Consider the following 70947-nt stretch of genomic DNA (forward strand, 5'->3'; position numbering starts at 1 on the left):
AATACTATTTAGGCTGGTAAAACCTTTATCTCTCTAATTTTTTCCTATTGTCACTAACATTAAACAAACCAAAAAACCTCTCTTTTACTTAATTCTTCACTTGTTTGATTTATCTCCCTGCTGGAGAGAGACCTCTTTAGAGCAGGACCTGTGTCCCTCATTGTTTCTCTTCCAGGATTTAGATCCACAGCATCTTTAACAAATAAGTGATAGATAGATGCTCATTGATCTACTATTACCAGTGTCTCAAGGAACCAAATAGATCCATAGATTTGCCTTTATGTGAAATACTCATTCATCTGTAAAATGGAGACATAAAAACTGTGTTCTGGAAAAACTACAAACTAAACATCTAAACAGATCATCTTAAGTGCATTTAAAAGCTGGATGTGGGGACTTCCCTGGTGGCACAGTGGTTAAGAATCCGCCTGCTAATTCAGGGGACATGGGTTCGATTCCTGGTCTGGGAAGATCCCACATGCCGTGGAGCAACTAAGCCCATGTGCCACAACTACTGAGCCTGCGCTCCAAAGCCCGCGAGGCACAACTACTGAGCCCACGTGCCACAACTACAGAAGCCCGTGTGCCTAGATCCCGGGCTCTGCAACAAGAGAAGCCACCGCAATGAGAAGCCCGAGCACCGCAACGAAGAAGCACCCGCTCGCCACAACTAGAGAAAAGCCCACACGCAGCAACAAAGACCCAATGCAGCCAAAAAAAAACTGGATGTGTAAAACCTATGCTGAGGCTCTTGTACAGTGAAGCTTTTTAAAGGAAAACAATCATTATTATATATACTTATATAATTCATAAATTTTATATAATTTAACAATCACTGTTCAATAATCTCTTATCTATGTCTTCTGCTGTTCTGGTCAATCTTCCGAAGGCTAGACAAACTTGCAACCTATTAGACACTTCTGGGTGACAGTGCAGTCTACTCCAGGAAGTGGGGGTCAGTGGGCTGTGGTCAACAATAAGTCTGACGTAGACTTGAATCCAAGCTCTGCACATCCTGGCTGTGGGATCCTAACAACCACCTTCACTGAGCCCCAGGTTCCTCCTTTGAAACTGGGGCCAAGGACAGCTATCTTGTAGGGCTATGGAACAAATAAGAGGAGAGCACTGTAAACCATTCATCTTGGTGCCAGCATCTAGTGGGTCCTGGTATAGAAGCCTCCACTTTTTTTTTCCCCACTTCTGCACACTGCAGCATGATTTTCTTCTCCCTGCTAATGCTCTGCTTTTTACTTCTCACACACTTTACCCTCCAGTTAATAGTCCCAATCGCCCAAGGACTTTTGATACAGTAAGGCACCTTTAGGTGCCAGGACAAGTTTATCTGTAAAAGTGAGAGGTGCCTGAATTATCCATACTAGATCTGATGCACTGTCTTATTTCACACACACAGGACCACTTAAGAAATCAATAATCATTATAACAGTAGAGTAGGACAAATGTTTTCTGCCACTTTTAAAAGCCCTGTGGGTTTCTCTGGCTCACCATTGAACGGATCCAGCCAGCTGGAAAACAAAGGAAGGCCTAGGACTGCACAACGACGGTAATCACACCCAGAGCCAGGATCCTGGGCAACGATTCAACATCCTGCTGGTCTGGCACACTGATCAACAGTCGTTATCAGAACACCAGACCGTTGATCCTGAGTTAGAACTGAGTTTTAGTTAAAGTGTGGCAGGTATTCTCTATCTGCCTTGGCTTTTCATGAGGTTGTTTAAAAGATTAAACAGTTGCTACTTTGCCTCTAAGAAAAATTAATTTTGAGAAAAAAAAAGAGTGCCCTTAGATTGAAATTTTCTTTTGTTTCCTTTCAAATTCATGGAAACTCCCACCCTCGGTGCGCAAACCTGGAGATCACTAGTCATCCCCGAAAACATATTTCCACTGTGAACAAGGTCATCAGTTACTCTAATGTGCATTGAACACCCTGCCACTGATTAAATATCAGCATGGTGCCTGGAGAATATTCCCCCTCCTTCCTTGATTTCCATGCTTAGGAAACAAAGAAATATAAGTTCCTTAATATGGCAGATAAATATTGTCAAAATCAGATTCCAGCCTATGTTTCCAGTTCAGCCTCCCCTCTCAGTCAGCTACTTTTTCATCCTACCCCTTCCTCTACTAGGAATTTCCTTCCCCCTCTTTTCAAACCAGTAAACTCCTACTCATCTTTGAAGATCTGGCACAAATGTCACTTCCTCTGGGAAGCCTTCCCTGACCTTCTAAGCCAGTCAGTCCTTCTCCTCCTAACCCCATGCTACCCACAGCCCCTCACCACATAGAGCAGTGCTTCTAAAACTTTTGGGTTCCTATTAAAATGTAGATACTGATTCTGGAGCCAAGGACTGTGCATTTCTAACCAACACTCAGACGCCGCTGCTGCGGGTCCATGGCAACACTCCAAGTAGTAAGAATGTAGCGTTCACAGCACAGGGTTTGGTTCTTACTTGTGTGTATCTCTGTCTCCTCCTCTTGCTTTAGCAGGACAGTGACTGACTGTTTCATCTCAGTGTCCAGCAGTGACTGCAAAGCCAGCTGTGAAACTCTGAATATTTGTTGAATGAGGATTCCTCCCCATCACCCTCACTGACATCAGCTTCCCCTCCTCCATCTACACAACCACTTCATACATTTTTATGCTACTGTCTCTTCTTTTTCTTTTTGGCACGTCTTTCATTGTTGGTGTTCTCTTTATTTTTAAGACAGACAGAGGCTGTTGATTGCTTTTTAACTCAAGGAACAAAACAGATACTTAGAGAAAAAACACATGCACACACCCCCACCCTCACCTGGTCTGGCTGGCTTTATTAAGGTGACGAGGCTGGCAGCTTCTTTCACTGAGATCCTTCAAGATTCCAGTGCCTTGTTTATGCACTCGATTCTCACTCCACATGCTTCATGTCTTGTGTCATTGCTTAGTGAGTGTGGCTCAGATCCAATGGAAGTGGGACTTGGATTTCAGCCTCGTCAGATTCCAGTTAACTAATGCGCATCCTTGCTTTAGATGTTCTACACTGAGGATGATGGAAGAAGTATAAAATTTGTGAAGGATGAGTGGCCCTCATCCATCCCATCCCAGGACAGTATTGGGTTGCCTTGGCATGATAAGTAGTCAAGAGTTAAAAGAGGTGTCATTTTCCACCCCAAGTCGCACACTCCCAATCCATTCTCTTTTTTGTTTTTCTCTCTGGCTTGCTTTTTTTTTTTTTTTTAACATCCACCCACTTCGTACTCTGCTGTTTACAATGGGTACACAAGCAAAACTAAATTATATCATAAAGTGATATAACAACATATACAGGGAGATAACCTGCGGTGAACATTTGAGGTGATGCAGTTTTGTACCACTTTCAAATATTAAGCAGCCATAGGATGTCCCACCCAGAAGAAAGCTTGCAGAGATCACCTGTTCTAAACCTATTTTCAGATAGGGAAACTGAATCTGAGAAAATAGGCAGAGAGCATCCAAGCTAGGAGCAGAAACCAGGACTCCCACTAGCTCCTCTCTTGCATCTGGAAGCCCTTGCTCCTGAACCTGATAGTAAGGGCCAGCCCCCTGCAAAGCACTTCTGGTGTACAGGGGACTCTGGGGCCCCTTTTGACCTCTGTGAGCTAATTTTTTTTCTTTAGGATACAGGTGCCTCACTATTTACTGTAGATTTCCATTGTTCTTCTTCCTCTTGACTCATCTTATGGCAGCTCTAACTCCAGCATTAACTTCTCTCTTCTCAGGCCCTGGGCCTGGCACTTTCCACCAGACGTGGCTTATCACACTGGGCCATAATTTCCTGTTTGCTTATGTGTCTCCACTGTACAGACTGTGAGCCTCTTGAGGGCAGGGGACCATGTCCTGTTCACTGTCCTTAGCACACTATCTGACACACAGTAGAGTCTCAGTGAAGTGAGAATCTACTCGTCAGGAAAAAGAGAACAAGACTACATTCAGGTGGCATTTACATTTTGCATGCGGGTCTCTGACAATCACTGACTAATGTCTGGCTGCAGGCTTGGCCCGGTCCTTTGGAGAAGGATGCTGGAAGGGGCTCTTCCATGATGACTCACGTATCTTGTAAATTGGTGTTTGTGTTCAGACACAGCTAAGCTACAACATTCTCAGAAACAGCAAAGAAGACCATAATTCATCAAAGCAAAAGCCATCATACATCTACTACCCATTCACTGCAGAAGTGATCGGATCTTAATGACTAAAGATAGCATCTTGTAAGACCACTGCACAACTTTATCCCACTCCCTAGGCATAGAAAATACTTCATATTGGGTTGTTTCTTCCCACAGTTTATATTCTAGAGATTGTGACTTAACCAAGCTGACTCAGCGACAGTTCTGGGGCTTAGACTGAAGTCCTCAGTCACTTCCTTTATCATAGCTTTTCTCCTATGTGATAAAGCAATAGGGCACTGTGGTAAAGGACTGGGCTTCCAGAAGTTTGGAGGTAATGAGTGCAGTATATCCTTAACTACCAAGGAATTAAAAGCACGGTTCCTCAGCCTCTCCAGAGATTTGTTTCTTCAGCCGTGCCCTCAACAGGGGGACTGTCCACCTCCAACTGCAGCCTGGCCCCTCTCTCTGAGTTGGGGTCTGGTATATGATATCACCTTGAAAGGATGAGAAGCTGACGAGAAGAAACAGAGCCAGCCGTAAATGCTTAACAATAATAAAACTTTTAAAAAATGTATATTGAAAATATGATTCAAACCTTCCTAAGGAGACATGGCTTGCCTATGAATCACACTCAGGCAAAGCCCTCACATTTTATATTTCTGTGAAATTCCAGAAAAGTCATAGTAGAGAACACTCCCCAGCAGCACTTGGGAGAAAAATAATTGCCTCTTGGAAAGACGAAAAAGAAAGACATTCCCAGAGATTGGAATTCTTGAACATACAGTCATGATAGAGTTTTTATTTAATCTATTTAATAATCAAAAGTTAAGCCACGGCTTTCTGAACAAGATGGTGGAGTAGAATGACCTTGAGCTCACCTCCTCTCATGAGCACAACAAAATTACAACTAACTGCTGAACAACCATTGATAAAAAAGACTGGAGTCTAACAAAAAAAGAAAGTCTACATCCAAAGACATAAAGAAGATCCCACAATGAGATGGTAGGAGGTGTGTGCTCGCGATATAATCAAATCCCATACCCCCCCAGGAGGTGACCCACAAACTGGAAAATAATAATATCACAGAAGTTCTCCCACAGGAGTCAGAGTTCTGAGCCTCACATCAGGCTCCACAGCCTGAGGGTCTAGCATTGGCAGGAGGAGCCCCCAGAGCATTTGGCTTTGAAAGCCAGCAGGGCTTGATTGCAGGCACTCCACAGAACTGGGGGAGGCAGAGACTCCACTCTTGGAGGGTGAACGTGAGGTCTCATGTGCACTGGGACCCAGGGAAAGAGCGGTGACTTCATGGGAGCCTGGGCCAGACCTACCTGCTGGTCTTGGAGGGTCTCTGTGGGAGGCGAGGGGCTGCTGTGACTCACTCTGGGGACAAGGACCTGGTGGCAGAGGTATCAGGGAGTATTCATCAGTGTGAACTCTCCTAGAGGCTAACATTTTGGCACCAAGACCTGGCCCCACCCAACAGCCTGTGGCTCCAGTGCTGGAACCAAACAATCAACAGGGCGGGAACACAGCCCCACCCACCAGCAGACAGGCTGCCTAAGGACTTCCTGAGCCCACAGCAACCTCTAGACACAGCAGTTGACACAGCCCTGCCCCACCAGATGGCCAAGACCCAGCTAAAACCAACAGTGGGCAGGCACTGGGCCCTCCCACCAGGAAGGCTGCACGAGCCTCTAGACCAGGCTCACCCACCAGGGGGCAGATAACAGAAGCAAGAAAACTACAATCCTGCAGCCTGTGGACCTGAATATGAAAACACAGGTCAGACATTCCCCTGGGATCAGCTGGTCACTCGCCCTTGTGTGATGAGAGAGGAGTGTACTGCTGGGACACAGAGGACATCCCCTACAGAGGGCCACTTCTCCAAAGTCGAGAAACATAACTAACCTGCTGCATACATAAAAATACAAACAGTGGGACTTCCCTGGCAGTCCAGTGGTTAAGACTTCACCTTCCAATGCAGGGGGTGCAGGTTCCATCCATGGTTGGGGAGCTAAGATCTCACATGCTTCACAGCCAAAAAACCCCCATAAAACAGAAGTAATACTATAACAATTCAATAAAGACTTTAAAAATGGTCCACAACAAAAACAGCAAAAAATCTTAAAAAAAAAAAAAATACAAACAGAAATTTAGACAAGATGAGACAGCAGAGGAATATGTTCCAGACAAAGAAACAAGATAAAACCCCAGTAGAATAACTAGGTAAAGTGGAGTTAGGCAAATCTACCCAAGAAAGAGTTCAGAGCAATGATCGTAGATGATCCAAGAACTCAGGAAAAGAATGGATGCAAAGAGTGAGAAGTTACAAGAAGTTTTTAAAAACAGTTAGAAAATACAAAGAACAACCAGAGTTAAAGAATATAGTAAGTGAAATGAAAAATACACTAGAAGGAATCAATAGCAGAATAAATAAGGCAGAAGAACCAGTAAGTGAGCTGGAAGACAGAGTGGTAGAAATCACTGCCAAGGAACAGAATAAAGAAAAAAGAATGAAAAGAAATGAGGACATTTTAAGAGACCTCTGGGGCAACATCAATCACAAATGACATCCGCATTATAGGGGTCCCAGAAGGAAAAGAGAGAGAGAGGGCCTGAGAAAATAGTTTAAGAGATAATAGCTGAAAACTTCCCTAACCTGGGAAAGGAAACAGTCACCAAGTCTGGAAAGTGCAGAGAGTCCCATACAGGATTAACCCAAGGAGGAACACACCGAGACACATAGTAATCAAGTTGACAAAATTAAAAATAAAGAGAAAATATTAAAAGCAACAAGGGAAAAGCAACAAATAACATACAAGGGAATCCCTATAAGGCTATCAGCTGATTTTTTTAGCAGAAACTCTGTAGGCCAGAAGGGAGTGGCATGATATATTTAAAGTGATGAGGGAAAAACCTACAACCAAGAATCCTCTATCCAGCAAGGCTCTTGTTCAAATTTGACAGAGAAATCAAAAGTTTTACAGGCAAGAAAAAGCTAAAAGAATTCAGCACCACCATACCAGCTTTACAACAAATGGTAAAGGAACTTCTCTAGGCAGAATAGAAAAGGCCACAACTAGAAACAAGAAAATTACGAAATGGGAAAGCTCACTGGTAAAGGCAAACATAGAGTAAAGGTAGGAAATCACATCCACACATAAATACGATATCAAAACCGGTAATTGTGAAAGGAAGCGAGTACAAATGCAGGACACTTAAAATGCATTTGAAATTAGGAGATCAGCAAGTTAAAACAATCATGTTTACGTATAGACTGCTATATCAAAACCTCATGGTAACCACAAGCCAAAAATCTACAATAGATATACACACAAAAAAGAAAAAGGAATCCAAGCACAACACTAAAGATAGTCATCAAATCACAAGAGAACAAAAGAGGAAAGAAAAAAGACCTACAAAAAAAAAAACAAAAACAAAACAATCAACAAAATGGCATACATATCTATAATTACCTTAAATGTAAATGGATTAAATGCTCCAACCAAATGACACAGATGGGCTGAATGGATACAAAAACAGACCTGTATATATGCTGTCTACAAGAGACATACACAGACTGAAAGTGAGGGGATGGAAAAAGGTACTCCATGCAAATGGAAATCAAAAGAAAGCTGGAGTAGCAATACTCATATCAGACAAAATAGACTTTAAACAAAGATTGTTACAAAAGACAAAGAAGGACACTACATAACTATCTAGGGATCAATCCAAGAAGAAGACATAATAATTGTAAATATATATGCACCCAACACAGAAGCTTGTCAATATATAAGGCAAATGTTAACAGCCATAAAAGGAGAAATTGACAGTAACACAAAATAATGGAGGACTTTAACACCCCAGTTACATCAATGGACAGATCAACCAGACTGAAAATCTATAAGGAAACACAGGCCTTAAATGACACACTAGACCAGATGGACTTCATTGATATTTACAGAGCATTCCATCTAACAGCAGCATATACACTTTCTTTTCAAGTGCACATGGAACATTCTCCAGGATAGCTCACATGATGCAGGGCCACAAAGCAAGCCTCAGTAAATTTAAGAAAACTGAAATTGGGCTTCCCTGGTGGCACAGTGGTTAGGAGTCTGCCTGCCAATGCAGGGGACATGGGTTCGAGCCCTGGTCTGGGAAGATCCCACATACCGCAGAGCAACTGGGCCCGTGAGACACAATTACCGAGCCTGCACGTCTGGAGCCTGTGCTCCGCAACAAGAGAGGCCGCGATAGTGAGAGGCCCGCGCACCGCGATGAAGAGTGGCCCCCGCTTGCCGCAACTGGAGAAAGCCCTCGCACAGAAACGAAGACCCAACACAGCCAAAAATAAATAAATAAATAAAATTCAAAGTATGTTTAAGAAAACTGAAATCATATCAAGTATCCTTTCCAACCACAATCCTATGAGACCAGAAGTCAACCACAAGAAAAAAACTGCAAAAATCACAAACACATGGAGACTAAACAATATGCTACTAAACAACCAATGGATCACTGAAGAAATTAAAGAGGAAATGAAAAAATATACCTAGAGACAAATGAAGATGAAAACACGATGATCCAAAACCTATTGGGACATGGCAAAGGCAGCTCTAAGAGGGAAGTTGATAGCAATACAAGCTTACCTCAAGAAACAAGAAAAATCTTATATAAACAAGCTAACCTTACACCAAAAGCAACTAAAGAAAGAAGAATGAATAAAACGCAAAGTTAGTAGAAAGAAATCAAAAAGATCAGAATAGAAAATAAAGACTAAGAAAACAATAGAAAAGATCAATGAAACTAAAAGTTGGTACTTTGAAAAGATAAGCAAAACTGATAAACCTTTAGGCAGACTCATCAAGAAAAAGAAAGGGAGGACTTCCCTGGTGGCGCAGTGGATAAAAATCTGCCTGCCAGTGCAGGGGACACGGGTTCGATCCTTGGTCCGGGAAGATCCCACATGCTGCAGAGCAACTAAGCCCATGTGCCACAACTACTGAGACTGTGCTCTAGAGCTCAAAGCCACAACTACTGAAGCCCGTGTGCCTAGAGTCCATGCTCCGCAACAAGAGAAGCCACCACAATGAAAAGCCTGTGCACCGCAATGAAGAGTAGCTCCCGCTTGCCGCAACTAGAGAAAGCCTGTGTGCAGCTTTTAATTTAATTTTTTTAAAAAGCCCAAATCAATAAAAGTAGAGATGAAAAAGAAGTTACAACGGACACCACAGAAATACAAAGGACCATAAGAGACTACTACAACCAACTATATGCCAATAAAATGGACAATCTAGAAGAAATGGACAAATTCTTAGAAAGGTACAATCTCCCAAAACTGAACTAGGAAGAAATAGAAAATATGAACCGATCAATTACAGGTACTGAAATTGAATCTGTCATTACAAAACTCCCAACAAACAAAAGTCCAGGACCAGATGCATTCACAGGCAAATTCTATCAAATGTTTAGAGAAGAGTAAACACCTATCCTTCTGAAACTATTCCAAAAAATTGCAGAGGAAGGAACACTTCCAAAGTCACTCTATGACGCCACCATCACCCTGATACAAAAACCAGACAAAGGTACCACAGAAAAGGAAAATTACAGGCCAATATCACTGATAAACATAGATCCAAAAATCTTCAACAAAATACTAGCAAACCGAATCCAACAATACATTAGAAGGATCATACACCATGATCAAGTGGGATTTATCCCAGGGATACAAGGATTTTTCAATATCCACCAATCAATCAGCGTGATACACCACATTAACAAACTGAAGAATAAAAACCATATGCTCATCTCAATAGATGCAGAAAAAGCTTTTGAAAAAATCCAACCTCCATTTATGATAAAAACTCTCCAGAAAGTCAGCAGAGGGAACATATCTCAACATAATAAAGGCCACATATGACAAACCCACAGCTAACATCATTCTCAACTGTGAAAAGCTGAAAGCATTTCCTCTAAGATCAGGAACAAGACAAGGATGTCCACTCTCGCCACTTTTATTCAACATAGTTTTGGAAGTTCTAGCCATACCAATCAGAGAAGAAAAAGAAACAAGAGGAATCCAAATTGGAAAAGAAGAAGTAAAACTGTCACTGTTTGCAGATGACATGATACTATAGAAAATACATAGAAAATCCTAAAGACGCTACCAGAAAACTACTAGGCCTCATCAATGAATTCAGTAAAGGTACAGGATACAAAATTAATACACAGAAATCTGTTGCATTTCTATACATTAACAACAAAAGATCAGAAAGAGAAATTAAGGAAACAATCCCACTTACTTTCGCTTTAAAAAGAATAAAATACCTAAGAATAAACCTACGTAAGGAGACAAAAGACCTGTACTCTGAAAACTATGAGACACTGATGAAAAAAATAAAAAATGACACAGATGGAAAGACACACCATGTTCTTGGATTAGAAGAATTAATTTTGTCAAAATGACTATACTACCCAAGGCAATCCACAGACTCAGTGTAATCCCTATCAAATTATCAATGGCATTTTTCACAGAACTAGAACACAGAATATTATAATTTATATGGAAACACAGAAGATCCCGAATAGCCAAAGCAATCTTGAGAAAGATAAACGGAGCTGGAGGAATCAGGCTCCCTGACTTCAGACTATACTATAAACAACTACAATCATAAAAACACCCTGGTACTGGCACAAAAACAGACATATAGATCAATGGAACAGGATAGAAAGCCCAGAAATAAACCCATGCACCTATGGTCAATTAATCTGTGACAAAGGAGGCAAGAATATACAGTGGAGAAAAGACAGTCTCTTCAATAAGTGGTGCTGGGAAAACGGGACAGCTACACATAAAAGAATGAAATTAGAACACTCTCTAACACCATACAAAAAAATATACCCAAAATGGATTAAAGACCTAAATGTAAGACCAAATACTATAAAACTCCTAGAGGAAAACATTGGCAGAATACTCTGACATAAATCGCAGCAATATCTTTTTGGATCTGTCTCCTAGAGTAATGGAAATAAAAACAAAAATAAATGAGACCTAATTAAACTTAAAAGCTTTTGCACAGCAAAGGAAACCATAAACAAAATGGAAAAAGATAGGGCTTCCCTGGTGGCACAGTGGTTGAGAGTCTGCCTGCCAATGCAGAGGACACGGGTTCGAGCCCTGGTCTGGGAAGATCCCACGTGCCGCGGAGCAGCTGCGCCCGTGAGCCACAATTACTGAGCCTGCGCTTCTGGAGCCTGTGCTCCGCAAGGAGAGGCCGCGATAGTGAGAGGCCCGCGCACCGCGATGAAGAGTGGTCCCCGCTTGCCAGAACTAGAGAAAGCCCTCGCACAGAAACGAAGACCCAACACAGCCATAAGTAAATAAAAAAACAAATACTTAAAAAGAAAAAGTAAAAGTCTATTAATTAAAAAAAAAATGGAAAAAGATAACCTACAGAATCGGAGAAAATATTTGTGAATGATGAGACCGACAAGGGATTAATCTCCAAAATATACAAACAGCTCTTACAGCTCAATATAAAAAAAAAAAACCCAATCAAAAAATTGTCAGAAGATCTAAATAGACATGTCTCCAGAGAAGACATACAGATGGCCAAGAGGTACATGAAAAGATGCTCCACATCACAAATTATTAGAGAAATGAAAATCAAAATCACAATGAGGTATCACCTCACACTGGTCTGAAAGGCCATAAAAAGTCTACAACTAATAAATGTTGGAGAGGGTGTATAGAAAAAGGAACCCTCCTACACTGTTGGTGGGAATGTAAACTGGTGCAGCCACTATGGAGAACAGTGGAGGTCCCTTAAAAAACTAAAAAATAGAGCTACCATATGATTCTGCAATCCCACTCCTGGGCATATACCCAGAGAAAACCATAATTCGAAAAGATACTTGCACCCCAATGTTCACTGCAGCACTATTTACAATAGCCAAGACATGGAAGCAACCTAAATGTCCATCAACAGATGAATGTATAAAGAATACCTCTTTATCCAATATTCCATCGTATATATGAATGAAATAATGCCATCTGCAGCAACATGGATGGACCTAGAGATTATCATACTAAGTGAAGTAAGCTAGACAGGGAAAGACAAATATCATATGACATCGCTTATATGTGGAATCTAAAAACATATATACAAATGAACTTACAGACAAAACAGAAATAGACCCACAGACATAGAAAACACACTTATGGTTACCAAAGGAGAATGGGGGAAGGGGGTGCGGAGGGATAAATTAGGAGTCTGGGATTAACAGATACACACTACTATATATAAAATAGATAACCAACAAGGACCTCCTGTATAGCACAGGGAAGTATACTCAACATTTTGTAATAATCTATAAGGGAAAAGGATTTGAAAAAAAAAAGATATATGTATATGTACGTATAACTCAATCACTTTGCTGTACACCCAAAACTAGCACAACACTGTATATCAACTATACTTCAATTAAAAAAAAAAAGTTAAACCACAAAGTTGGTCCCCTTTAAACATCCTTTTTATTAACAGCCTTACCCAGGGTCTAATTTTTCTGAAGGAAAAAAGCTGAAGGATTCTAAATGTTACAGAGAGCAGTGCTTCTCAAATTGAATGTGCATATCACCTGGGGATTCTTTAAATACAGATTCTGATTCAGTAGATCTGGGTAGGGGCTGCTAATAAGCTCCCAGGTGATGCCAATAAGCTCCCAGGTGATGCCAATGCTTCTGGTTTGTAGACCCCACCCTGCAGAGCAAGGACACAGGCAATGATGGAGCCCAATTCCTGGAAGATGTTGAACACTTGTGCTCCTGGGTCTCTGAGCTCAAAACATAAGGCCTGTTCCTAAGGTTTCCTTAAAGGTCAGCAGAGCCCCTCTTTCTAGCTGTGATTCACAGTGTGAATAATGACAAATACCTCCTTCCCTCTCCTGGGTCAACCACTGAGAGTATGCTGCAAACTCTTTTTTTTGGTGGAGTTTAAATAATGAGACAATGTCTCTATCCAACCATGTCTCAATAGCTCAGTTCTTCCTTATGAGATCAACTTGAACACAACCTAGAATGGCACTGATTATTCCCTAGGGTCACCATCTCTAAACCACACACTTCATATAATACAGGACACCAACCCAATCTTATTAACTAACCTCAGCCCATACTTCATCCTTGCTTCCACTGGAAGTTATTTTTACTGCTGTAGTTTCTAAGTCACTGTGCTTAGAGTTGCCCAAATCTTTTCCAGGAAAAAAAACAAGGGTTAATGAGCATTTGGAAGCCAGGTTTCTTAACTTCTGTTATAATGCAAAACACAAGTAAACCAAGTGGCAGTGCATTCATAATCTGTAGATTTACTGGAGTTTAGGGGTCTGGGATTAGGCTGAACCTGGCAGGCCAGGATTGGGGTGACCTGTTCAACCCTGCGATATTTAAGGTGACCTGGGAAAGTTTGTTATATAATGGGGAATGCCTCAGAGATATTCTTTTTGTTTGTTTTTTTAACCCGTCAACAGAACAGATTTTTGAAAAGCAAAACAACGAAGTGTTATATACAACAGAATAAACCACAAAGATATATAACATTGTGGATGAGACTAAGTGAAAAAATAAGTCCCAAAAGGTCTCATTCTGCATGATAGCCTTTTCATAAAACACCCTTCAAAAATTAAAATAAAAAATAAAAATATAAGGATTACATATAAATGCAGGAAAAAACTATAAAAAGAAAAACAAGGGAATAATGAAACATGGTTGAGCATAATAATTTTGGGAGTTACAGAAACAGGGAGATAGGGTGAAGGAGGCAGAGACTCTATGGTTAGAAATAAGTTTTTGTCAAGGTCTTAGCTTTTAGTTTGTTTTTCACAATGTTAAAAATAACTAAATTGGTACTTCTGTTGTGGTCCAGTGGTTAATACTCCGTGCTTCCACTACCGGGGGCACAGGTTCAATCCCTGGTTGGGGAACTAAGATCCTGCATGGCATGTGGTATGGCCAAAAAGTAAAATAAAAATAACTAAATTAAATATCCAAACAAAGAGTTTGCCAAAATGAGACTGTGTTATGAACCAAGGATTGTGATTAATCCAGTTCTGTACACCTGAGGTCCAAATAAAGAAAATAGATAACCATTTATGATCCACATTAGGGAAAACACACACACACACACACACACACACACACACACACACACTAAACCTAAGTTCTTTAGGAGCATATTGTTTCTTTTTGCTTTTTTTCTTTCCAAGAAGAAGCCTAAATACTTCAGCATTTGGGAAGAATCCCTTACTTAAGGATCTCACACATTTCACCCAGAAATTAGCTAAGAGTGCTGTATCTCCTTCTGCTATTATAAGCAGCTTATGAATAGCAAATAATGTGTCCTTTTGAAGATGAATTTTCAGCTAAAAACAAGATTAAATGGCAAGGTAGCATTAGAAACAATTAGTTGATCATAATGTACATTGAAGATTCATTCAGATCAATTGCATGGAGTAGATCAGTGTCTATCTGACATCTGGAAGCAGAACTTGGGTGATGTTGTCATGGCCAAATTGTCATCATTCTTTTTTTCTAATCACTTTTGCACTGTATCAGGAGAGTCTCTTCTGTGTGTTCAGTAGCACAATTCCTGTTGGTTACTAGAGGTTTAAGGAAGTGAGAACATTTTAATATTCAGATCCTACATAGAATAAGATGTTACCATTTAAAAGCCTTAAGAAATCTGTAGATGGGGATTAAGGAAGCAACAAAACAAAGATTCCTTAGAGATATTCTTAAGTGAGAAGACACTCTGCAAGTTGTGAAGACAATCTAACCACAACTGTGTTAGAAGTTTGAAAACTATATAAGGAAGAAAGATAGAAAGGAAAACTCTAAATGATAAACTCAACTAAGTGGTTAAGTTTGAGTGAAAGGATATGAATATTCTTCCTCTTATAATTTTTTGTGCTTTCAAACTTTTCTATAATGAGTATTTATTGACATCGCAATTAAAAAAAAAATCTCGACTCTAAAAAGCAACTCAGTTAAGAGTGCCTGCCTTCTAATTTGTTAACCACTTCAATGTTATTTCTTTCTGTTTTATTCTTTTGGTTTCTCTGTTTTGCCTTCTCTGCATAGTCAGGGCTGAGGGCTCTATGAACCTGCTGAGAGTGACCTATACATTCTGAAACCACCATGAAGGCAGGGACTGCTTGGGTCTCTCCCCCCACTGAGCTCATAGTAGTTCTCCAAGGGTAATGAGAAAACACAATTCTCTTGGCCTCAAAGAATATTATGGCCCAGAGGGGCATGAGGCAGGGCTTCCTAAGAGGTAGTAATCATCTCTCAGGGAGGCATGAGGGGACTTGGGGACACCTCCAGGGGCCTGGAATGCACACCTGACTCTTCCTCCATCACGACCCACTGCCCGCAGCCCAGCTGATCCCACTCCCATAATACTCTGCCACGGGTTGCTCTTCCCGAGGCCTCACTGGTACAATTGCAGTTCACAGAGGCCTTATTGGTTCTCTCCTTGATTGGGGGGCTTTCTTCTTGCCTCTGCCTTGTTTCCTACCAGTCCTCCACCACCTTCCGGAATGATTTTTTTCTAAAAAAAAATCTGACCATGTCCCCTACTTGAACCCTGAAGAGGCCCCACAGAGCTCTGAGGACTCAGATATCAGCTAGAACCTCAGAGGCTGTTCCCTCGGGTCCGTCTGAGGTCTCCCTTCTGACTCCTGCTCTGGAGCACTAGATGCCCCACCGAGGAGCACCACCCCCCAACCGTCTCCCCAGACCTGCCCGACTCTTACTTGCCCTCCAAGCCTTTGCCCACAACACTCCCCTTCACTCCAACATTCTTTCCTTCTTGTCCAGGAAGCGCTCCCTGATACATCCGTCCTCCACCCGAGTCCCCAAGAGGGCGAGCTTGACGGTCAGGCTGTTTTTTTCTCTGCCTGGGAGGGACCCCCATACCCAAGTGCTCACCTGGTGTGTGGGATTTCAAGCTGCCTGTCTCCATTTTACAGGAAACTGTGGCCCCTCTTGAGAGAGTCGCGGCTTTCCCTCGGCGCTGGCCGTGTCTCCCCACATCAGGGGCCTGGACTGGATTTCCCGGGATACTCCTTGATGAAGTTCATCTGGAGTGGGCGCACGCCCGCCCCCCAGGCGCCCATTTCAGCAAAGGATTGGCGCCTTCCTGCCCCCACCTCCAAAGAGCTCGGCGCCCTACAGTTCAGAACAAGCGTGGCGCGGGGCCCGGCTCTGGCGGGAGAGACGTGAGGCTGCTTAGCTGAGCGTCTGCAGCAACGCTGTGCCCGGGCTCAGAGCCTCCTTAGACGGGAGTTCTCGGCCGGGCGCGCTTGGTGGGGGCGGAGTGAGGAGGGGGAAGAGGCGGACACGGAAGTGCGGAAAGGGTCTTTTTTAGCCCAGACATTGGATCCTCCCTGAGGCGCACCGCGGGGCCTCACCGCCAGGGGGAGCCCGAGGCCGACCCCACGCAGCGCCCCAGCGGTCGTGCGGGGCTCTGTCCCAGGTCCCCGCTGCTGGGTCCTCGTGCAGCTGTGTCCTGGGATCGCGTCCCTCCACACGCGTGGGGAAGGGATATCTGGCCCCAAGCTTCCTTTGAAGCCTCCCCTCCCTTCTCTACCTTCTCCAGAACCCGCGCTCCAGAAAGCGACCCTGCATCCCTTAAACAGCCAGGCAAGGTCGCCGTCCCAGCGCTTTCCCTCTTGCTGCTTCTTCGTGCTCACGAAGTCCACGGTCTGTAAAACTGTTACTCCTGGTTCAGGGCCCCAGCTCAAAGGCCCTCTTACCTCCCCACCCCATCCTACGAGGGACTCCCCAAGCTCCCGCTTCCACCGACTGATACCGGCTGGCCCTCCGAAGGCCAGCACTCAAGCGGCGTCCCTGAGGTCACCCGGAAAGACAGTGGTTTGCCCGCCAGAGGCCTACCAGGCGGAGTCTACACCCAGTATGGCAGGGGCGGTGGTGATGATGAGTGGGTGGGCTGGGAGCCCAGCTGTCGGCACAGGCTCCCCACGCCCTCTGGACCCCCCCAGGAGGGGACTGTCGCAGGACCTTGCCGAAAAGGACCCTGAGGAGCAGAAGCTCATCAGACCCGGAGAGCTGGGACAGAGGGACCTGAGGTGCAGATGCTGCCTGTGAGGTGACCAGACAGGTATGCCTGAGCCAGGCACAGCGGCAGGTGTCAGAGCCTGGAGGGACAGCAGTGCCTGGAACGGATGTTTCCGTCCTTCCAATAACCAGGCTGTGATCTCCCGGGGGCTTGCTCTGGGAGGAGGGAGGCTTCCGATGCTGCTGGGAGGAGGCTGCGTGGATTTGGGGACTGAACTTGCATCTGCATCCAACTGCTCCAAACAAAAGCCCAAATCACCCCAGTCTCTGTGCCTGCTCCACCTGGCCTGGGTCGGAGTGCAAAGGGCCAGCTGGAGGAGGAACTGGTGGTAATGCAGAGGCTTGGCAGCAGCGGGTCCATCTGCCCAGGATGAAAACTCTGGCCTGTCCTCTGGAAGCTGGCAGCCAAGTCCCAATGCTGGGAGCAAGTAAGGTCTGTGGGAGGCAGCTGTGACTGTGGGGAGCTTGTCGAAGTGCTTCTGGTGGAGCTGACCCCTCCAGGCCTATGATCAGACTACTGACACATCACTGGCTTATCAGAGGAGGCCTGTTCTCCACTTTAGGGAACCCACAGACAATTTTTTAAAAGCCATAGGTCTTGGAACCATTTGTTTTTCTTAAGGTGGTAAAAGTTCCCCTTTTGGTTTCTTTTGGGGGTGATGAAATGTTCTAAAATTGATTGTGGTGATGGTTTGCACAACTCTGGGAATTTACTAAAAACCATTGAATGGTACATTTTAAATGGGTGAGTTGTATGGTATGGGAATTATATCTCAATAAAGCACAGCCCAGGGATAGAGCCACACAAACAGTCCTGACTGAGTTTGGACAAAGGTATAGAATCAATTCAATGGAAGGAGGATAACCTTTTCGACAAATAGTGCAGGAACAATTGGGCATCTGTAGGCAAAAAAAAAAAAAAAAAAAAAATGAAGCTCAACCTAAGTTTCACCCCTTAAACAAAAATTAACTCAAAATGGATGATGGGCTTAAATATAAAATGTAAAACCCAAAAACTCTGAAAAAAATATAGAGGAGAAAATCTTCAGGATCTAGGGCTAGGCAAAAAGTTCTTAGACTGAAAACCAAAGCGCAAGCTGTAAAATGAAAAATTAATAAATTGGACTTCATCAGAATTGAAAACTTTAGTTCAATGTAAGACCCTGTTTTGAGGATGAAGAGAAACTACAGACTGGGAGAAAATATTTGCATACCACATATGCTCAAGGACTAGTATCTAGAATATATAAAGGACTCTCAAAACTCAACAGTTAAAAAAAAAAGCAATCCAATTAGAAAGGGGCTTTAAGACATGAACATTTCACTGAAGAAGATACACAGATGGTAAACAAGCACATGAAAAGATAGATGTTCATTAGCTGTCAGAGAAATGCAAAATAAAACCATAATGAGATATCACTAGAAACCTATCAGAAAGACTAAAATTTCACACACACAAAAAAGTGACAACACCAAATGTGGCTGTAAAAGGGTAACATAAGGGATTCTCCTGGTGATAGAAATGATTTATATATTGGCTGTATTGATAGAAGATGTCGATACCCTGGTTATGATATTGGTTTGCAAGATGTTACCACTGGGGGAAACTGGGTGGAGTACACAGTATATCTCTGTGTTATTTCTTACAACTGCAAATGAATATAGAATTATCTCAAAATAAGAAGTTTAATTTAAAGTGTTCCTTTTCCATATCACTGATTTTAATAAGTTTGCTATAAAACAACCATGTACCAAAAAAAAAACCATGTACATAGATTGTTAAGGTTAATATGAATATATCTTGAGAATGAATGATCCTACACTGATTCTGAGCTATTGGAACCTGAATTAATGAAGCTTTCATCTATAGATCACCACCCACCAAGCGCCAAAAGGAGAGAGTTTGGAGAAGGTGGGAAGTTGAACTTACCTGGGGTAGAGGCTTGTCTGGAGAAGTCCTTGGGAGCTGGGGCCTCCTGGGTTGTGCACTCTCTAGGAGAGGGTGTGAAGCATGTGAGACGGCAGCCTGGGGCATGGAAAGAGCCAGCGTGAAGAGACAGGAGGCCAGGCTGTAGCCCGATAGGGTAGGGGGGGTCCCTGGAGGAAGAGAACCAGGCACGGCTTTCTTGACATAAGAGTAGCTGTTTTAGGCCCAAGCCATTTTGTGATCTAAGCCTGGCCCCAAGCTTGCCCTTGCAAAAGAATAGGCCTCGGTATTTAATGATTTTAAAGGAACAAAGAATGTAAGAATAAGCAGCTATTACCAGACCAGGGAAATGACTTAACCATATTGGAGACAATAAATCAGTTGTAAAGGTTCCCAGTTCTGTTTCAAAGGTAAAGATTAGCCTGAAGCACATCCTTGAGCTATTTTGCAGGATCCAAGGATCCAAACTCCCTCAAGCACTCAACCACCAGACTAACTAAACCCTAAGGAATGACGATGCTGACTTCTGCTGACCCTCATGATGTCAATCAACTAGAGCCCAGACTCTGTTAAACTTTGCCTCAATTCTATACTGAATTCTCCTCTGCTCAATCCCCTTCATGAATATGTATGCCCCCTTAGCTTAAATCTTCCCCAATTTTGCTGTTCTGGGAGACATAGCTTTGGCAAATATCCCTGGTGTTCTCCTTACTCATTACAAGTAATAAAATCCTTCCTTCCCCTGCTCTTTGGATTGGCTGTGTCTTTTGGCTCCACATCCACCAAGAGGCAAACCCAGTTTTTGGGTAACAAGACTTCTTCATCTGGCTGTGTTCTGTGACCCTGTGCAAATATCAGCACCTCAATCAGTGTTCAGCTTTTAGTTCCACTGAATGAGTGTTGGGACTGGAGCTGGAAGTCTCAGAGTTCTACACTGATATTTCTTTATTGATACACAGAGTGTTACTCTGCCTCCATCTACATCTATATGTGACCTGTGCAAGTGGCACTTTCCTCATCTCTCAGTTGTTGTAAAGAATATATGGGATGGGGCTTCCCTGGTGGCACAGTGGTTAAGAATCCACCTGCCAATGCAGGGGACACGGGTTTGAGCCCTAGTCCAGGAAGATCCCACATGCCGCAGAGCAACTAAGCCCGTGAGCCACAGCTACTGAGCCCACGTGCCACAACTACTGAAGCCCGCGCGCCTAGAGCCCGTGCTCTGCAACAAGAGAAGCCACTGCAATGAGAAGCCCATGCACCACAACGAGGAGTAGCCCCTGCTCGCAGCAACTAGAGAAAGCCCGTGTGCAGCAACGAAGACCCAACGCTGCCAAAGATAAATAAATTAAATAAATTAAAAAAATAAGAACATATGGGATGACACCTGTTAAGTGCTTAGCACATAACCTGGCACTGTGGTGGGAGCAATAATCATGGTGGGAACAAAGCGAGCAGTGTGAAGTCTGGTCAGAGGCCACAGACAGAGCATGGCTTGTGTTGGAAAAAAAATCGTGCTAGAGGAAACACCCAAGAAAATATATCATTATATACTTGCAGTCATTAAAACCAGGTTTATAAATATTTTAAAAGGTGGGAAATGCTTAAGTTGTCCTGTTAAGTAAATAACATGTTATCTCAACTGTGTTTGTAAAAGATGTATTTTTAAAAGTGAAGATAAAATCTACCCCAAAGCTAACAGTATTTGCCTCTGAGTGATGATCTGTCCTTTGGGAATCTCTCTTCAAAATAATAATATAATGAGATGGGAGAGGAAAGAACAAAAGAAATGTACTTGTCAACTGTAAGCAGACTTTAACGAGGAGCTGTATGAGAGGGTAAAATGGGGCCATCCCTACCCCACCTGGGGATAGAAGGAGCCCTGACCCAGGAGAAGCTGGAATTGAGGGAAAACCCTGGAGTCCTGAGTGGTTCTCAAATTAAGGAATGGAGCCTCCAACAAGAGCACTGTATTCATTTCTAAGGCCACCGTAACAAAGTACCACAGACAAGGGGGCTTAAACAACAGAAATTAATTTTCTCACAGTTCTGGAGGCCAGAAGTCTAAGATCAAGGTGACATCAGGGTTGGTTTTTTCTGAGGCCTCTCTCCTTGGCTTACAGATGGCCACCTTCTCCCTCTGTTTTCACATGGTCTTACCTCTGTGTGTAAAGATGTCTGTGTCCAAATTTCTTTTCTTATAAGTACTTATAATGCCCACCCTAACTACCTCATTTTAACTTAATAACCTCATTTTAACTTAATTAAGATCTTTAAAGATCTTATCTCCAAATATGATTATTATGATTCTGAGTACTGGGCGTTTAGCATATGAATTTGGTGGTGGGAGACACAATTCAGCCCATGACAAGTGTTAATTACCACATGGCTAAAACATCTATAAACAAAGTTAAAAGACAAGTGACAGACTGGGGGAAATAAATAGTTTCAGTATTTATGACATACCAAAGTATTCTTATCCAGAATATATACAGAGTTTAGATGAATCAATAAGAAAGATGAAAACAACCCATTAGAAAAATGCGCAAAGAAAATGATTAGGCAATTCACAGAAGAGGAATACAAAATAAACATAAAAAGGTTCTCAACTGCACTTACCAGTTTTATACAAACTAAGACAGTTTTTTTTCATCTATCATAGTGGCACAAATTAAAAAGACTGATAATAACAAGTCTTGGCAAGGATGTAAGAAAGTGGGAACTCTCAAATGTTAATGGGGACACATATTGGAATGGTCTTACTGAAGACAGTAGTTATTAAAAATTAAAACATCCATATCCCTTAACCCAGTGTTACACTTCTTCTAGGAATCAGTATTGCCAAAATAGTTGCACACGTGCTAAAGGATATACGTGGAAGGACTTTTTTTTTTTTTTTTTGCTGTAAATGTCTGTTCAATGTAAAAGAAGTTAAATATAATCATTACACACCCCTACAATGAATACAATATACCCATTAAGAAATAGGAGGTGATCCTACATGTACTGAAATTAAAATAAAGATCTTCAAGACAATTGAAAAAAGGAAGCAAATTGCAGAACTACAGTCTAGTGGATGCATTTTATGTTTTTATAAATGTGTATTTGTACAAGTAGACTTAGATAAATACACAGACAGTTTCATAAAGATGTTCACCCAGCTGTGGCCAGTAATTTCTGGAGGGGGAGAAAGGTGAAGCTGAGGCAGGTGGAAGGGAGATTTTCACATTTTGCTCTGTATCCTTCTGTATTATTTAAATTCTAAAGTCTATACAACCAGAACAAATACAAACTTGCATGCATGTTCTGTCAGAGAGAGAGAAGAAAAGGAAGGTTTCTGCTTCTGAAGATCTTTGCAGAGCCCATAGCCATGCCTCCGGGCTTCTCAGTCTTCTGAGAATGGCAGACATCCTCATGGGAGTCTTAATTGCCCCAAATGTTTGCTTTAATCAATGTAATTAGCAGAGCATCAATTAGGCTAAAAGGCTCCTACAGCAGCTGCTTCCTTTCACTGCCCTGCCCAGCCCCTTCAGCAACTCAGCTTCCCTCCATGGTGTGAGTCTCTCTCCATGGCTCTGTGTTTCCTCTCGTGACTCTGAAGACCACTGTGGGCAAATGGGAGGTTCTGAAGCCTACTGATTTGCTAGGGTTTTATTCCTGCCTGCTGTTCCATGTCATACTCTTCATCTTTCTTAAGTGGCTCATTGGTGGCTCCAACTTGTATACTTTTTCTGTTGTTCTCCCCAACCTGCATCTCCTGTTTTGCAGCTCACTAAGAGGTTCCACTGTCCCCACAGTCACTAAAGCCAGAAATCTGTGAGTTATCATTGCGCCCACCACTCATGCCTGGTCAACCATTAAACCCTATGGAGCTGACTCCTAAATGTCTCTTAAATCTGTCCCTCTCTCTCTACCTCTACTGCCAGCCAGTGCATTATTGCCTCTCACCTGGATATATTTTTGCTCTCACCTTTTACTACTCCATCTTCCCTCCAGTTGCCACAGAAATCTTTCTAAAAAGCAAATCTGACCACGTCCCTCACAGCTTAAAATCTTGCTGGTATCCAATATCCTACTGAATAGAGTCCAAACCCCTTGACATGGTAGACAAAGCCCACTGTCACCTGGCCTAGGCCACCAGTTCCCTGTGTGCATCCAGGCAATTACCATTCCCCTGGCCCTGCATACAACTCCGCTTTTGCATATGGTGCTTTCCTGCTGGAGGTCTTCTGTGCACGTGTGTTGATTTTTTCTTTCCCAGCATCCACTCCTATTTCTTGTGCTACCTGCATCCCATGAACCATCTGCCTTTCTTCTCAATCCATGTGTGTTTCATATGGGTGGCTCCAGGTCCCGTCTTCCCCCCTTCAGGCCAAGCCAGATCATTTAGCATCTCTCTTCTTGGAATTTGAATCTTGAACATCATAAGAGCCTTGAAGAGTCAGTCCATTTCTGGCTCAGCCCTGCTCCCTGAGACTAATTTTCCAGTTTTCCTGTGATTCTGAGTTGTCCTTTAGACAACTTTCCCATCAATTCCTTTTTCTTAAGCCAGCCAGATAATTTTCTGGTGCTTTTAATCAAAGAACTCCCAATGAACACAGCCCTTTTGCATCAGACAAACTCTTACTTATCCTTCAGGGTCCAAGTTAAGTGTCCACTTACTCCTTCATTTATTCATTCAACAAATATTTACTGAAAACATGCAATGAATTGGGCACTATGCTAAGTGCTGGGGATACAGTAGAAAACAGATATGGTCCTTGGCCATATGGACTTTAAAATATCTCCAAATAAACAATTCTTTTGGAGGGAGGGCTTTAGGTGCAGGATAAAGTTAATTATATTAGTCCATTCTGGCACCCTATCAGTATTGGTAGGGACAATCATTTAATTATCCCATATCTGCATTCCTCAATCCCCTCCCCCAGGCAACCATATTAATGTGTTTGATATGTATTTGAATGTGTTCAATATGTATTTGAATGTGTTCTTGTGAAATGTATGTTGTAGTTTTATGGGCCGGTGCTTTTAATTAACACCAAGAGTATTACGTTACATATTTCTTTTAGTTTTCTGATTTTCTTCATGAAGCATGGTAGCATGCACAAAATATTTGAAGTGAGATAATGAGCCTTAGAAGCAAACGTTAGGATTTTACCTTTTCCTTTGAGTGAAGTCATTTGAGGGTTTTGAGCAGAGGGGCAACACGATTTGAATTGGTGTTCTACAAGGAAAACTCTAGTGTGTTGAGATTAAAATTCAGGGGTGCAAGTGTGGAAGCAAGAAGGCCGGTTAGGGGCTGTTGCAGTAATCCATGGGAAAGTAGATGGCGGTTTGAACCTCGGATGTATATGTTCCTCTTCCAGGAACTCTTGTATATAAACAAGAGAAAAATGCAAGACAAGTACAGCAGGAAGCCCCCCAAACTAACAAACAACATGAGATACAAATCATTGATAAGCAGAGAAATGTGGATTAAAACAATGATATGACATTGCATCTGTTATTCTGGCAAAAATTATATGACCAGACACTGCCAAGAGTTGGCTGGGATATGAAGATTTAAAAATTCTCTTGCACTGTTTATGGGAATGCAGAATCTAGAAGCAATGTAACACTGCTGAGTCAAGTTAAGTATACACAAACCCATGACCCAGCAATTCAGCACCCTGTTATATATTCCAGAAAAGTTTCCACATAGGTTCTTAAGGGAATGTATAGGAAGGTGTTCACTGCAGCAACAAGGAGGTAAAGGCAGCCTAGGTCTCCATAGTTTGGACAATGAATGGGTAAATTGTGTATCAGGTTTTGTGATAAGCACTTAATATGCATTATCTCATCTTTTCTTCAAAATAGCCCTAAGACTGGGACTTTTAATAGTATCTGTAAATACTGTTTACCGTCTGTAAAACGGAAACTATCCTTCCATACACAGAAACGGCCGCTTTTTTCTGGTTCACTCTCCTTAGTGTTTGGACGAGAACCCCGGGGTTCAGGGGCTCAGCAGCGTGCCAGGTTTCCCAGACAGACGGGGTCATCTCGCCTTGCGGTCTGCAGGATCTTCGCTCTTCCAGGCCCGGGAGCCCTCCTCCCTGGGCCTTCAGCACCGCGGACAGCGCCAACGGGGCAGGGCTGGGCGGGGCGTCCTCAGAGACGTCACGGCGCGCGGAGTCTCCCCGGCGCGCGCTCGCTGGCTGCCGGCGCCGCCACATCACGTGACCCAAGTAATTGGTACAGCTAGGCGCGCACCGACTGCTCGCCTCCTCTGACCTGCAGCCTCTGGACCTCACTGCCGCGCCGACCCCCACTGGCCTGGTGAGCGCGGCGGCCCCTCCCTTCCGGGTCCCTGCGCCTCCTCCTCTCCCGCTGTGTCGCGGGAGGCCCTTCTGCTCCAGTCTCCTGGGTCCCGGGGCGCCGCAGCCCGCAGCCCTAAGCCGGGCCCGGGAGGTGGGAGGGGAAGTGAGCGTGACCTTGGCTCCGCCTTTGTTTGGCCGAGGCGTCCCCAAGGACCCCCAGCCCTTCGCGCGCATCCGACCCTGCGAGTGCAGTTCTTGTGAAGTGTTTTGCGTAAGGGAGCGAAGCTTTTAACGGTGGGGTTTCAGGCATCAGCTTGGGTTCTCCAACCCAAAGACTACAGACTGTCCACGCCTTTCGTGGCCTGGGGAGGGGCCTGCTGCTCTTCGCCTTCTCAAGGAGCCCTGGCTGCGGAGAGCAGCGCTGGGGATGGGGATGGTCTAGCGTTATGTGCTTGGTGGGACAGGCAGGCAGCTTCGAAGTCTCAGGACCTCGTAGTGGAGGCAGGGGGCAGGGCCTTTATAGACGGTTTTAACCGCGGTTTCCGCTCACAGATGGGGAGACTGAGGCCCTGAGGGAGGCAAGACTGACCTGAGGTGGCAGCCAGCTTGGGAAGTGCTTCTCCTTCCCTCAGGGAAATGTGGGGGGATGGGGTGACCCTGAGGTCCCAGCAGGGTGCCATGATGCCCCTCCACCATGGGCCCTAACCCATCCCTGCGTCCCCTGCCCATATATCCTGTAGCGTATTGGAACAGGCCCCTTTTACCTTTGTGCTTTTCCCACCTCTGGCCTTTAGCTCAGGCCCTCCATCTCTGCCAAGGAAATAAGCACACCCCCTCCCTACCCTGCTTCCTACCTCGGAGTCTGCTTCCGTGGCCGCCTCTTGGGTTCAGTAAACTAGAAGTGGGGTTTATTCCTGAGAAAAGCCCACCCAGTTCCCAGAACTTAGGGCCATCGTAGGCCTGCAGGAGCACGAGTCCAGGCTCTGCTGCTGCCCAGCTTCAAGGTCTTGGGATCTCTACAGTGGGCGTATTGCAGAGCAGCCCAGATAGGGCCTTGCGTGTGGGAGACTTAGTGGCCAGGGATGTCTGTCGTTGTTATGCTTCTGAGGGTGGCGGTGGGGATGGTACTGACTTTATCTCCAGAGAGGAGACCACTAACAGCTGCCCAGAGCAACCTGCCTGTTAGTCCACTGGGGGCTGGGCTGGTCAGGGGGTGTGCACGGTGCCTGACCCTAACTCTTCCCTTTCACCTGTGTAGGCAGGACCTGGCAGGGCAGGCTTGGCCTTTGGCTCCAGATACTGAGGTTGACTCTGTCCCCAGCCCTCTAGGGCTCCTGAGTCCTCAGGCCCTGCTGGGATTGGGGCAGGGGGAGCTGGCTGGCTGTCCTTCTGTCAGGCTGGGTGAAGGCCACAGCAGTGTCCAGCGGCTGCCCAGATTATTCAGTGTTTCTGAAACACAGTGTTCCTGCACCAGGCCAGGCTGGACACAGCCAGGCTTGTCACTACCCCCCGAGCCATTCCATTCCCCTGCAGGGGTGGGTGCCAGCAGAGAGAGCAGCTCTGGCTGCAGCCGTTGGAAGGAGCATTGGCATTAAGAGAAATCTGTGTTTACATCATGACTCTGCAGTGAGGAGGGAACAGGCTCTGGAACCACAGAGCCCTACCACTCACCAGCTTAGCCTCTCTGTGCCTCAGTTTCCCTATTTGTAAAATGGTGCTAATCCAAGTGCCCACCTCTTGAGATTGTTGAGAGGGTTAGATGAGCACAGTGCCTGCCCCTGAATCAGTGCTGACTAATTGTGCTCTTATTTTTATTCCCTCAATGGATGATCTTGGTGTCTGGTTTTCTTTGCCTTAGGATGGGGATGTTAGAGTCTCCCCATTGGGTTGTTTAGATTCTTCTGACATTCCAGGCCAGTTGCTCCTGGGCCCTATGGCCATCTGGGGGGGTGGCAGCAACCCTGTATTTGCCCAGGTCTCAGGGACCATCAGAGGGAGAGCAGGGATTGGGATCCAGGCCCTCTGACCCCAGAACTCAGGCCTTGAGTCCCCACCCAGCACCTGGAGAGGTGCCACTCCAGGAAGAGCCAGCCCCTAGCAGCCCTCAGTAGGGCCTGGTGTCACTGGCTGGTGGGACATGCAGCTGAGCACGTGGAAAGGAAGCTTGGGGCACTTGAGGCTCAGGTTCCAGCTGAACCCACCTCCTTCCTCCCTGCTGTGTAATATATTTTTGCTTTTTAATTTTCCTCTGTTCAGACTTGCTGCTGGTTGCCCTGAGGAGCCCACTGTCCCTCGCTCAAGGAGACCGCCTCCCTGCTCTTTGCCTCACGTAAGTCTGGAGGGAAAGAGGGAGCAGGTGGGCAAGGAGGGCTGTGCCTTGCCCTGCCTTGGGGCCTGACCCCTTGTAGAATACAAGGTCCAGCCAGCTGGTTCCGGTGACTTGTTTGAGCTGGGGCGGGGCATGTGCCCTGTGAGCTGGGCATATCTGGCCCCAGGAGCATTGACTCAGGGCCAGGCTCAGGCCCAGGCAGAAAGGCACACTTTCTGGGACTGAGTTATGCGGGGGGAAGCAGGCCCTCCTGCCTGCATGGCCCCTGGTGGGGTGGGCCTGGTGCTGCACCCTACTCACAGGCTGGGATTCTCTGGGCAGAAGGGCGTTAGCAAGTATTCAGGGGGAGCTGTCTGTGTCCAGGCAATGCTGGGGAAGAGGAGGGGGCTCTGCTTACAGTTGTGTTGGGGGGTGATGTAGAGGAACAGAGATTCTAAGAGGAGCCTCTTATCCGAGGACCTCTGTCTTCTGGGGGGAGGAGGAAGCCCCTTCCCCCCCCCCACCTTCCCATATGTACACACGGACTCCTGAAAGCCCACTGTTCGGGCATTTTCCCTGGGAAGGAGCAGGTGAGATTGCGGGGGTGAGATAAGCTCCAGGCTCTTTTTCCTCTCCATCCTGAGTGGGCTTCTAGCCTGTATGTACCCCCTGAGCTGATAGCTGTCCTGAGTGTAAGCTCTGGGCAGGGTATGGGAGCCAAAGAGGGCAGCTGCAGCTGGGAGCTTGGCTGGGCAAGGCGCCTGCCTCTGGTCTGCCCTCCACTGTCCCCCAGTGCCCTTCCCTTCTCTGAGCCTCAGTCGTCCCCGATGTGAAGTGGGGCCATTGAGGCCCGTGTCATTGGCCTTCTGGCCTGGGAGGACATGCTGGGCCTATACTGCAGTCAGAGAAAGTCACAGGTCCCTTTTGGTCACAATGACTAGAGACCCAGCAGTGCCATGGGCCTCGAGATAGTGCAGCTCAGCCAGACCCCTTCCGGCCTTTTCCTGACCGGGCATGGAGCACCCAGTCCCTGGAGGACTCCGCTGCCTGAGTTCTGGGGTGTTCAGGAGGCCTGGCTGACTGTCCCTCTCACCTCTGTCTCGTCACTGCCTAGCCCAGGGCCACCTGCGCAGTAGGCCCAGCAAATGCCATATGAGTGGATGAGTGGCTGCCAGAGCCTCCTTCCATCCCAGTCCTGTGGTTTATGTCTCTCCCTCGTTGCCTGTGTCCAGAATGAGTCAGCTGAGGCTGCTGCCATCCCGGCTTGGGGCACAGGCCTCGAGGCTCCTGGCCACGCATGGCGTCCAAAGGTTCAGCTGGTACAGCAGGTCGTCTGGGCCACCGGCCACCTTCCCAAGCAGCAAGGTTGGAGGTGGCTCCAGTTACATGGAGGAGATGTACTTCGCCTGGTTGGAAAACCCCCAGAGTGTCCACAAGGTTGGCACCCCAACCCTGCCCTCTGTGTAGGAGAGAAGGTCCTGGGGCTGGGCCGTGGAGAGGGGCTTGGGGAGAAGCAACTTGCCTGCTGTGTGACCCCGGGCAGGTTTCTTTGTCTCTCAGGTCTTCCATCATCTTTGTGAAAGAGCTTGGTTCTCATATTGGGTGAGGAGAGTCCATTGCTGTCCTGTTGCTGGACCAGCCAGTGGGTAGTGGTCTGGCTTGAGAAGCCCTGATAATGCCCTGCTCAGTCACACCTGGTCTGAGACCTGTCCCTGCCCCCTTTGTCATGCAGTGCCGTCTCCAGATGGCCTCTTGTTATATAGTTAGGAGCATAAGTGTTTACATATATACTAAGCTGATAAAATAAGTACCCACGGATGGTAAAAAAAAAAAAAAAATCAAAATCAGATGCCAGGGCAAAAGTGAAAAGCGTAGCTGCTCTTTCTCCTTCACTCACATGCCTCAGAGGAAAGTAATATGTTCACATGATCCAAAAACAAAAAGTATTAAGTTCTACAGTGAAAAGCCTTCCTCCCATTCCATCCCCTATCTGCTCAGCTCCTACCTGTCTGTTTCCCAGTCTATTTTTAATTTCTTCTGTATCCATTCAGATAAACTTATTGCAAACATAACTCTGGATTCTCCCCCTTTACACAAAAAGTAACATGTAACATCCACTGTTTTGCCCCAGGCTTTTTTCACTCAGCATACATCTCCAAGATTTTCCATGTCAGTACCTCAAGAGCCTCATTTTTCTTTTTCCCAGCTGTATAGTATTCCACTGTTTGGATAGATGTTCCACATCCATCCCCAGGGACAGGCATCTGGTTCATTTCCAGTCTCTGGCTGTCATGACCGGTGCTGTACTGCATCATCTTGTACATTCATCCTCTTGCACGTGTGCAGCTAACTGTGGGATAAATTCCCCAAAGTGGAATTGTTGGGTTAGAGGGCATCTGTGTACATAATTTTGATGGGTGTTGCCAAATTGCTTTCCACAGGGCTTTTACCACCTTATTCTCCCACCAGTACTGTATGAGGGGCGTAGAGGAAAGCACTTTTGTATGTGTTCTGCTAGAACATGGAGGTGCTGGTGCATGTGCCCATCTGCTTTTTGTTTCTGCATGAATAGTAGCAAAGCATACATCCTCTTCTGCTGTGTTCACTTTACAACATATCTTGGCAATATTCCACATCCACAATAATAAATGCATCTTTTTAAAAAAAGACTACATAATTTTCCAGAATCTAAATTTACCATCATTTATTTAACCAGTTTCCTATTGATCACTGCTTAGATTGTTTTTACGTTGTCATTTTTATAAACTGTCCAACTGTCCTGCAGGGAACATCCTTGTACATGTAGGCACACCTGTCCAAGTACATCTATAGAATAAATTGCTGGCAGTGGAATTCCTGGTTCAAAAGATACATGCATTGGAAATGTTGAGGGCCTGCCTGCCCTTACCCTCCACAGGGCTGCCTCCAACCCACAGTGTGTGAGGGCATGTTTCGCCTATGGATAGAAGCCCGTTTCATACCTAAAGCCCCTTGATCACAGCTTATAACCTCCCCCACCCACTACCAAGCTGGGTGCTGGAGAGATCCAGAATTTGGGTGGGGGCTCTGGGCTGATTGAGAAGGGTATTGTCAGCAGGGTCCTGGGAGGGCCCTGAGAGCTATGGTGATGAAGGAAGACTGATGTCCCCTAGGGCCCCAGCCTGGGCCACCCCCCACTAATCCCAGGCCCTAACCTGGCTGTTTTCTTGCTTCTGCCCCTGCCCAGTCCTGGGACAGCTTCTTCCGGAAAGCCAGTGAGGAAGCCTCTTATGGCCCGGCTCAGCCCCGGCCCCTTTCTGTTGTCCCTGAGAGCAGGCCGGCAGTGTTGAGCCGGACCAAGACCAGTAAGCTGGTGGAGGACCACCTGGCTGTGCAGTCCCTGATCCGGGCCTACCAGGTGAGCGGCTGGGAGGGTACAGGCTCCTGGGGTGTGGCCAGGTGCTGACGGCAAGAAGACTAGCTCAGCTCCAGCGTCAGTTCAGAGAGCTCTTCTCCAAGTCCTCTCTTGGTGGCTCTGGCCCCTCCTCCTGCTCTTTGTCACATTACCATTCACATCACTTACCACCCCCTGTATTTTTTGTGTGAAGTGGTTTCTTTGTGGTCTTTCTCATGGAGTGTTATCTGTCTCCCACACCACTCTGCCCCAGAACCTGGAGAAGTACTTAGTGATCAGTTTCAGTGAGTGTTGAATGAAAGGTGAGTAGATTGCCCCTTGTTAATGTCTGTTTTCTCTTGACTGAGCATTCCAAGAGGACAGGGGCTGATGTCCAGCAGGTGCTTAATTAGTGTTTGTGGAATGAATGAATAGTTCATTAAGCAGCTCTCCCCCATCAGCTGCTCTGTCCTGGAGACTTAGGCTCCCCTCTGCTGGGTTCCCAGGCTGGGCCCTTGCTATGTCAAAGAGTCCTGATGACGTTTCCTATGCTTGGTCTTGACCGAACAGGACTAATTGGAGGGCTGTTCTGGGTGTTCACTCCATAAAAATGTAATCATTTGGGATCTGCCTGGGAATCCGTGGCAGGAGGTATTTCATAAGAGAAACTTGTCTTGAAGACAGGCAGAAGGAAGGGTAGGGGCATCCTGGGGTCCTTGGCAGAGACTCCGTGGGAGGGTGCAGCAAGCCGCTGCAGGAACTCTGGGGAGAGGGAGGCCTTAGCACATGGAAACGGCGCCTTGCCTCTGAATGACGCACGCTGTGTGGGGTGGCAGCTGCCCGCCCAGCTGTGCTGGGGCGGAAGAGGAAAGGTGCACAGGACTGGGCTCCCTCGCTGGCCTCAGGACCCACGGATCGTGGGCCACCTGTGAGTAAACAGCAGTGATTGTAATTATGTTTTTCTTGGCTGGCTGAAAGAGGCAGAAAGCGATCTGACCGTTGACTTTGAAAAAGGACAAGGAACATAAAACTCTGTATGAAATACAGGATAGCATTCACAGTACGGCCTGGGCCTTATCTTCTATATACAATCCCAGCTCTGCAGCAGCTCTTTGTTCTTTCACTGGCCAAGACCAAAGCACTAGGGTCCTTCCAGCAGGACGGTCTCTGGATTCAGGAATGTTACTCCGTACTTGCATGATAAAAATCTGCCTGGTAGTGAGCACCCACTGGGCGGGCTGTAGCCCCTCACAGGTCGCTTGGAGGCTGAGCTCTGGTTTGACTCATCTGCACATAGTACTGAAAAAAACCCCAGGCTGCTTCTTATGCATGTTTTCAAGCATATAATAGGTAGAAGAATTATGTAGTGAACCCCCATCAATACAGGGCCAGTCTTGATTCATCTTACCCACCTCTGGCTCCACCCATAGGCCACTGATTATTTTGAAGCAAATCCCAGACTTCATATCATTTCATTCATTGAACGTTTCAGCATGTATTTCCAGAGGTAAAGCCTCCTTTAAAAATATTCAAATATACCATGATAGTATTATCACACCTAAAAATAGTAATAATCCTTAATGTCATCAAATACCCAGTTGGTATTCATGTTTGCCTGTTTGTCCTAGGATTTCTTTTTACTGCTTGTTTGAATCAGGATCCAAATAAAGCCACAGGTTGTGATATGTTGACATGGCTTTTCAGTCTCTTGTACTCTGCGGGTTCCTCTCGATTTCTTTTTGTGTTTCTTGCTTTGTGTGTGTGTGTGTGTGTGTGTATAAGAAACCAGGTTGTTTGTCCTATAGCGTTTTCTCGAGTCTGGATTTTGCTGATTGCATCCTCATGGTGTCACTTCATCTGTCCCTTTGTCCCATGTAATTTCTGTAAATTGGTAGTTAGATCTAAATGCTTGATCCAACATAGATTTGATTTTTTCTGTTGTTGCAAAATCAGCTTCCTGGTGGTGATGGGCACTTCATCAGTTAGCAGCTAAGGATAATTATTTCCTGGACACATTAAGTCATTGGGAGTGGTAAAAGTGGTGATATTCTAATTCTTTCTTTCTTTGTTTATTACCTGAAATACTTCTATCGTGAGAACCTTCCCTTTGTCAGCTCTGTTTATCCTGAGGTACAAATTGTATAGGGAGGGCAGGATCAGTGCTTGATTTTTCCTTTTGTTGATGGATTTTCAAAATTATGACGTGGTTTCCTAGCATCCTCCAAAGACGGCCAATAAAGGTTTTTCTTCTTTTTCATAATGTGATATGAATGCGTGAATTTAAACATATTTAATGAGTTTCAGTCTACTATAGATATTATCCTTTTTGTTGCTCAAAATATGTCCTTATTCCCAGCCCCAGTAGTGTTTGAGCACCCCTTTGCTATCTGGTAGGACAAGATGCTTTGAGCTCATCTCGCACATTTCTGTCCAGCCAGTTCTCCAGGGAGTGAGGGAGTATTTACTGCTATTGGTTTAGTCATGACTTCTGGGTTCTTTTGATGGTTAGAGCCAGGAAATATGTATTTTTTTAGAGATACCATTCTTTATGGGTTTATACTGATGCTTCTATATACATCAAATATAGGACTTAGTGTTTGTCCTTGACCTCATCAGTCTTATGTCACCATCTCCTTTTAAAGATACCAAAAATAGAGATTCTCAAAGACAGCAATACAATGACTTACTTGATTTTCCCACAATCCACACATGACAGTCTGAGAATACAATTCTAGTACTACCACTGCTGATTGGTACTATAAATGAATTTATGATCTTTTTATTCCTGCAGTTCTGTTTGTCTTTGGGGAATATTCTGTTAGTCAGTTGGAATAGTTCCTCTCTATGTAGTTATGCCACCAAATGGATGCACTAATTCATTTGTTTTGTCCTACTTTCAATTTTTAAAACTTAATTTTGTTTTATAGTGGTATAAAATATTTATAAGATTCCAAAGGCAAATGGTCAATGCAAGATATATTCTTAAAAGTCTAGCTTCTAGCCCTGCTGCTCTGCCCTATTTTGTCCTTTCCCCGTAGGTAATAATTTTCCTTATTTTATAGTTTTCTTATTATACTGTATATTGTTCTAATGCATATATTTATTTGTAGACATGCAAATATATACAAATATATGCAAATGCATGTGTTTACTTTTCCCTTCCCTTTCTTAGATAATGGGTAGTTTACCACACACACTTTTCTGTAATTTGCTTTTTTGCTTAATAATAGTTTGTGGAGATGACCTCATAGTAGCAGTTAGGAATTTTCCTCATTCCTTTTAGCAGCTCTGTAGTATCCCCTGTGTGGATTTCCCATATCCATTTGCCAGTCTCCTGTTGATGGACATTTGGGAAGTTTTTAGAATTTTGCAATTACTAATAGTACCGTAGTAACCACTTTTGTGTATGCATTCTTTCCTGTTTTTGAAAGCTGCATATTGTGCTTTTAAACAGAGTTGAGCTCCTGCCACCTTAGTGGCTACGGTGGGGCCTCCTAGGCAACTATTCAGTGGCTGGGTGCTGGAGATATGTGGAAACTTGAAATTCTGAAGGGGGATTTGAGGGGCCAGGGCCCAGAATCTCAGTCTTGGTGAGGGTCTGTCCAGCTGCGTTCCAGCTCCGCCCCGACCCTTTCCCCTTCTCCAGATCCGTGGCCACCATGTGGCCCAACTGGACCCCCTGGGCATTCTGGATGCAGACCTGGACTCCTTTGTGCCCTCAGACTTAATCACCACCATTGATAAATTGGGTGAGTCGGTACCCTTTCCTGTTGCCCTGGCGACGCCAGAGCCAGCCGGTGCCTGTGCCCAGTGAGGGGCTCTGAGCCTACAGTGCCTCTGGGTCTTGGGTTTCAGCAAGCAGCCTGGGAGGCTTTCTTCTGACCCTTGCCCAGCTATGCATGGTGTCCCTGCAAGGGAGGTCTCCCCATCTTCCCTAGCTGGTGTGCCACGCTCAGCAAGCTTGAGACACCTGTCCAGGCCCACCCTTATGGCAGCAAGCTAGGCTCTGACTCATGCCCTGTGCCCTGCAGACAGAGGGCCTTTGAGCTTTAGGCTGGACATGGCGGGAGGGTCCTGGGGGCACTGTTGGGAGGTCTGGGGATACAGCTGGGCCCCACCTGGGCCTGACCTCCCTCTCTCCTCTCTGCTGCCGGGGCTCTGCCGTGTGTGCCTCCTAGCCTTCTACGACCTGCGGGAGGCTGACCTGGATAAGGAGTTCCAGCTGCCCACAACTACCTTTATTGGAGGCTCTGAAAACACCCTTTCTCTGCGGGAGATCATTCGGCGCCTGGAGGTGAGCACAGGCAGGTGTGTCGGGCACAGCTGATGAAGCTCTGTGGCGTGCGATAGAGGGAGGGAGGGCGCTGCCTTTTCTGTTCCAGATCCCAAGGCGGTCGGTCTTCTTCTTGGTTCCTCGTGGAGTGCTCCCCTTTCCCCCAGAACACATACTGCCAGCACATCGGTCTGGAGTTCATGTTCATCAATGACGTGGAGCAGTGTCAGTGGATCCGGCAGAAGTTCGAGACGCCTGGCGTGATGCAGTTCTCCAGCGAGGAGAAGCGGACCCTGCTGGCCCGGCTGGTGCGCTCTATGAGGTCAGGCTCCCAGCACCACCCCGGGCAGCCTGAGTGGCTGGGGGGCCTGCTCCAGGGCTGTATGAAACGTCCCAGGCCCTGGCTAAGAAACTAGGAGGGTGCCTGGTAAGGGAAGGCAGGGCTGGATGGTGCTCCAGGAGAACATGACACCGAACGAGGGTGGAAGTGGCAGAAAGATGTCCCTGTGTGGAGTGAGTGTAGCAGCGCCTTCCTGTAGGTGGGGCACTGCCTGGCTCTGCCCCTGAACTTCTCTGAAGCTGGGTCTGCCCAGGGCTGCGGGGGCCTGGGGGAGCCCCTGGCCCAGCTGCTAGGAGTAAAGTGGCTCCCTGAGCAGTGACGTGTGGGCTGGAATTTGAGTTGAGCCGTGAGGCATCTTTGGGGCATGATGAGAGAGCCCCAGGGCATGTGTGTGCCGGAGGGCAGTGGGCTGGGAGCAGGGGAATGGCTAGTTGGAGCAGTGTGACTGGAAGGGGAGGAGAGGGTGGTAACTGGGAATGGATGGAGCCAGAGGTCTGTTTATGGTGGGAGGACCCTCAGCCTCCCCCGCCCCGACCTATGCGCCTTGCTGGTAGGAGCATCATGGTGTCTGTGCCAGGTCCTGGACTGTGCAGAGGGAGGTGACTTGGCAGCTTCCTGTGTCCTGGCATCCTGCTCCGAGCCCTCATGAACAGCCCCCAGGAGCCCAGCCTCTCCATCCTTCCCCATCTCTCCCCAAGCAGGTTTGAAGACTTCCTGGCCCGGAAGTGGTCCTCGGAGAAGCGGTTTGGCCTGGAGGGCTGTGAGGTCATGATTCCTGCCCTCAAGACCATCATCGACAAATCCAGCGAGATGGGGATCGAGAATGTCATCCTGGGGATGCCACACAGGTGGGCCCTTCTCCTCCCTGCCTCAGCTTTGTGCATTCTCCTTCAGGCCCAGCAAGCTGAGGTGGATAGGAGACTTTGAAAATCAGAGCAGGGGTGTTGGTGGGACCTGGGGATAGAGGCAAAGTGGTCTAGAAAGTTATCAGAGGCCCTGGGCCCTGGGCCATCACAGAAAGCACGTGGCCAAAGCCACATGGAACCAGGCTCTCGTAAACTCAGTTTCTCTCTCACCATGTTGCTGTTGTCCCCAGGAGTATTGAGGTTACAGAAGAGGGGTATATCATGCTACTTGAGGTTCCTGTGGACAAGGAGATGCGGAGGGGGACATCCCAGGGAAGTGAGGGCAGAGCCTGGGCAGGTGGCCTCAGGTTCGCATCCCCTGGTGGGAGGTCTCTGGAGGTGAGCCGAGGGTCTCTTTCCCCGGCTGCGAGCTGGCCACACATTTCCCTGTGACTTTGATAAAGACTTGGAAGGCTGGTCTGGCCACTGGGCAGTTGCCTCTGAGGTGGAGCCTGTGGGCTAACGAGGAGTACAGCCAAGGTGGCCACGGGTCCTGCTGAATGGGCTGGAAGAGGACGTGCTGAGCAGTCTGGGGGGCAAAGCCCCTGCATTTCCTGTGCCTGTTTCCAGCTGCTCACAGGTGGGCCAGCCCCGGACTGCATCAGCACCAGGGGCATCAGGATGCAGTGTGAGGAGGGTCCCCACCCTGTGGGCTGGCCTCCTGGGAGCCCGAACTTTGCCACACAGGCTCTGCGCTCTGGGGGTCCCAGAAATGCCTGGTGTCTGGTCAGAGGGTCGCGCAGAGCTGGCCCCGTGGTCTGAGGAGGCATGGGCACATGTGGCTTCAGTAGAACCGTGGGAGAGGATGGTGCTGGGCCGTCAGGCAGCTCTGGGACTGGGTGGTGGTGCTGGGCAGGCTCCTGGCCTGAGGAGGACTCCGGAGCAAGGGCTGCCCTCGGCCAGGCCTCCGTATTTGGGGAGGGGCCTTTGAGGCCGGAGGCTTTGCCCAGAGGGGCTGAGGATTGTTCACAGGGCTCCTGTGGTCCCACAGCCCTGCCGCCGCAGAGCAGGAGAGGGGCCCGCTGGAAGAGCGCTGCCCTTCTGTCACTGGGCCGTGTGGGGCTGGAGGTCAGGGTGTGAGCAGGCCTGGGGCTGGCGTCCGCTGGTAGTGTATGGGGAGCGGGTTTGGAGTCATGTCCTGTGCTCCCATCAGGCTGGCGCCCACGCCTGAATAGATTGCCCCCGATGGGAAGTTCAGGCTGGACTGGAGAATCCCTGGGCCTGGCTGCTTTCCTCCCCCCACCCCTCAGTCCTCACTCAGCTCCTCTGGACAGGTCCTCTGGTGACTCCTGATCTTAGGGGCAGTCCAGTCCCCTCTTCCCTATCCTTATCACTTCCACATCACTGGGCTGGGGTGGGGAGCCATGTGTGAGCAGCTGTGATTCGTTAGCAGCTTGGGGTCAAGGTGCTGGGTTGGGCTCAGCTTTTGGTTGGGGAGAGGGGTGAGTAGACACCCTGCCATGAGGCTGGGTGGCTCCCTGCTCGCGAGGGCCTCCTGAGTCTGAGTTGTAGGGGGGGATGCCTGCCTGCCCAGGGGGGCCGTCCAGCTGGATCCACTCACACGTCTTGTAGATTGAGGCGGAATGAGAGGGCGGGGCCTTCCAGCCCCCATGCTAATTCTGATAGGTCCCAGGTGGGCAGGGAGCATGGTAAGAGCCCTGCCCCCTCTGGCTCCAGGGGCAGGCTGAATGTGCTGGCCAACGTCATCCGCAAGGACCTGGAGCAGATCTTCTGCCAGTTTGACCCCAAGCTGGAGGCGGCGGATGAGGTGGGTGCCAGGCCAGGCCCCAGAGCCTCTGGAGAGCTGGGTATTTGGGAGGTGGACTGGAGAGGGCCTGGGCCAGGAGCTTGCAGGCTCAGACAGACCTTAAGGTGGACGGACATGCAGAAGAGTGGGAGAGAGGCTGGGGGTGTCTGTGTGAGGCCCCTAAGGTGTTTTGGAGCCAAGTGCTATGATCTCCAACAGCTGGGAGAGCCCTCAGGTAATCTGGGCTAACCTCCCTCTTTCCAGCTAGGGGGACTGAGGCCCAGAGAGGTGTGCAGGGAAGTGCCTGAAGTTATTCAGTTCAGCTCATGTGGCCATACCTCTGTGCCCAGGGTCCTGTCTACCTGCCCTGAAGGGCTGCCTCACTCACTTGTTTGACCAGCACAGCGTTGGGAGGTCAGGACGGTTTCCTGTGCCCACCGATGAGCAGAGAGAATTCTTCTGCCCTCACCCCCTTCCTGGCACGTATACGTGTCATGTATGCCTCACACCCCACGCCTCTGCCCATGCTGGGCCCTCAGCCAGATGGCCTTCCTCTCTTCTGCTCTCTGCCTGTTTCCCAGCCCTGCCCGTCTCCCCTTCTAGTGACTTTCCTGGTCCTCCAGGCAGCAATCCTGTCTCTCCCTCCTCTGTGCCTCCTTTCCCAGCAGATCCGTCTCTACTCTGGCCTTCTCCATCGTGCGCACGTGCGTGTGTGTGTGTGTGTGTCTGTTTTCCCTTCCAGGCTGGTAGCAGGGTGATGGCAGGGACCTCATTCCCGAAGCCCCAGGACTCAGCATGGTTTGTTAAAATGAACCACATTAAATGACTGCTCCAAAATCATCTAGCACATTAGGCCAGAGCAGGACTAGAATCCACATCTGCTGGCTCCCAATCCAGAATCTTCCCGCCATCATGTTCATTTTGCTCAAGCACCTTCATCTCTCTGAGCCTCAGTTTGCTCTTCTGTAAAATGGGGATAAAAGTTCCTGCCCCCAGAATGGTTGTGAGGAATCAGAGACGAGATGTGAGTAAACTGTAAAACCTGGCCAAAGGACACTTTAAACAAATTTACTCTTTTTTAATAGAAAAAGAAATGTGAGCATCGTTTGAAGAAAAGATTACACAATGAGAGTGTTTCCCTTCTGAGACCCCTTTCCTGCTCCCCATAGGCTCTGCTGTGGTCAGTTTTTGTGTTAAAGTGTGTACTTCCAGAAATGTTCCATGCAGTGCAAACACACGTATGTGTCCAGGACAGCTTTATTTGTAAAAAGCCAGGGGAGCAGCTCGTGATGCCGCTGGCCACCTTGCTGTTTTCACTTAACGAGCTGTCACTGTTTCAGAGCTGCACACAGAGCTCCCCGAGCTTCGAGTGCCCCTCCGGTTTCTGCTGTCTCCCGTTGATGAGCATTAGGTGGTGGAATGAGTGTCTTTGCACACATGTGTGCGTGCAGTTTTAGATGGTGTCCGAGAAATGCAGTGGCTGGAGCTGAGGAGGTAGGACTGGATTGCCCTCCAAAGAGCTTGCAGACAGCAGCGAGCCCACACGCTGTATGCGAGGGTCCCAGGCCTTACTCTGTCCAACCTTTCCATCTTTGCCAATGTGATAGGTCCAAAAGTCACTGCATTTGAACATATTTCTCTGTTTTGAATTTGAGCGTCTTTTCACATGTTTAAGTCATGGGTGCCTTTTTCTGTAAATTCCTTTTCCTGGCTTTTACTCATTTTTCTATGGGTTTTTTGGGCTTTATCTCACTGATTTGTAAAAGTGCCTTATGTATTGAAGGAGTTAGCCCTTTGCCTGCATTTGTCTGATAAATATTTTCCCAGCTTGATTTTTTTCCCCTAATACTGTGCATGGATCTTCTTCCCCCATGGCAAATATATTAGATTTTAGCTGTCTTATCCTTTATGGCTTCTGAGGTTTGTACATTGTTTAGGAAGACATTCCCTACTCCAAGATCATAAAGTATGTCATGTTTTCGCCTGCTACTATGGCTTTGTCTGTTGCGTGTACGTTTTTGGTTACTTTGGTGTAAGGAGTTAGGTACGGGTCCTGCTCCAGTGTGTGCCCAGAGGCCTAGCCCGTGGTCTCAATGCCAATTAAGAGCCGCCCTTCATTTCTGTGCCTTCACTGTTGCTGGCTGGCCCCTTCCTACAGGTGCCTTACCCCTTCCCCACTCTGCCATCATTAATGCGGAGAGCATGGTTGTTGATAATGTGGAGGGGCTCCGATAAGGGAGCCAAGGCCCAGGGAACCTGCCTCCCTTTCTTAGGCCAGCCTGGAGGGCAAGAAGGGCATTGTGCTAGGTTTGGGGGAGGGATGCAGGTGTGAGTCAGGGACAAAACAGCCTTCCCAGGGAGCAGAATCCAGGGAGTGTCCCAGCGCCACTGTAAGCTTGCATGTCTGGGATGGGGTTGGGGGGAGGTTCATCACGGGCCACCTCAACCTTCAGGGCTCTGGAGATGTCAAATATCACCTCGGCATGTACCACGAGAGGATCAACCGAGTCACAAACAGGAACATCACTTTGTCGCTCGTGGCCAACCCCTCCCACCTGGAAGCTGTGGACCCCGTGGTGCAGGGGAAGACGAAGGCAGAGCAGTTCTACCGCGGGGATGCTCAGGGCAAGAAGGTGAGCTTGCCTGGGCCCTGAGGTCCTGGGTTCTGAGGGGTGAGCTCCGAGGGGTAGGCTATGAATCTCTGAAGCCCAGGAGCAGGGCTGGGCTGCACGGGCTGGGGCATGGGGGCCCCTCCTGGCTTATATCCTGCCCTGCAGGTCATGTCCATCCTGGTCCATGGGGACGCCGCCTTCGCTGGCCAGGGTGTGGTCTATGAGACCTTCCACCTGAGTGACCTGCCCTCTTACACCACCAACGGTACCGTGCACGTCGTCGTCAACAACCAGGTGAGGGCCTGGGCTGTGTGCTGGGCCCTGTCAGTGTCATCCATCCCTGAATCCAGGCAGCACTTTGAGGGGAGGAGTGAGGCGGTTCTGGGTTTCACCCCCCTGCTCTGCTACTTACCAGAGTGTGACTTCAGGCAAGATGCCTGATCTCTCAGCCTCGGTTTCCTGGTCTGTGGAACTGGGAGGTGTATACATCTGTCTGTCTCTGTGTCTCTCTGTCTTTCCCTCCGCAGCCCCCTCCCCCCATATTATATATGTGAGAAAGCAGTAAGGACAGAAGAAGATGGGTATAACCAGCACCTAGCACCGAGGCTGGACATGTAACTAGATGCTGCCTTGAGCTCCATGTGACCCAGGCAGTCTTAGAACACAACTCTCACAGCCTTTGCTTTTAAAAAAGGTAGCTGTGGTTAATAACAGCTCTTCTTCTGAGCCTGTAAAGCCCTGGGTTAACTACCTTATTCGCATATTAAGTCATTTAACCTTCACAGTATAACCCTGTGAGGTAGGAATTTAATGAGCCCTTTTAATCGATGAGGAAACAGGCTTTGGGAATTAAGTACCTGGCCCAAGATTGTACAGTTAGTAACTGGTGAGACTGGGTTTTACCCCAACTTGCTCTCCCCACTCCCACTGTGTAAAAATGACTGCAGGAGAAAGAGCAGGCACAATTCCCCTGGTGTTACTGCCGTCCCCGTGGGACCCGTAGCTATGTCTGATTTTGAGGTCATCCACTGTTACCCCGTCATGTCCCCTGCACCTCCTGAGCACACCCGATGGACCTCGAGGCAAAGGCGCCCCTCCCCTGGCCCCCTGGCCCTCTGGTCTCCCAGGCGGCGGCTGCTGTCTAGCTCTCAGTGCCTCCTGCTTCTGCAGATTGGCTTCACCACGGACCCCAGGATGGCCCGCTCCTCACCATACCCCACCGACGTGGCCCGTGTGGTCAACGCGCCCATCTTCCATGTGAATGCAGACGACCCAGAGGCCGTGATATATGTGTGCAGTGTGGCGGCCGAGTGGAGGAACACCTTCAATAAAGACGTCGTGGTGGACCTGGTAGGTCTGGGGGACTGAGGTGGAGGTGCTTGGACTGTCCCTGCCGTGGCACGTGCGCCGGGTCTGCAACATCTTTGGTAGTCGGGGCTGAGCGGCAGGTTTAGAACCGCTGAGCACCATCTCTGCGGAGGCCTGGGGGTGGGGCGTTTGGTGATGGGTCGTAGTGGGGGCTGGTGAGGCCTCACGGGATGTGGCCTGCCAGGTGTGCCCCAGCTGTGCAGTGATTGTGCCAGCCACACCGCCTGGGCGCGGGGACCCACCCTCTGTCCCTGCAGGTCTGTTACCGCCGGCGTGGCCATAACGAGATGGACGAGCCCATGTTCACGCAGCCGCTCATGTACAAGCAGATCCACAGGCAGGTGCCTGTGCTGAAGAAGTATGCAGACAAGCTCATCGCCGAGGGCGCAGTGACCCTGCAGGAATTCGAGGTGGGCCCCGTCAGTGCCTGGGATCAGCCTTGCTGGAGCTGAGACCCTGAGGCAGTTGCTGATGTCACCAGCCCAGTGCTGGGCACTGGTGATTTATAGAAGTAGCCAGTATGGTCCTTGTCCCCAGTAGCCCCCAGGTATCAAGGGGGCAGAGGACCAAAGACATGTACAGCCTGTGGGATGCAGTGAACGCTGCAATGCATGGAAGCCCATCCTCCGGCCAGAGTCCAGGAAGGCTTCCTGTAGGAGGTAGCCCTGAGCCGGGTTTGTCCCTGTAGTTATCTGTGGATGTGCTTGTCCTCCCGCCTTCAGGGAGCTCTCAGGGCAAGGACTATGAGTCTTTCCTGCATTCCCCAAAGTCCCTTGCTGAGTGGAATCACCTGAACTCTTTCCAGGATTCCCCCTGCACTCTGGGACTTTTATCTCTGGCCTTAAGGTCCCTGTGGGCCAGTGGGCAGACAGTTCCTCTAGAATGTGGTGAGAGGGACCAGGGTTTATGAGTCTGGGTTGACTCAGCCTCTGGCTGCCCAGGGCATCGCTGCCTTAATCCAGGCCTTCACCCTGATTTCAGGAAGAAATCGCCAAATATGACCGGATCTGTGAGGAGGCGTTTGGCAGGTCCAAGGATAAAAAGATCCTGCATATAAAGCACTGGCTGGACTCCCCGTGGCCTGGTGAGTGAGCAGCGTGTGGCTGAGAGTGATTTGCCTGGGGCCTGGCCTCTGGCACTGGGACCAGGACTGGAGCATCCTGAATGAGGGCAGTTGCTGCCCAGCCCAGAGGCTGCGGGCTTTGTCCCTGAGACCCCTGAGGCTGTGTGGGGCTGATTCCTGCGGGTGGGGTAGGCGGGAGTAGAGGGAGATAGCGTCGCCCTCAGGACACACGTGATGAGCTGCTTCCGGGAAAGGGCTGTGGGTCAGGGAGGGTGGACGGCAAAGAGGAGTGGGCCCTGGGGGAGGGGTGCTCAGCGGGCCTCTCTGGGGCGGAGCTAGATGGCTGTGACCCTGGGTCCAGCGAGGGGCCTCGCAGGTGCTGGAGGGGAGGATGTTGGGTGGGTGCTGTCAGCTGTCCCAGTTCCCCAGGATGGGCTCAGGGTTTGAGTGCCACTGGGGTTAAGGGAGAGGTGGGCCCCTGAGTCCTGGGGAGACAGCCTGGCCAGGGGAGCTGAGGCCCCACTGCCACACACAAGTCACAGAGCCTCTGCCCTCTCAGGCTTCTTCACTGTGGACGGGGAGCCCAAGAGCATGACATGCCCAGCCACGGGTATTCCAGAGGACATGCTGACCCACATTGGTGAAGTGGCCAGCTCTGTGCCCCTGGAGGACTTTAAGATCCACACGGGTGAGGTTGCTCTGCAGGCTCCAGCATGGGCCACTGTCCCAGACGTTGTGCCCCAAGGGAGATGGCATCAGGAGTCAGGGAGGCCTGGCCCTCATCTTGACTTGGTCTTGGGTAGATCAGTGGAGCCCTCAGTGCCTCCTTTGTGCCCCATGAGGTGCCTGTGTTAACAGCTCCTCTCAGGGTGAGCAGATGTGGGTACCACGCTCCCAGCTGGGTGCTGGTGACCAGGCTTCTGTGGGGCATCTTGTGTTTTCCCAGTGCCTTTGCCGGGGGCATCCCTGCATCAGGCAGAAGGAGAGCAGGGAAAGAAGGCCTTCCCATGGAGGGGGCGGTTGGGCCTAGAATGTTGGGTGGCAAGAGTGCTGGGCTGGGTGGATGACAGAGGGCGACCCTGGGCTAGTAGGTGGTCACTGGCTGCGCCTCTTGGCCACGATGGTGGCCATCGTGGCCTCTGCTCAGGCAGCCTGGAGGGCCCCCGCGATGGTAGTGGGGCCCCTGTGCACCCTCTGAGCAGCCTGTGGGCGTTCCAAGAGGATTCCTCCACATGTGCGTGGAGGCCCAGGTGTCTTGGGGCACCGGCTCTGTGCAGTCACACGGGGTCTGTGTGGGTGTAGGGCTGATGGGAGCCCAGCCTGGGCCGGGTGCCTGGGCTCAGATCCAAGCACCTTCATAGCTATGTGATCGTGAGTAAATGACTTCCTTCTTCTGAGCCTGTCTTCTCATCTAGGGGTGGGGGAAGTTGGTACCTCTCCCGTGGGCTTGTGAGAAATGTCCCTGAATCAACGAATGCAGCGTATGCATGTGGCGGATGCTCGCCTAATGGTGCCTGCTCCTTCCTGCAGGGAGGGAGGCTGGTGGGGATGTGGGCTCAGGCCGGCCCGGTGTGTTGGCTGGAGTGGTGATGCTGGAGGAGGGGCCTCCTGCGTCCTGCCGGGGCCCTGCTCGGTGGGAGGGGTGTACACGGAGTGTATACACACCCGGCCCAGGTCCCAGGGACTACGGCTGTCCCAGATGGGGTGGCCAAGCCCCTGTGGCCCTCAGGCTGGCCCTCCCCTCCCGCAGGCCTCTCTCGCATCCTGCGGGGCCGTGCGGACATGACCAGGAAGAGGACAGTGGACTGGGCGCTGGCAGAGTACATGGCCTTTGGCTCCCTGCTCAAGGAAGGCATCCATGTGCGGCTCAGTGGGCAGGACGTGGAGAGGGGCACATTCAGGTGAGGGTGGGGGGCTCTGGGCCCTAGGCCCTATGGGCATTAGCCTTGTGCCTGGGGGGAGCTGAGAGCTCAGCTGTGCTGGGGATCTCTCACAGTCGGCCCAGGGCCTCTGGAGTGGAGTGGCCCTTCCTTCTCTTCCTAGACCTTGTCTGGGAAGCCAAGGAGGTGTTCTCAGGTAACTCCATCAGCACGCTAGCCCCCACCCTTGGGCCAAGCTGTCTGAGGGCTGCTAGGCCTCCTCTCTGTCCCCACGGGGCCAGCGTGCAGAGCTGACTGCTTGGCCCAAGCTGTTGGTTGATGTCAGGCCTTGTGGTTATCTATGGTCCTCAAGATCCTTTGTTTCTCTTCTGTGAACTACTGTCAAGCCAGCTCCCCGCCACCATCTTGCTTGTTCGCAGTTGGGTTTTGAGTCCAGATGAGGGACTTTACACTTGCCGGTTGTCCTCATTACGTTTCCTCTGTTTGGGACCCCAGATGTTTGGGATCTCAACTCTGTCTCTGCTATGTTAGTGAGTCCTGGAAGTGTGGCTTCCAGTATTCGACAGGCCATCTTTCCCACGTCCCACTCCCTCATCACTGCTGGCCCTGCTCCAACCAGGGTACAGAGGGCCACTCCACTGCACCCTGAGTTGCATGTCAGTCCTCACAAGGCTTGGGGTTTGGCCAGGGGGGCCCCCCCTTATGCACAGGAATTCCTGCCTCCTGTAAACCTGGACAGGGCAGGTGAAGGTGGTAAAGGGGCTGGCAGGATGGGCAGGGAGATGGTGCCCCTGGGGTGTGGCCTCCTAGGGTCTCAGGCTCCACCCAGCATTTGGGAGGTCGGCAAGGCAGGTCTCATCGGATCCCTCCTTAGGTGAGAAGCTGAGACTCTCATGCCTGTGCTCCCAGACCCCCAGGGCATGTGTGAGGGCACCAGTGGGAGGGGAGGCTGCCCGGAGGAGGGACCAGATCGCTCTGGCTTTCCACGGCCTTCTTGGTGTCGCCATCCTGTGGGACTTTGCCTGGTGTCCTGCTCAGTCCGCCCGCCTCCCATCCCTTCCTGGTCTGTGTCTCTGCAGTCACCGGCACCACGTTCTCCATGACCAGGAAGTTGACCGGAGGACGTGCGTCCCCATGAACCACCTCTGGCCTGACCAGGCCCCCTACACTGTGTGCAACAGCTCCCTCTCGGAGTACGGAGTTCTGGGTGGGTCAGAACTCTGCCTGCAGGACGGGCGGGCCCTGAGATGCTTGGGGACCAGAGAGGGTCTTGCACCTCAGGGTGTCTGTTTTTGTTGTTTTGACCGTGGTCTGGGGCTGGGAGGGGCCGAAGAGGCTCAGAGGCCCCTGGGTGGACCTGAGTCCTCGGACAGCCCTGAGGGACAGTGGTTGGGCTGCCCCCACCTGAGGCCACATCAGAGATGAGGTCCTGTCCCATCTGGCCCCTCAGAGAGCCCAGATGGGGGGGCACTCTGGCCTGGGTGGGAGCTCTGGATACCAGAGCCTGTCCCTGGGCAACAGTGGGCCCAGACAGAAAACCCCATCGAGTCCACTGAGTGCTGCTGCCACTGACCGGCCCTGAGCCTGGCCTGGCCACCTCCACGTTCCTGACCTCTGTCTTGCCCTCTGTGCCACCACACCCAGCAGCCCCGTCTCGAGGCCCCTCCCTAGACTCTGGTCTCCCCAGACTGCCCCCCTGCACTCTCCCTTGGCTTGACCTTTAGCTGGCCTGCTTCCTCCCTCCCCGCTTCCTCCCAGAAGCGGGAACCCCCCGAGACTGGACACCGCTTCTGGGAAGCTGCCTCTGGGGCTGTTCCTGCCCATTCCCCTCAGCAGACCTGCCATATTTGGGGGGTCCCTTGGCAGATGGGCCCTGCCGCCTCCCCAGGGTGTCTTTGGAGTTGACTCCTGGCCTACATAAGGCTGAAGCTGGCTGTACTTGAGGTCAGGGCTGAGAGTGGCATCTCTGGGTGTGTTGTCGGCGGCCAGGAAGGGAGATCCTGGCCTTTGGGCGCCAAGGAGTCCCCGGGCGCTTCTGTCCTGCTGGGAGGGACGGGCGGGGCAGGCGGCACGTGGGAGGAAGGGCTGGATGTGGCCGGAGCCACCACCACTTGGGGACCGCATGTGGTAGGCTCTGCCTCGGCGTCTCCCGTTTAGGCTTCGAGCTGGGCTACGCCATGGCCAGCCCCAACGCCCTGGTCCTCTGGGAGGCGCAGTTTGGTGACTTCCACAACACGGCCCAGTGCATCATCGACCAGTTCATCAGCACGGGCCAGGCCAAGTGGGTTCGGCACAATGGCGTCGTGCTGCTGCTGCCCCACGGCATGGAGGGCATGGTGAGGGCCGTGGGGGCGGGCCCTGGCCGGCCTGGGAGAGGGCGGCTAGACCCTTGGCCACTTGCAGAGTTGAGGGGGGGTATGTGCCTCCCAGTCCCCCGGAACCACATGGGTCTGCAGGGTGGGGCCTGCGTGGGTCTGTGTCACCGCTGCTGAAGTTGGTGACACTACTGTTCTAGCAGTAGACAGAACGGACATGCCTGAGTGCCTGCTTTGTGCCGGGCTCTGTTTAAGACCTTCTCTGCGTGTTAACTCCTCCAGTCCTTACAACAACTTAAGGAGGTGGGACCTGTTCCCACTTTCCAGATGAGGAAACTGGGGCACAGAGAGGTGGAGTAGCTTGCCTAAGGTCACACAGCTAGTAGCTGGAATTTGAACCTATGTTGTCAGGGGAACCACATGTGGGGGAGAAGGAGGATGTGCAGGCCCTCGGGGAAGGGAGGAGCAGAGCATCAGGAGATGCCACCCTGGTGGGTGTGTAGCCTGACCAGGTGGAGCGTGGGCAGGGCTGTGCTGGCTGCAGTGGATGGCCACAAGGACCCGCTCAGCTTGGACTGCTCATGCGGTCAGGGATTGATCAGTACTGCTCAGAGTCAGGTCTCCCTGTGCCGTGCACTTTACACGCCATGTATAATCCTGTGGCATCCTCACAGCTGGACCAGACAGTCAGTTCTGTTCCCGTTTCATGTGCGAGGGAGAAGGCCTGTGACTGCCCACGGTCTTCCAGCTGTAAGGGTGGCTGGCATCTCACTGGGTGGAGCTTGAGTCAGGCTGGTTGCGGAGGGTTGGGTTGGCCTGGCTGGTGCCTGTGGCCATGGGTCCTTGGGGCATCCCCACTACGGGAGGAGCAGGTCACCCCGTCCCACGGAGAGCCAGCTTGGAGGGCAGTGCGGGGGTTCTTGCTGCTCTTATGGAGCAGAGCAGCCACGTGGGCAAGGGTAGGCATAGCAGTCAGACCTGGGTTTGAATCTGTCCCTTTCTGGCTGAGTGACCTTGAGGTTGTTTCTTAATCTCTTTGTCCCTGGCCTTCTTCATCTCCATCACAGGGCTGCTTTCACAAGATGAGAGAGTAATCTGTGTGGGGTCCGTAGAGCTATGTCTGGCACACCACGGGCACATAGTAAACAGTCACTGCTGTAGGTCAGAACGTTCTAGAGAAGAGCATCTTGGCCTTTTTGCTTTTTCCTTCTGCCCCACATGTTCACACATGGTGGCTCTGGCCGGACCCTCATCTGAGGGTACCTCCCTACTCTTGTCCCACATTCCTGGTGCTTTCCTGTGGTTGAGACTCCAGAGTGAGGGCATCTCCTCCAAGAAGCCCTTTAGACTCTCCCCCAAGCCCAGGGTCCCCGTCCTGTGTGACAGATCCCCAATCCCCCCCAAACTCCGGCCAGCCTGGACCATCTGGCATTTGCTTCCAGGGCCCGGAGCACTCCTCAGCCAGGCCCGAGAGGTTCCTGCAGATGAGCAATGACGACTCGGACGCCTACCCCGTGAGTGTTGCCCGCCCTCCCCCAGGACAGGACTGCACGCTGCTGTGCCCAGCAAGGCCAGGGTGTGGATGCCACAGGCAGGCCACCTCCCAGCCGCGCCCTGCCCCTCCAGGCGTTCACCCAGGACTTCGAGGTGAGGCAGCTCTACGACTGCAACTGGATAGTGGTCAACTGCTCCACGCCGGCCAGCTACTTCCACGTGCTGCGCCGCCAGATCCTGCTGCCCTTCCGCAAGCCGGTGAGCCACCCGCCCTGTTCGTCACCATGACCGTACAGGGGCCAAGTGCAGGGCACCCTGGCCAAGCAGGGGCGGCTGGCAGCCGGGCACGTGTTTCCCTTCCAGCTGATCATCTTCACACCCAAATCTCTGCTGAGGCACCCAGAGGCCAAGTCCAGCTTTGACCAAATGGTATCTGGTATGTGCCTGGGCGTGTTGGGGAGGCGGCTGATGGGGGGCCTGGTGGCCCATGTGTGGCCTCTGCTCCCGGGACTCTTCCGTTCTTGCCTCTGTCTGTGGCTCTGTTGGCCCTGCAGCAGCTTCTGGCACGATCCCCACCAGCAGCTGGGTTGGGAGGTTGGTGCAGCGGCCAGATGGCTGAACCCACTTGTGTCACTTAACGCAGAGCACCAGGGCCAGAGGAGTGCACTGGGACCCCGCAGCCTCCCAGCAGGGCCGGCCTGGCTGCGCCAGAAGAGCTTAGAGACAGGACGCCTGGTAGAGGTCTGCTAGTTCATGGGACACTGAGTATCAGTCACTCATCCGTTGTTTTCTCTCATGAGCCAGACAGACATTTCTGGCCCTGGTGAGCCAGCGCCCCCTCCAAGAGCTCTCAGCCTCATTTAGCTGGGAGTCAGAGGTCAGATAAAGCACCCGAAGGACCAGGTTTTGGAATTGAGACGTGACCCAGTGGAGGATCAGGGAGGAGCAGGTGTGGGGCCCTGAGGCTTGGCAGAGCAGAGCTGTCTGGGAAAATGGTCCTGGGTTGTAGGCGGAGGGGCAGGGGCTGGCCAGGAGGACCTCAGTGGCGTGGACAGGTGCTTGTTCTTCACGTGTGTGTGTGGGCATCCCCTCAGATGTGGCTGGTGGCTGAGCCAGCAGGGCAGAGCTCTGGCATTGGGCTGGACCGCCTGGGCTGAGTGCCTAGTACTGGTGGGCCCTGGCAGCCAGTGACCGTCTCTGCCTCAGTGTCCTCATCTGGGTTGCAGGGACTCTACAGTACCTTCCTCAGAGGTTTTTGTAGTACTTTTAGTTTGGCGGCTGGCACATGGCATGAGCTCAGGAAGGAAAAATGGATGGGACTTGGGGATGGAGGCTGGGCTCTGGGGCTGAGAGAGGGAGGACTGTGCAAGGTTCGCCTTCCAGCTTGGTGACTGGGTGGATTGAGTGTGCCTGGGAGGTAGGCATGGCTGGATGGGGAGCAGGTTTGGGACAGTGACGCTGTCAGACGGGGATGTGGCATCACCTCTGTCCCCTTCAGGGGCTCTCCCCATCATCCCCAACCCTCCCCCCCCACCCCATCACCTTATTGTTGATGCTCCCAAGGCTCTGCCCTCGGCTCCAGCCGCTGTCTCCACCCCTGTCCCTATGACGTCTCAGAGTGTCCTCTGTCCCCTGCTCCATTGTTTGGCTCAAGAGGTTCCTATTGCAGCCACAGATCTAAATCTGGGGCTTGTCTTAGTGGCCAGGGAGAGCCTGGAGGTGCCAGGGATGTGGACCTGATTCCCAAGCTGCTCTGGCCCCTCTGGGAGCAGACGCTCCTGCCATGCCCTGTTGGTCCCCAGGGACCAGCTTCCAGAGGGTGATTCCTGAGGACGGGGCTGCGGCGCAGGCTCCCGGGCAGGTGCGGCGGCTCATCTTCTGCACGGGAAAGGTGTACTATGACCTGGTGAAGGAGCGGAGCAGCCAGGGCCTGGACCAGCACGTGGCCATCACACGCCTGGAGCAGGTGCGCCCGAGCCCCTCAACTGCTCAGAGTGACGAGCAAGGTCATATCGCCAGCCCCCTGGCTCTGGGCAGCGTGCCAGGGCTGGGGCCAGTGAGGGAAGCGGTGGCTGCTCTCCTGGGGGCCTGGCCGTGCGCATGCCCCCCTCCCCGTAGCTATTCCCTTCTTTCTCCCTGTCTGTCCCAGATCTCTCCATTCCCCTTTGACCTGATCAAGCGAGAGGCAGAGAAGTACCCAGGCGCAGAGCTGGTGTGGTGCCAGGAGGAGCACAAGAACATGGGCTACTACGACTACATCAGCCCGCGCTTCATGACCATCCTGGGCCGAGCGCGGCCCATATGGTACAAGGCTGGGTGCAAGGGGTTGCCCGCCATTTACCCCGCACGTCTGCCAGGCCTGAGGCTCTGGGGGCTTGAGGCCCCATCCTGGCTCTGCCCACCCCATTTGCTGTGTGACCCAGCACTGGCCACTGCCCTTCTCTGGGCTGCATTGGAAACTGAGGAGTTGGGCCCCATAGTCCCTGCTGGCTCTGTGACTGTCAGTGACAGATCAGCTTCCCCATCAGGGATCCTCTCTAATACAGCCTTATGGAGGGGAAACCTTTGTGTTTGTTCTGCAGCCAGAACTGAACTAGAGAACCTCCTGCGTGTCTCAAATCTCCTACCTTTGATCTTAGGCCAGTGACTTGGCCCCTTGGAACCTCAGGCTCTTGGTTTCTGCAGCTGGATTAGGCCCGGTGCAGTCCTGGGGTAGCAGCAGGGCCAGGCTCAGCCCTCCCCTTAGCTTGACTCTCCTCCCCCAGGTATGTTGGCCGAGACCCAGCAGCTGCACCAGCCACAGGAAACAGGAACACTCACCTGGTGTCTCTGAAGAAGTTTCTGGATACTGCCTTCAATCTCCAGGCCTTTGAGGGCAAGACATTTTAGAGCCTGCCTGGGTCTTGCTGTGGGGTTGTTGAGGACACCGGGGACATAAGGGGCTGGCTGGCTCTTCTGCCCAGGAGAGGGACTGTCAGGGGCCCCAAGATAAAACATACCCATGCAGTGATTGAGGCCAAAGAGTAGGTACCGCTGGCTTCGGTATTATGCCACCTTGGGCCTTTGTGTTTATTTCAGAATCTCTTAGGGCTGAGAAAGCCAGAGGGGTCTGATAGACGGGCTGTAGTTGTAGTGTTTCCCCAGCCTCCCGGGTCTCTCTGGAGTGTTTGTGTGGCTTCTCCGTCTGTGTTGTTCATGCCTCTGCAGACAGCCAGCCACCCAGGAGCCCGTGTCTCTGGTCTCTTTCTCCCAGCCTGGTAGATTTGACTGCTGCTCACCTTGTCCTTGTTCGTCTGTGGATTCAAGAACTGTTCTCTTTTGTGCTCTTAGAAATAGAGATTTTAGCAATAACAAACAGGTGAAGCAAAACCATGCCAGGTGATTTATACGTGCTCTGTTTTATGGGGTGTGTCATAATAAAATATGTCAGCTTCTGTGTGAAATACAGCCAAGGCTCACATGTACCAAAGTAGAAAACCAAATAACAGAGAAATTAGAAAATGCTTAAGGGAGACTTCCTGTTGTCACTTCGTGTTGTAAAGTTGGGGGAAGAGGCAGATGGTTTAGAGACGGTAAGGGATGGGGAGAAAGAAAAACGAAACATGTAGGGGATAAATATCTGCCTCTTGTGGCCAGATTTTCCTTTGAGCACCAGGCGATGTTTGCAGATCTGTTGGCATTGCCAGTCTTTAGCCTTTCGTTGGTTTTGCTTCCCTGCAAAGATGCTGGGGAAGCAGCAGCACAGGAGGGATGTTTTGCTTTCTGCAAATCATTTATTCCCTGCTCCCCTTCTCAGAGCACTTCCTCTGTGCTAGACGCTGGGACCCAGGGTGAAAGAAATGTGTGTCTTGGAGCCCAGCACGGGAGATGGGTAAACAGTTTACAGTTGGCCCTCCATATCCCTCCTGTGGGGGGTTCCACATCCACAGATGCAAAAATACTTGGGGAAAAAAATTCCAGAAAGTTCCAAAAAGCAAACTATGTTACATGGCATTTACATTGTATTTACAACTATTTTCCTGGCATTTATACTGTATTCGGTATTGTAAGTAATCTAGAGATGAGTTAAAAGTACATGGGAGGATGTGTGTAGGTTACATGCAAATGCTATACCATTTTATACGAGGGACTTCAGCATCCGTGGAGTTTGGTATCTTCGGGGAGGTCCTGGAACCAATCCCCCATGGATACTGAGGGACTGCTGTCATTCACTGAATTGTGGGTTATGTTAGAGGTAAGTGCAGAGGGCTGTGGAAGTCAGGGAAGTCTCCCTAGAGATGATGGTATTTGAAGAAAGAGTTCTACAGGACAGCTGGGAGAGATGAGCCTCTTATAGAGCAGACCTGGAAATATTGATCATGGGGTTAGGGTGGGGCACCCTAAAGAAAAACATCAACCTGAAGTTGGAGGATAGGTTGTTAAAATTCCATCTGCTCAAGTACAGCTTATTGGGGTACACGCTGAATCATGCTGCAGGAGCGTTCTAAGTGACATAAAGTAAAAGTAATTATAGCTGCCACTTATAGGATGTGTGTCCTGGGCCCTCTGCTGGGTGTTTTGCATATATTACTAAATATTCTTTAACCTTCACCATGGCTTTGCATGCTGGGAATATGCCCATTTTATAGATGAGGAAATCAGAGTTCACATGAATTTGCAAATAATTTCATGTGAACCTTGAAGTTGAGGGTCACTCGCCAAGTCGACTTGGCCTCTGTGAGGCTACACTGCTTCCCTTGGGAAATAACCTCTTCCCATAGCATGTATTCCTGGCCCTGTGGAAATCTAGCGGTCTGGGGTCTCTCCCTGCAGTTGGGCTGTGGCGGTGAGCGGGGATGCATCCCGTGAGGTGCCTGGGCTCGTAAGGAGCCCTCATGCTCTGGAGTTGGATGATTGGTGCGTCCTGCCCTACTACACACTGCGCCTTCCTCACGCTCTGTGTAGGGAGGCTGCAGACAGGCTGGTGGGGACCAATTGCTGGGGTCGCCAAACTGAAGAAAACCAAACACATGAAACGAGGGCTCCAAACTCTACAAAGATAATAACTAACACTGGGAAGTAAAATGGAGCTCATGGAACAAAGGCTTTATATGAACTGTTATAACTTCAGAGGGCAAGGAAGATCTTGCTTCTATGAAACAGTAACAGACTATTAAAAAAAAAAAATCAGATGTTTGGAAAATACCAAATATTGCCAAAACAAAGACCTCAATAGATGCGCTGAATGAGTTCTTTCATTGTAAGCCACAGAAATGACCCCTGGAATTTGTACGTAGGAAGCCTGGGAGACAGCTCATGGGTTGGAGGGATGTGACCCGAATAGATCTGGGGATCTAGACAATAGAAACTAATGGAAAGCCTGGTCCATGCTGTTCTGAAGATGAATTCTTAGATTTCTAATCGTGTTCAGTCATTTTGTTACTATCCTTAAGAGTTAAATTCTAGGAAAGAATGTCTGATTGGCATTTCTTGGGCCATCCATATCTTTCTTGGAGTATTTTGATTGACAGCCTATCCAAGACTGTGTGCAATGAATGGAAGAGGAACTTGAAAATAAACTTGGGGTGTGGATTCCAGGAGGTGAGAATATGGATGTTGGGCAGAACAAACTATAGATGCCCACTCTATTTACTCTGCCACGAAGTAGGTGTGAGAACAATAACAGCTGATGTTTATCAAGTACTTACTATGTGCCAGTCGCTGTTCTTGGTCTCTTCCACCTAATTACACCTCTAAATTCTCACTGCGCCACATGAGACATGTATTACTTTCGTGCTACCCATTAAGATGTTGAGGCTCAGATAGGTTGAGTAATTTTCCTAAGGTCGCATAGTTGGGATTCACATCCAGTTGGTTGGGGTCTAGTGTCCTTATCTTGAGCCACTGAGCTGCAGTTACCTCTGGACTCAGGTGCTTCTTCATAAGGTTGATTGAGAATTAAGTGAGGCGGTATGGACAGAGCACCAGACACAGTGGTCCGTCCATGATGGTTGTTCAGTGTCTAACCACATTGGTCAGTGTGGGTCCAGTTGAGGCTCGTTGGGTTTTCTCCATATGTGGGGAGTGAGAGGAGGCGATGTGAGCTGTTTTTCCTTCGAATAACGAAGGAAACTTTCATAATAAGACGGAATTCTCAAAAATTGGAGGCCAGAGTTGAATTGTGTTACAAATTATCTGTCTCCCGTTCTGTTTGTCACCTCTCTTTCCAGCTGAAGTGCAAAGTGAAAATAACTCTGCAGTCATTTCCTTCTCAGAACTGCTGGACCCAAAAGAAAGGTCAAAGAAAACAGATGCTTCTGCTTTACTGCAGAGGATCTTGAAAACCAAACTTCATCTTTTTCCTGATGGGAAAAGTAATGTACGTCCTTTGAGTAATAAAGAGACATTCCAGATAATAATAAAGCATAATAATCCCTAACATTTATTGATGGCTTCACAGTGTGCCAGGATCTGGGCTCTGCTCCTTTTGTTCTTTCATTTTTATCCTCATAATAGTCACATGAGGAAGATGTTATTACCACCCCCATTTTATAGAGGAGAAAACTGAGAATTGTGGGGTTGAGTAATTTCTCAGCCACACAGATCCCAAGAGAGGGATTAGCATTTACACCCCGGCTCTGAATCTCCACCCTGAACTGTGTACATTGTGTTGGCGACAAAGAAAACAGCCATCTTTTTTTTTTTTTTTTTTTCCCTGTGTCCCCATTCCATAAGTTGACACACATACTTCACTTTGGCCAACCTTCAAAGCATTTTCTCAAACATACATGTGCCCAGGGTTGTTGTGTTCAGTAAAGGGATTGGGGTGGGGGCATTTTTTGCTGGGATCTTACAGCCTGTAGAAATATGTGCTTGGACCACCAAGGGCGCCATCCGGGCTGCGTCTCTGCACGCCAGGGCGGGCATCACTCATGCTGCGAGCAAATCAAGCTGCCTGGAAAACAACAATCACCACGACAAACTGAACAAGTTGGGAGATGGAGTGATTTTCCCAAACGTATCACTGTTACGATCGTTTTTCTCAGGAAAGACTCCACAACATATACTCCTGTTTCTTTGCCAAAAGCCCTAACATGTTCTGACACCTTCTCCACGTCTGATGAAGTGAGTCCCGGTGTTCCCGACCACCTGTGCTGCCTCTCTCCCTTCCCCACCAGCACGCAGCTCGGCCACGCTGTTTTCTGAGCTTCATCTGGGTCACGAAGGCAGACTGGGCTTGAGTCCTGACTGCCCAGCAGCCTTGTGGCCAGGGGCAAGTTGCTTCACTCTCTGAAACTGTTTTTAAGGCTCCAGATAGCAGGCTTGGTAGCCGGGCAGTCTGCTGAGAACTCATTAACATACATGAAGAATGAGGCATAGCTTCCTAGCTCAGAACAGCTGACCCAGGGAAGCCCTGCAGCCTGCAGCCCATCTTTTGTCTGGAATTGAGACAAGGAAGAGGAGTTTGCTGCCTGAGGAGAAAACAGGAAAGTGTGTGCTTCTGCCAGGAGGGTGAGGTGTGGGGTGATGGCGAGGGCCGTGAGGAAGACTGAAATCCCTTCCTGGGAGTATGTGATAGAAGCCCTCTCCCCTCTCCCGAGGGAAGCTTCCATAAATCCAACTTTGTGCGTGGCTCACTCTAGGCAGGTGGATTTATTTGGGGGCGCCCTAAGAGGAGGATGAGGTGAGTGCCAACAGCTCCTGCAGGGGTGAGGGTGGTGATTCAGGTCCCAGACTGGAGCGGGGGTCCCCGGAGCTGCAGCAAGCTGCCTCAGGTCCCAAAGGCCCTCCAGCTGCTCTGAGCCGTGGCTGGTTTAATCTTGGTGAGCACCCCCGTTGTGTTTGGTGGCTGATCTAGTGAAAAACGTTTTGGTTCCAGGTGACAGGAAAGCTAACTCACACTGGCCTAAGAAAAGCCAATCACACTCGCCTGGGTGGTGTCGTGCTCTGATTAGCCGGACACGAGTTTTCAGCTGCAGCAGAGCAGAGTTTGGCTTCCCAGTGGAACCAAGAGTAGGGGAGAGGTGGAGCCCTAATGACAGGGCTGTTCCTGGAAGAAGGTGGAAGGGAAGCTGCAGAAGTGAACAGCCACTGCCCACCACAGTGGCCAAAGGAGAGAGCCAAGTCTTCTGTGCTCCACGGACCCAGAGGTTTTCCAGCTACCAAGAGCCCAGGGAGACAGTTTCCTCTAGCAGGTCAGCTGATCCCCAGAGGGAGATGCTAAGAAATTGTCAGCAACAGTTTGTACTAAGCACGTTTCTCCAAGGCATTTAAGCAATTTCCAACATGCTTTGTTAAGCGAGAATGCCACACTGCCCCTTCAGTAAGGGTTGATTGCTGGTATCTGAGCCTCCTGTTGTCGACCAACGTGTCGTTGAGAGCTCACTGGGTGACGCTTGCTGTGCGCCAGGCTCTGGGGCAAGAGGCACAGAGAATTGAAAGAGGACATGGCTGCTGCTTTGAGGAGCTCTGTGACCCTCTTAGGAGACAGACACACGCGGATACAAGGTGCCAGGCATTTGTTCAGAGCCAGTGGAGGATGAGGGCTGCAGGAGACTAGAGAAGGGAGCCCACCAGGCTGTTGGGAGAGACAAGGATGAGGAAAGATGAGCCATTTGAGTCGGGCAGCATTTACCAGGTGAAGTAGGGCATGACAGGAGTGCAAAGGCTTATAGGCCGGGAGGGCCTGGTCTGGTCACTTAGGGCTGTGGAGCGGACAGTGGGCAAGTGGAGAGGTGAGTGAGGCCTATATCATAAAGGACTCTGATGCCCGGCTGAAGAGTTTAGGCTTTATCCTGAAGCCATGTAGGGATGTTTCAGTCCGGGTTCAAGCTGTGAGCCACAGAGCTGACTCTGGCTGAGACAGATTCAAAAGAAAATGTGAGAGGGGAAGCCAGGGAGCTCAAAGAATTGCCAGGAAGTCTGGGAATGCAGGCTGGACTAAAAACAGGGACAAGGGGACTTCCCTGGCGGCGCAGTGGTTAAGAATCCACCTGCCAATGCAGGGGACACAGGTTCGAGCCCTTGTCCGGGAAGATCCCACATGCCGCGGAGCAACTAAGCCAGTGTGCCACAACTACTGTGCCTGCACTCTAGAGCCCGTGAGCCACAACTGCAGAGTCCGCGTTCCACAACTACTGAAGCCCACGCACCTAGAGCCTGTGCTCTGCAACAAGGGAAGCCACCGCAATGAGAAGCCCGCGCACCACAACGAAAAGTACCCCCTGCTCGCCGCAACTAGAGAAAGCCTGCGCACAGCAACGAAGACCCAACACAGCCAAAAATAAATAAAAAAATAAATTTATAAAGAAAAAAAAAAAAGAAAACGGACAAGGGGAGCCAGAGGAACAGCTCAAGTCACACAACAAAACAGGCCTGGGAGGACCCCATGGCTGTGGCTGCTGAAATGGCAGCCTGCACCACATGCCTCATTGGATGCTGGATGCTGTGGTTGGCATGACAGCCTGGATGACTCCAGAAACTGGGCTAGCTGCCACAGCTGGAGCCACAGAACACCTTATCCATTCTCTCTTCATCCTTGTGCCAAGAGTTCTAGAGTCAAGGTCTGGGGAAGGTGCATCCAACTGCCCAAGTGTGGGTTCCTTGCCCATGGCAACACTCGACTTCCACCAGGGCCCATAGGCGGAGAGACCCCCAAGCACACCATGATGATGGACAGCCAAAAAAAACCCATAAAATATACACAGGGAAGAAACAGGGTCTGATTTATACTTTAGAAAGATTATTTCAGCAGCAATGTAGAGTGGTTTTCAGGAGGAGATAACGGAGACAGAATAACAAGATAAGAATCTAGTGAAATAGTCTAGGCAAGAGATGTTGAAATCCCAAACTAGGGCAGAAGCACTGGCATTGTCGAGGAAAGGACAGATTAGCGGTGTCTCAGAGGCAGAAACAAGCGAAGATGTTAAAAGAGTAATTGGCTGTCTCCAAGTTTCCAAATTAAGTAGGTTATTGATCATAACTTTAATTATCGAGAGGAATACAGTTGGAGAGATCGAGTTGGGGAGCAGATGTGTTAGGTTTACTGCAGGTTGTCTATGGACATCCCATTGGAGATGTTCAGGAGATGTGGGACAACTATTTGTTTTTGTTTTCGTTTTAGTTACTCAGCTTCTATCTATTCTGGAAACAGATCCTCTATTTTCCTTTTGGGAAACTAACCTCTCTCCCACACAGTCCTTTTGGTTCCAATAGGATTGAGTCCCCCTCCTCTCAGTTCCAGAAGTGGGCATGACCAACCCAAGTCACAGTGATTAATTCAGAAATGGACACAGGACTCAACCTGAGCCAATGAGAGTCAAGCCCTGGGGCTTTTGCTGGAACATTTGGGAAGGTAAAGTTTTCTTCCTGCTAGGGCTGCTATGCAAGTGAAAGGTCAGCCTGAAGCAGCTTGTCATCTTGTCACTACTTTGGGTCAGCTTGCATGAGAATGAAGCCAATTCCAAGAGATGGAGACAGAGTCTGCTGTCACTGATTGAGCACTTGTATCCAACCAAGCTTGAAGCTGTACATGTAGTTTTCAGTTAGACAAACCAATGTACTTCCTATTTTCTTAAGCCAACTGTATTTGGCTTAAGACATTTGAAGGTAAAATTTCCTAACTAGACCACTGGAATTTGGCATCTGGCACTTAGCAAAGAAATCAGGACTGGGAAAGGTGTTGGGCAATTATAGCTGAAGCTGTGGATGTGACCTTAGAGAGAAGGGAGAAGAGGACCATGGACAGAACCATGGGGTGAGCCAATATGTGGGCGCTGGTACAGAAATACATTTAGAAACACTTGTAAATACCTTCGCGGTTATAAGCAAACAAGTAATACTGGGACCCTTGTTATAAAGTGCTAATGCTTGTAGCAAGTTGAGAAAAGTTTTATTTAGGACAGTTAAAAACACCACGCTGGTTTTGTTTTTTTGTTTTTTATTTCTACAGAAAACTACTGAGACACGATTAGATGTTTTGGAAGCATTTTTCAAAACCAGGGAAAATAGATGTTTCTCTAAGGACAGTTCCCAGGAAGGCATACACTATTCAAATGCCATTGGGCTGCCTGGCATTAGTGCCAGCCCCCTCCTCACTTCAGAAAGGACAGTAATCAACAAGTAGTTTGGGATATTTTCCCATTGTGAATTGTGGTCTTTAGTTCATTTAACCCATTTCCCCAGTGATGCTGAATTCCTAATGAATATTTAAACGACTGGAACATTTTAAAGACAAGAATCAATCAAGCCTTGGAGCCTGATCACCGGCTGCTCTGAGCCTCTTTGGTGTTATTTAGGCTCTTACTTAATTTTGGTGAACTTTGAAATTTGTTGCACAAGCCTGGCTTATTTTATATGACACTTTAACTAGATTATTGTTGTCATCCATTGTTGTTGAAGTAGACTCAAAGGAGGTCGGTTTGGGGAAAATTACAAAAATAGCTCGAGTCTCATTCCAGCAATGGGAGGGGGTGGAGCTGGAATGCTTAGGCTTAGGATGAGGGTTTAGCCCATAGAGGAGGGCTCAGCTTCCAAACTCAGCCACCTCTCAGCTGTGTGAGAGAGCCTGGTTGAGTCCCTCACCTCCTCTGAGACTCAGTCTTCCCACCCAGTAAGAGAAAATACTGTGAAGGGCTGTATAAGAGTCTTTTGAGGATGAGATGAGATCAGGTGCATCAGGAGGTCAGAACAGTGTATGGCACTTAGCAAGGGCTCAATAATTGACAGATGTCAGTAAAGGAGCTCAGTTTTTGCCTTTTTCTTATTTTTTATCGTATACTAATAAAACAGCAAGTACTCATTTTTAAAAAATCAAATAACATAGAAGTATATAAAGTAAAAAGGAAAGTTCCCCTCCTATCTATTTGCCTTGATCGCAGGTGACCCTGGGCAAGATTCCTGACATATTTTTACTTGTGCAAATGTGTACACACACTATACACAGACTGCACAATTGTTCACATGTATATGATGTGGACATCTTTACAAAACCAGCACCTATAGATAGATATAGATACTATCTCATTCTTTTTAAAGTTGTTCAAATAGTTCGGAGAGAGGAGGTAACTGACTTTTTTTGGTAACGGTTTTATATGTGTAAAATTCACATGTCATACAATTCACTCATTTTAAAGTGTACAATTCAATTGTTTTTGGTATATTCACGGACTTGTATAGCTATCACCACAGTCAATTACAGGACATTTTCATCATGTCAAAAAGAAACCCCATAGTCTATCAGCCCTTCAATTCTCCACCCTGCTAGCCCCCCAAGTCCGATGCAACCACTAACCTGCTTTCTATCTCTATTGGCTTATTTGGACATTTCATACAAATTGAATCATATAATATGTGGTATTTTATAATTGGCTTACTTCACTTAGCATAAATGTTCTGAAGTTTCTTCCAAGTTGTAGCATGTACCAGTACTTCATTCCTTTTTATGACCAAACAATATTCCATTGTATGGATACATCACATTTTGTTTATCCACTTATCAGTTGATGGACATTTGGGTTGTTTCCAACTTTTGGCTATTATGAGTAAATGTTATGAATATTCATGCACAACTTTTTTGTCAACATATGTTTTCATTGCTCTTGGGAGAGGAATTGCTGGGTAACTCTGTGTTTTAATTTTTTAGGAACGGTCAGACTATTTTCCAAAGTAGCTGCACCACTTTACTTTCCCACCAACAGTGTATGAGGGTTCTGATTTCTCTATATCCTTACCGAAACTTGTTGACTTTTTGATAATAGCCACCCTAATGCGTGTGAGTGATACCTCACTGTAGTTTTGATTTCCATTTCCCTGATGACTAATGGTGTTGAGCATCTTTTCATATGCTTGTGTCAGCCATTTGTATATCTTCTTTGAAGAAATGTCTATTCAGATCCTTTCTCCATTTTAAAACTGGGTTATTTGGTTTCTTTTATTATTGAGTTGTAAGAATTCTGTATGTATTCTAGATACAAGTCCTTTAACAGATGTACGATTAAAAATTTTTTCCTCCCATTTCTGTAGGTTGTCTTTTCACTTTCTTGATGCTATCCTTTGAAAGACAGAAGTTTTTAATTTTGATGAAGTCTAATTTATTTTTTGGTTTTGTTGCTTGTATGTTTGGTGTCATATCTAAGAAACCATTGCCTTATCCAGGGTCATGAGGATTTACCCTTGTGTTTTCTTCTAAGAGTTTTATAGTTTTGGCTCTTACCTATGTGTCTTTCATCTATTTTGAGTTATTTTTGTATACAGTGTGAAGTCAGGATCAAACTTCATTCTTTTGCATGTGCTGTCCTGTTGTCCCAGCACCATCTCTTGAGGTAACTAATTTTTGGATCTTCCTCCATATACTGAATTCTCTCTTTAGTTCAGAGAGTCTTTCAGTTGATTCTTGTTTCTTGTGTTGTCAACAGCCCTCTGCTCTGCTGTGATCTGGTTTCTCTGTCAATCTAAACCTAACTGCTTTATTTTTTAAACGTTATTTATGTAATTTTTATTTAATGTTATTGTATAATAAAATATACAAATTTAAATTTAAATACAAATTTAAAAGGTAAAAAGGGTGTCTAGTGAAGCAGTCTCCCTCTCACTGCTGTCTCTCTGCTACCCCAAGCGTGTTTCTTGGTATTTTATGCAGATTCAATGTATATACATATATTCTTTCTCTTTTTTTAAAAAAAAATATTTATTTATTTATTTTTATTTATGGCTGTGTTGGGTCTTCGTTTCTGTGCGAGGGCTTTTTCCAGTCGTGGCAAGCGGGGGCCACTCTCCATCGCGGTGCGCGGGCCTCTCACTATTGCGGCCTCTCCTGTTGCAGAGTACAGGCTCCAGATGCGCAGGCTCAGTAATTGTGGCTCATGGGCCCAGCCGCTCCGCGGCATGTGGGATCTTCCCGGACCAGGGGTCGAACCCGTGTCCCCTGCATTGGCAGGCAGATTCTCAACCACTGCGCCACCAGGGAAGCCCTCTTTCTCTTTTTTTTTCACAAATAGTAACAGTATGTACTTTTCTGAGCCATATTTTTCATGCCTTTTTGGACTTAAATAATATATCTTGGTGACTGTTTCATAACAGTGCTCCAAAAATACCTCTCGGTCTTTTTACAGGATGCACAGGTTTCCACTGCTTGAATGAACTGTGGTTTATTTAACCGATCCCTTGTTAGTGGATATGGGGCAGCTTCCAATCTTTTCTTATTACAAGCCATGCTGTAAAGAATTTTTGTTCATGTAGAAATTTGTATTTGCAGATGTATATATTCAGGATAAGAGGAATCTATTGAATCAAAAGAGATATGCTTTAAATTTTTGACAAATATTGCCTGATACCTCTGCAGACATTTTATCAATTTACACTGCTGCCAGCAACGCATGAGTGTCTATTTCCCACATCCTTGCCAACATGGAATGCTGTCTCATTTTTTTGATTTAATATCTCATTTTTGATTTGCATTGATCTTATTATGAGTGAGGTTAAACATCTTTTCCTTGTTAAGGACCATTTATATTTCCTTTTCTGTGAATTGTCTGTTCATGTCCTTTGCCTTTTTTCTGTTGGGTTGTTAATCTTTTTCTTATTGATTTGTGGAAGCTCTGTATAGATTAAAGATATGAGTTGAAAATGCCTTTCCTTATCTGTATTTTAATGTCATTTGCATTTTGATGTCATTTGCATTTTTTAAAACACAAAATCGTTTTTATTCTTGTTGAGTTAAATTTATCCATTTGTTTGTCTATGTCTTTGGGTTTTGAGTCATACTTAGAAAGGCCTTCTTCACTTCAAGTTTATAAAAATTTTCAAGTATGTGACTTTATTTACTACATCTAAATGTTTGATCCATCAGGAATTTATTCTGGGATAAGGTTAGGGGAATCCAGCTTTCCTCCAGATGGCTATCCCATTGTCTAACAACATTTTCAGAGGAAGCACTCTTTTTTACTAATTTGGAAAGCCCTTTATCATACCCTACATTCCTCTGTTTGTCGATTTCAGATTTCTATTCTATTTTTGACTACTATTGCTTGTTTATATTTCAATATAAACTTTAGAATCAGTTTTTCTTGTTTCCAAAAAACGCTGTTGGCATTTTAATTGGGCTAACATTACATTTCTAGATTAACTTAGGGAGAGTTGATTTTTTTTTTTTTTTTCTTGGCCACGCTGCTCGGCTTGCGGGATCTTAGTTCCCCAACCAGGGATCGAACCCGGGGCTCCGGCAGTGAAAACACCAAGTCCTAACCACTGGACCACCAGGGAATTCCCGAGAGTAGATATTTTGTGATGAGTCTGCCTCAGTATTTAGGAGGAGGAAGGAGATACGAGGAGAGGGGCTTTTGAACTACCTAGAAACGTTCCCAGACCTACAACACTCAGCTTGTCCCAAGACCTGGCACCATAATCCTTCAGTGATGACTGAGACCCCTTTAATAGATACAGGAGATGTCTGGTGAGCATCTACTTTGTGCCAGCGTGTGGCTGAGGTTTCTAGTCACCCCACATTAGCTGTACTCCTCATCTTCTCTAGTAATAAGGTGTTTTAGTGCACGTTGCTGCTTGGCTGAACATCTTCATTTCCTGGTCCCTTTTGGCCATGTAAATGCAGGATCATATGGGGCTTCTGAGAATTCTTCTTAAAGAGAAGGGCAAACCCTTTCTATTGCTCCTTCCTCTTTCTGGCTGCTTGCAACACAAGCCAGATGGCTGCAAATCAGTAGCCCTCGTGGACTAGGAGGCTCCGTGCTAAGATGGGTGGAGCGGTGAGGTGGGTGGATTCGGGATCTCTGGTGACTGAGGAGCAGCCACAGTCTGGACTTCTGTGTTAGTCAGGATTCTCCAGAGACACACAACCAATAGGAGATATCTATCTATATCTATTTCTTTATCTATATCTATATCTGTTTATATATATGTGTGTGTGTGTGTATATAGCGAGAGAGAGAGAGAGAGATTTATTATAAAGAATTGGATCACATGATTATGGAGGTTGAGAAGTCCCACGATCTACTGTCTGCAGGCTGGAGACCCAGGAAAGCCAGTGGTGTAGCTCCAGTCTGAGTGCAGGAGAAGAAGATGTCCTGGCTCAGAAGGTCGGGCAGAGACAGCAAATTCTCCCTTCCCCTGCCTTTTTGTTCCATTCAGGCCCTACGCCGATTGGAAGAGGCCCATCCACAGTGGGGAGGGCAATCTGGTTCACTCAATCTAATGATTCAAGTATTAATTTCATCCAGAAGCACTCTCATAGACACTCCCAGAGTAATGTTTCAGCCAATATCTGGGCATCCCGTGTCATGCTGACACATGAAATTAACCATCACAACTTCCCCCTTTTAACTGGTTTCAACCACTGTTAGTTTGTGTTTTCCTTCGATGTGCTGCTGAACTTGACCCCACTCATCCAGAGCACAGGGGCAAAGAGCAGAGAGCCTCTTCCTGGATGAGCTCAGCATGTAGAGGAGCAGGGAGAGTGGGGAGAGAAGCAAGCCAGCATCCTCCGTGTGGAATACCACACAGTAGGAAGCGCTGGGGGCTGTACCTGGTGCTGTAGGCGGGAGTGGGGTGGGGGCAGGGAAGGCCTAGAGGAGCACCTGATAGGTGAGTGGGAACCTGAAAACTGAGCAAGGTCTTGTCAACCAGAGAACAAAACAGGGACATTCCGGAAGGTGGAAGCAGCACGAGGAGAAAGGCAGCAAAAAGAGAGACGTTTTGCATTGAGGAACTCTGAAAAGTTTGGGGTTTCCGATCTGGGGTATCCTACACCAGATTGCCCTGTGTGTAGGATAAGGTCTAGGTCAGTGGTAGGACTTAAAAGGCATGAAAAAACATAATGAATTTGGGGAACAACTTGTAGCACAATAGTTATAGTAGTTCAGAAATATACTTCTAAGTTTAAAATAAAAGTTGAAAAAGAAGCACTTTATAAAAAATCATAGGCGTGGTTCTCAGTCTAGGTTTCCCTGTTCAAAAACACTTGGGGCTTCCCCGGCGGCACAGTGGTTAAGAATCCACCTGCCAATACAGGGGACATGGGTTCGAGCCCTGGTCCAGGAAGATCTCACATGTCGCAGAGCAACTAAGCCTGTGCGCCACAACTACTGAGCCTGCGCTCTAGAGCCCGCGAGCCACAACTACTGAGCCCCCACGCCACAACTACTGAAGCCCACACGCCTAGAGCCTGTGCTCCACAACAAGAGAAGCCACTGAAATGAGAAGCCCATGCGCTGCGACGAAGAGTAGCCCCCACTTGCTGCAACTAGAGAAAGCCCGCGTGCAGCAACAAAGACCCAATGCAGCCAATAAATAAATAAAATTAACAAACAAACAAACAAACAAAACACATCAGTAACAGCAGTTCACTTAAGCGCGGGCTCACTCCCCTGGAGAGGGGCAGTACATCGTGTCAGAATCCACAGAAGGGGACTTCCCTGGTGGCTCAGAGGTTAAGAATCTGCCTGCCAGTGCAGGGGACACAGGTTTGAGCCCTGGTCCAGGAAGATCCCACACGCCGTGGAGCAACTAAGCCCATGTACCACAACTACTGAGCCTGCACTCTAGATCCTGTGAGCCACAACTACTGAAGCCCTCGTGCCACAACTACTGAAGTCCGCGCACCTAGAGCCCGTGCTCCACAACAAGAGAAGCCACTGCAATGAGAAGCACACGCACCACAACGAAGAGTAACCCCGGGTCACCGCAGCTACAGAATGCCTGCGCGCAGCAACAAAGACCCAACACAGCCATAAATAAATAAATTAACTAATTAAAAAAAAAAAACAAAAAAAGAATCCACAGAAGGTGTCTGCAGGTCAGACATGGCCAAACTCTGATACATTCTCAGGGACATGTTCCTCCCTCTCCAGCCCCCTTTTCCCTCCTCAAGAATCAGCACCTACTTTGCCAAGTAAGAACACTTGCATTGTTTTTTATCCAAAGTAAAAAAGCTAATCATGTAAGTGTGTGTTTTTATTAAACAGATATATATAGAAAGGCAAATAATTTTTATATGCCTAACCCAAAGGCTGCCTGGCTCTTCTTAGCTCATGAGTATAAGTGAAAGATTAGCAACAGAAGTGCAAGTCTGTGCAGTAGTGTCCTCCCGTGTGGCTGAGGACAAGTCCACACTCTCTTTGTCTGGACAGGAGAGTGGGGGGGAACCCCGTTGTCTCCCACCTTCTCCGGGCCTCCCCTCCGGGTGGCTTTCCTCCATATTGCCTGGAGTCACCTCCAGCAGGTTCCGGGCCCACTGCCTTCCAAAGCCTCTGCTGCTGCTGTGCCCATCTTGGGGGCCTGCTTCCTTCCCCCTTGCTCTTCTCTCCAGCCCAAGAGTTGACACAGACCGGGAAGGGTAGATCCCTCCCTTAAGTCCCCACATCACAGCTCAGAAGTCCAGAGCTTGCTGGAGGCGCTGCGATAGTTGGTCACACTCATGGGGTACCAGCCACAGGATACTTTCTGGCCTAACCTCCAACCTACCTCCACGCTGCAGAGACCGGCTTCTCTCATGCTCCAGGACAATGTCCAAGCCCTCTTAGGTTCCTTGGAATCCAGGCCCAAGAACACGAGGCCCAGAGGGAAGGAGCATCCCAGCTCACCTGTCTGGGGATAGCCTTCCTGCCCTGCCCAGGACGACGTAGGGAGGGCAACTCCATTCCATTCACAGGGGAATCCCGCCCTTCCTACAGAGATGTGCTTTTGCTCTAACTCCACCGTAAGACCACTCTTCTCAGAGTGCTGAGGGCTTACGTGGATGGGAATCGCTGAAGCACGTGATAAAATGCAGATCCCTGGGTTCCATTGCTGACTCAGAGCTTGGGAATGGAGCCCAGAAACTGCCGACAAGAGATCACAATATCAGTGCATCCCTGGAGTCAGAAGTCTTTGGTCTTAAATATTATATATTGAGGGTGTCAGTAATGCAGGCTAGCCTGAGCTTCCCCCAACCTGTTACTCCTGCATGAAGAGGGGGTTGACACTTACCATTCTTCTGGGTCTCAGCTCTTGACCTCTTCTAAACAGCTGCTCAAACAGGAACACACACTTTCAAAAAGCTCTGTAACCATGCAGGCAAGTGTAGTCCAACACCTCGCTTAGAGAAGGAACATTTGCCATCAGGAGACAAGATTTGGGGGGGTGCAGTTCTGCCTACAACTGGGCCCCCTCGTACCTGATCACAGGGAACAGTAAGGATTTTTAGGGGCCCAGCTTCTCAAATGTCTTCATTTCAGAGATCAGTAAACAGAGTGTTTGCTTTTCATTTGCATAACCAAATGGTTTCACTAGAACAGAGTAGTGGACACACACCACCATCGTAGACAGGAGGGCTATGGGCCTCATGGGAAGGGTGACCTTGTGATTTACAGGGACAATTACATCCAGACCAAAGGAGTAAACTGAAGGGGTCCCAGGTGAACAGGAACAGATGGTCATCCTGCTAATGGGCCGGGTGCAGTGGTTTTTGTTCTGTGGTTGGCACTGTGTTTTTCCAAAAAATTGAGCCAACACTTTAAAACCAAGAATTTCAAATAAAAATCCAGATTTCTGGCTCTTCTGCAAAAACTGAGGAGATTGGTACCTCAAGGCCCGCCTCCTCCTGCCCAGCAGCGGCGTTGCTGGAGCTGAGCGGTAGCTCCCGTGACGCATGGGCGCCTGCTCCGCAAGGCCATCATAGCTCACTCCCCGTGGTGTCCCCCGGGGGCCAGGTCCAGGGGCCGTCACTGTGCTCTTTGTCCTGCTGTTTCCTTTTACCAGCTTAGTGCCACTCAGCCTGCTCCGTCCCAACTCTGTGGCCTCACAGAGGGTGACCTCTGGCCCCCATGGAGGAGAGCTCGGGTCTCCACCCCAGTCTCAGAGCGTCAGCTCACAGCCAGGACTGGAGCCCCTGATCACACTACTGTACAAGTAACCACAAATAGACACTTTCGCATGAACTGTTCAAGCAGCTTGGGAAGAAAATTTCTCTGTGCCTTATGCCAGCGACCTGGGGTAGCATTTTCTCGTTTTTCACCTGGATCTGGCCAACTGCGTGTTTCTTCGGGAAACTTGGCACTTACAGGGTGTACACACGTTGTCCCTTGAGTTGTTCCCCCCCATGGTGCCCACAAAGCGCACAAGCTGGGGGTGAATGTTTGACGCGGGGGGGATTTGAGTGTCAAATCCCGGTATATTTGCTTCTGAGGGTGTTCAGAGTCCTTTGGGGTCCTCCCCATCCTTTCACTGCTCAAATGTCCCAGGAGTTTACCTTGGAAACTGATTTTTGACACAGTTCTCTTACATATGGCCTTGTCACAAGTTTTGTTTGTCAAGGTTTTGAAGGGTGAACTCACCAAGAGAGCAAGTACAGCCAGCAAGGCCCCAGGCAGCAAGCCCAAGGTGACCCCTAAAAATCTCCATTCTTTTAAAAATTTTTTAAACCAGATGAAAAGAGCTTAGAGATTCCAAATTTCATCAAAAAACTAAGATACAGCTATGCTTCTAATTTTATTCTGAAAAGACACTTTCTTTACACGTTCCAATAGGGAAGAAATTGATTTGACGTCTTACAAAACTTAGATGTGATTTAATTAAGTGGCACTTTAAAAGCATTAAAAGGCATCCAAATGCCTAGTTTGTTGAAGCATGGAGTGCTTTTGCCTTCAGTTGGGAGCAAGCCATGTTTCCTGTGTCTCTGCAGGGAGATATCTTTTTAAGAAGACGTAAGAGGGAGGCAGAGGAGAAGGATGAGGGCACGTTTCTGCAGACCAAAAAATGATTACATTTCCAAAGACAAAGCTCTTCTTAATGGATGACAGAGAAGAGCTAGGTTATATAGACAGACGACCTCTATGCCGAATTCTTGATTTTATTTTAAATGTTTATTTGAAAAGTACCCCCCTCCCAGACACACACACACACACACACACACTCACACTCATATGCAAAGTAAAAATCAATTCCACCATTGAGAACATTTACAAAAAGGAAGAAATGATAGTCCTGCAGGTCTCCTCCCTCCACTCACCCCACCCATCTCTCCAAGCCTACCGCCCAGAGGTAACCTTGGGGCTTTTTCCAGTAGTGCTGATTCATATATCATTTCATTCTGATCTAACTTGGAACACAGCGCCCTGGGCACAGGATCTCCCAGAAGCTTTCTGCACTTGGTTTTTTCTTAGAACCGTGTGCAACCTCCCCTTACCAGCCCTTCTACTCTGGCGGTGGGGGAAAGGAGAGCAGGTTGGGTGTATGGGGGCGCTGCTCTGAGACAAAATACAGGCCAGGGTGGAGGGTGTGTCAGAGCAGGGCAAGGTGGCTGCAGGGTAGACCCCTTGTACCAGTTAACTTTGGGGTCCTGGAGCCTGAGGAGCTGAAGTTACCACACCAAATGCAGATGGTAAAGCCTGCAATTTTATACCCCAGCAGAAGAGCTTTTGGCAGTGAAAGTAGGAAGCACCATTCAAGCAGGAAGAAATTTCCCTGGTTCAAGATGAATGCTTAGACAGTCAGCAAATGTTTTGGTCACATGGGAAGAGGTTCAACATAAAACGTTAAGTTTAAAAAAAAGATACGTAATTGGATACATACGGCATGATCCCAAATTGGTGAAATCCATTTCTATGTATGTCTAGCTCTTAATGAACATTCAGATATAAATGGAAGAAACCCCAACTGAAATAAACCAAAATGTTATCAAATTTATACTTTATCTTTACCTGTAGTTTTTCATTTTACTGTAATGAAAATGTACTTCTTTTGTAGTGAAATGTTTATATGAAAACAAATAATAACTTAAACTGATCTTTGAGAAAAAGGGAC

The 70947-nt window shown here is 48.5% G+C and overlaps 1 protein-coding gene across 4 annotated transcripts; it reads left to right on the top strand.

Annotated features, from left to right (window-relative positions):
• The first annotated feature begins 25444 nt into the window (after window positions 1-25444).
• On the top strand, window positions 25445-53129 carry OGDHL (oxoglutarate dehydrogenase L). Of its 4 annotated transcripts, none has more exons than XM_036829722.1 (24): window positions 25445-25517; window positions 27755-27827; window positions 29039-29243; window positions 31033-31203; window positions 34826-34928; window positions 35358-35473; window positions 35602-35774; window positions 36494-36640; window positions 38375-38465; window positions 40898-41077; window positions 41222-41350; window positions 42227-42406; window positions 42682-42834; window positions 43406-43508; window positions 44047-44175; window positions 45238-45388; window positions 46447-46574; window positions 47525-47703; window positions 49125-49196; window positions 49309-49434; window positions 49540-49612; window positions 50979-51142; window positions 51326-51480; window positions 51942-53127. In XM_036829722.1, exons 3-24 carry the CDS (start codon window positions 29040-29042, stop codon window positions 52063-52065), a joined length of 3051 nt encoding a protein of 1016 aa, XP_036685617.1. In that variant the 5' UTR covers window positions 25445-25517; window positions 27755-27827; window position 29039; the 3' UTR covers window positions 52066-53127. The 4 variants fall into 4 exon arrangements, with proteins under 4 accessions (XP_036685617.1, XP_036685618.1, XP_036685619.1 ...); XM_036829723.1 differs by having other exon boundaries at window positions 35620-35774; window positions 51942-53126; XM_036829724.1 differs by lacking the exon at window positions 41222-41350 and having other exon boundaries at window positions 51942-53129.
• Window positions 53130-70947: the final 17818 nt, after the last annotated feature.

The sequence above is a fragment of the Balaenoptera musculus genome, chromosome 16, assembly GCF_009873245.2.
Source record: "Balaenoptera musculus isolate JJ_BM4_2016_0621 chromosome 16, mBalMus1.pri.v3, whole genome shotgun sequence".
Lineage (NCBI taxonomy): Eukaryota > Metazoa > Chordata > Mammalia > Artiodactyla > Balaenopteridae > Balaenoptera > Balaenoptera musculus.

Coding starts and splice junctions, on each gene's coding strand:
- OGDHL (XM_036829722.1), top strand. CDS start 29,040: ATGAGTCAGCTGAGGCTGCTGCCATCCCGGCTTGGGGCACAGGCCTCG. Junction 35,775..36,493: donor CGGCTGGTGCGCTCTATGAG/GTCAGGCTCCCA, acceptor CTCCCCAAGCAG/GTTTGAAGACTTCCTGGCCC. Junction 46,575..47,524: donor CTCGGAGTACGGAGTTCTGG/GTGGGTCAGAAC, acceptor TCTCCCGTTTAG/GCTTCGAGCTGGGCTACGCC.